Here is a 67,756-nt window from a genome sequence, read left to right as displayed (position 1 = left end):
TCACTGACAGGTTTGATGAGCATGACACCGTTATGAATGGATCAGTGGAGCTGCACACAGTCAGAGATTATAAGACGAGGAGGTTTACGAACACAATATATGTCATACTGTGTTTTTATGTCAATCCTAATGTGTTGAAATACAAAGGAACTACTCAAGTACTCAAGAAAATCCTAAAAACTGAACTTAAATGCAGTATTTGATTTAGAGTCACGTACCAGCATGGCAACATATTATATTTAGCACCAAACAGAGTCCTTATGAACAGAGCCCGGGTCCCCCACTGACCCTCATGAACAAAGCCCGAGTCCCCAACTGATACTCATGAGAAGAGCCCGGGTCCCCCACCGACCCTCATGAACAGAGCCCGGGTCCCCCACTGACCCTCATGAACAGAGCCCGGGTCCCCCACTGACCCTCATGAACAGAGCCCGGGTCCCCCACTGACCCTCATGAACAGAGCCCGAGTCCCCAACTGATACTCATGAGAAGAGCCCGGGTCCCCCCCTGACCCTCATAAACAGAGCCCGAGTCCCCCACTGATACTCATGAACCGAGCCCGGGTCCCCCACTGACCCTCATGAATAGAGCACGGGTCCCCCACTGACCCTCATGAACAGAGCCCGGGTCCCCCACTGACCCTCATGAACAGAGCCCGGGTCTCCCACTGACCCTCATGAACAGAGCCCGGGTCCCCAACTGATACTCATGAGAAGAGCCCGGGTCCCCCACTGATCCTCATGAACCGAGCCCGGGTCCCCCACTGACCCTCATGAACAGAGCCCAGGTCCCCCCTGACCCTCATGAACAGAGCCCGGGTCCCCCATTGACCCTCATGAACAGAGCCCGGGTCCCCCTACTGACCCTCATGAACAGAGCCCAGGTCCCCCACTGACCCTCATGAACAGAGTCCGGGTCCCCCACCGACCCTCATGAATAGATTGATTTTATCTTATATGTTGACTGTTGATTGTTTTTGATTGTTGTTGTTTTGTTTGCCTGTCTAATGTACACACCAACCGCTATGTCAAATTATTTGTGTGTCTAACACGCGTAGCAAATATATGTTTCTGATTCTGATTCTTTTTCTGAAAACTGTAACCTGCTGGTGCCCTAAAGAAAAACATAAGGGAATCCCCAGAATCCCTGAGATTCAACCGATAGGGGCCATAAATGTCTGTAATTAATTTCACATATAGAAATATACCGTTGAACATTGCCTTATTTTCGGTCTTAGTTGCCTCGTAACTGAACTAACTATATAAAACAAGACTTTATTGAAACAAGTCTGTTTATAAATTATTTCAGGACATCTGTAGCTGGATATCCTGTTGTATTTTAAGAAATCTTATGAAGTTTAAAATCACTTGCTGCACAGAATTGTGTTGCATGGTTTCAAGCACACGAATGGTTATTCCTAAAATGTTTTGACTTCAATATAACGAAACTATGGAAGCCCATGTGAGAAAAAATTAGGATCCTGTATCTCATGAATATGACTTACGATCTCATAATTTCGACTGACTCATAATTTTGAGAAAGTAGTAAGAGATACTATCTCATAATAATGAGATAGTAAGTCATAATTATGAGATGGTATCTCACAGGATCCTATTTTTTTTACACAGCGGCGGAAATGACCTTCCATATCTTGCAGTGTACTATTTGCATCGTGTGTGTTCCACAGGTTTGTCATCAACAAGATCAATAATCACCTGAAAAATTACAAAACGATTCCTCCTTGAAACTGTAATATCTTTAATATCTTATCTTATATTTCAGCTTTTGTAAAAAACTAAGGAAATCCACACTATGGCGACAACTTTTGACTGATTTTCTTTTTCTCTCAGTTCCCAAGAGGACAAATATGTAAATAAACCTGACGAGATTATTGGCTTTTGGTGCAATAAATGCCTTTTGATCGGGTACCTCGGCTCTGAAACCATGTCCCAATTCTCAAATGTAGTGTTTTTTCTTCAATGCTGGGAACACTGGACACACTAGAAAACCACTTCATGATGAGAGAAAGTGCATCACATAATGGAGACACATTAATGTGTGTTCTAGTCGAACAAGCATATATATATTAATTTAGTCAGAGATACAGTATGTATATTTATTAATTTAATCATATATATAAAGTACATATATTTATTTATTTAGTCATATATACAGTATATTTTTTGTTGTTGTCATATATATACAGTATATTTATTTATTCATATATATACAGTAAATATATGTATTTAGTCATATATGTATATATATTTATTTATATATTTAGTCATATATACAGTATATATATATTTATTTATTTCGTCATATATATACAGTATATATACATATTTATTTATTTAGTCATATATATACAGTAGATATATTTATTTATTTAGTCATATATATATACAGTATATATATTTATTTATTTAGTCAAAAAAGTATTTTTTTTGGGGGGGGTGGGGTTCAGGTGCAAGAAGCTCTACAAAGCTTAACTCTAACTCTGCCTTGTTGAAATTAATGGATTTGAATGATTCATTTATTTAAATATGTTATAGAAGAGTAGAGCAAATTTCCCTCCAAATAGCATACTAACAGCCCTGCTCCAGAACACTCAGTAACAGTGGGGGGGGGGCTCTTTCACACTTTGGTGACACAGCCCCATCAATGTGTATTCTGAGGCTGAGGTCACTGACGCCTCACTGTTCTCAAAGTCTTTAAATAGCATTATAACATTTATCTTAAAACGTCATATTTTTCTTTTTGGTTCAAGAGGAAATCATGTATTTGAATCTACAATACAATAACATCTACAATATTTCGATGTGTTGTTCCATTCTCTATAAAAGAAATATTGGGTTTGTATATTTGTAAAAAAAAAAATGTTTCGTACCAAAACCATTTGGTCTAATCTTTATCCTATCATGAGCTGGATTCACAGCTCATACTGAAAAAATAAAAGTTTTTTTAAAGATTAGTTTCTTTGTCATAGAAGATGAAACTATTATTTACTAGTATTTGAGTACTATTTAATAATAAAAGGTTGGACTTGATACTTAGTTCTCAATAAAGTTATTTCTGCATTTCCACCTGCGCCCCACCTGTAATATCACTGCGCCCCAATGCTGCTGCAACGTATATGATTCCATTGAAGAGATGCCCTGTGCTTCTGCAATGTATGTGATTCCATTAATGCCCAATGCTGCTGCAACGTATATGATTCCATCAACAGATGCCCAATGCTGCTGCGACAAATGCCATCCCACTTATCAATCAAGTACAGCTGCTGCATTGAATGTGATATCACAGCATAAAGGACTATGATGCTATGACTGGGACAAGATGCAACATATGTAATTGTATGTTTTTATTGCATTTTTTAAGAATATACAGTTAGTAATCCTGGTTTTATTGTATTTATTAAATCACTAATACCCAAGATTTCCATGGAGTGAAAGACAGTCTACTGAGCCAATCCCTGGTGATCAGGGTGACGATGGTGCCTAATGGCTGAAGGGGAGAATCTCCCCTTTTTACAGAAGCACAGGGGAGTCCTTTTTATTTGGGTACAAAGCATTCGCAGTAAAATCTGCTAAAAGGCTCACTAGCCGACGCACAAACACGAAGATAATTGATTCATTTCACTGAGACGTCTGCAGAAAGAGTGACATATTAGCCTACTTCGTGGGTGAGAATTTCCCTTCTGCAATTATTAAAATATCTTTCATAAAAGCCTATGAGCAAAGGCTTTCTATTTGAAATTGTTCTAGGCAGAGTGCACCCAAAGAGCACCCGAGCGGACGACCAACCCTTTATTTCTAGAACCATCTGCTGTAACCCTCCATCAGCTCCAGTTACACTGTGCCTTCGTCACATTGCCCTGATGGAAGCAGAGGAAGCAGACAAAGCAGAGGAACTATACGTATTGGAGGAGGTGTGGAAAGAAGAAGGGGAGGAAGTGGGGGAGGAAGCAAAGGAATGAGAGAAACGAGAGGAATTATGGGACAGAGGGCAACGAGACAGCAGACAGGAAGTTCAGAGTGTTGCCGTACAACACAGAGGCAGCCAGCAGACCGAGGACCACTTAACTTAACTTCCCAGTATGAACACTTGAATAGTTCTTATTGAATCATTTGGTCCTAAAAGGTGTAAAATGCACTTTTAACTGAAGTCAGAGTTATTTTACGTCCTCCGTTCATTTGAATGAGAGCGAGAATGAGAGACTGGGTTAAAGTGAACACTGGTGGCCTTATGGATGTGGAAGATTGGCAGAAGATCCGGATATTTGGACTATATAACTTTCAGAAATGCTCAGTCAGTATTAGTGCCTGTCCCTTTAAGGCCCCGCTCTCAAGAAGTCTGCTCTGATTGGTTCGGCGGTGTCATTGCAGCTAATTAACCACTTTTTGAGTTGCACTTCCACTGAAAATATCAGCAAAATGATCTCTTCTAAACCAAATACTTCACAAACACACACGTCACAGCAAGATTATGATCGGAAATCAGGAAAATAATTCTCATCAGCTCCCAAGATGACAGGTTCCCTCGACGTTACCTCGGGTAAATACTGCCTCTTCTATCTCCCTGTCATTTAAAGTTATAGCTTCGTATTCCTGCATGTCTGTAAAACATACACTCTGTTTTACGTCCGTCTTTCCAGGTACATGTGTGAGAAATGATGACGCACAGAGCCCCGTGGAGAAGAAAGCATCTGTTATGAAGAGATACAGAGTCACCGTAATGTGAACACTCACAGTGACCATCAGGATGAGCGGATGGAAAGTACCGAATGAGACAAGAGACCATGTAGGCCAATGAGACTTCATCTTTTAACATGTCAACATGACTGACAAATAATGGTTCTTAAACGGTTCTTTAAAAGGCGTTGTGGTTCTACAAAGACCCATCACCTACTGAAGAACCATTTTGAAGGTTCGTTGAGGCACCATTCGAGTCTCTGAAAAACTCTTCAAGGAAATAGTTCTTTGAAGAACCCTGGTTTGAATGGTTCTTTGTGGAACCAGAAATGGTGCCTTAAAGAACCATTTTTTAAAGGTTCTTTGAGACACCTTTATAGGTTATTTGAGGAAATCTTTAAGGAAATGGTTCTTTAAAGAACCCTGTTTTGAAAGGTTCTATTTGGAATCATAAATGGTGCCTTAAAGAACCATTTGTTTACGGTTCTTTGAGATACCTTTATATATTCTTTGAAGAACTAAGGAAATGGTTCTCTAAAGAACCTTGGTTTGAAAGGTTCTATTTGGAATCATAAATGATGCCTTAAACAACCATTTGTTTACGGTTCTTTGAGATACCTTTATAGGTTCTTTGAAGAACTATGAAAATAGTTCGTTAAAGAACTCTGGTTTGAAAGGTTATTTGTGGAACCAAAAATGGTGCCTTAAAGAACCATTTTTTAAAAGGTTATTTGAGATACCTTTATAGGTTCTTTGAAGAACTAAGGAAATGGTTCTTTAAAGAACCCTGGTTTGAAAGGTTATATTTGGAATCCTAAATGATGCCTTAAAGAACCATTTGTTTAAGGTTCTTTGAGATACCTTTATATATTTTTTGAAGAACTATTTAAGGAAATGGTTCTTTAAAGAACCCTGGTTTGAAAGGTTATATTTGGAATCATAAATGATGCCTTAAAGAACCATTTGTTTAAGGTTCTTTGAGATACCTTTATATATTTTTCGAAGAACTATTTAAGGAAATGGTTCTTTAAAGAACCCTGGTTTGAAAGTTCCAAAAATTGTTCTTCTCTGGCATCACTCTGAAGAACCATTTTCGGTTCCAGATGGCACCTTCGTGGTTCTGTGTGTATCTGCTCAGTACCTCCAGTCTCTGGAGAGGACTGAACTGTGTCCATGTTTCACAGAGGAACTCATAACCTTTCCGTCAGCTGTTTGTCAGGCTGTGAAACGTTTGTGAAAGCTGCAGGTTATCTCTTTGTTACTCTGTCAACAACAACAAAACAAACAAACAAAATGGAAGAGAGTATTTTATAGTGCATATTGGCATCTGCCAACACTGTAATTAAAGGATGGAGGATTGCATTTCCCTTGTCAGGGTATTCAATGGAGCCGGTTTATTTATCCCTCGTCATGCATGGAATCAAATACATTTTAATCACATGTTTAACTGTGTAATTATTAGAGCCACGCTCCTCTGAAATTTAACTAAAATTCTCGGTCGGCTAACAAGTCGCGATTTAGTCGACGAATCTGTAAAACGGACTTTGTCCACAAAGAATCACACAAAAGCACCACTTTAAATCGTGTTTTTACCACAGATGTGCTCATGAGTTTATAGGAAATAAGACCTTCAGCATGAAAGAGCATCAAAACACAACTAGTGGACCAAAGGGATTCAGAAAGACACAATAACTTTGTAAAAGAACGTTCATGTTCCTCTAAAAAGTACAGAAATACAAAATGAAGGAATAGCTTTTTCGAGCATTTATTCTGAGCTAATTGTCAAACGTGCATTGGATTGATTTGAATAACGTTGATATACTGTCTGTTGTATTATCTGGGACAACAGAAGTATATTGGGTCGAGACTCGGTACCGTTTGATGGCAGAACCTCGTATACAGCTGCAAACCAGACCAGCTCATGTTACACATGTGTTGCGATGGAGCAGGAGAAAGAGAGAGAGGATGTGGCTGCTCCTCTTTGGGGGTCTCAAGACACACGGTGACACAACTATGTGAAAAAAGCGACAACATAAAGTGCATTTTGCTAAATCTGTCACCTTATTTTGTGGCTCACGTCACCAGAATTAGAAGGTATTCATTATTTATTAAGCTTTCAGGGAGTTCAGCTGCTCCAGGGCAATAGTCTAGACTTGATTCAAATAACTAAGTACAGTTAAGTCACAACAACCCCAACCAGGACTCCAATCCCAGGACAATATTAGGGTTCCTGGTCAATCCATATTTCTCTTTACAAAAACTGTAAATGACTTTCGATGTCATTGTTTCAGCACCTTGTCCTGCACATTGCTTTGTGCATATGGCTCAGTTAATTCATAGGGGACTTTAATAAAAGAGCTGGCTTTAGTCTGCAAAGAACCATGTTGGTTCTTATCAATAACGATGTGTTTTTTTTATTAATAACAAAGTCCCCGAGATGAAACCAATGGACTCCATCCTGCACAGCATCCCCCACCACGACCGTCCTGGAGCTGCAGCAGGATTCCTGTCCAGGACAGCCAGTGGATGTGGTGGGAGGGGCGCGGACAGAGCAGCAGTCTGGGGTCCACCCCCCCAACTCCCCCTCCTCCCCACCACCAAACAACCTCCAGACCCCAAATCTCCTCCATGTGCTCTTTCACGCCCTGTCCACACAGCGCAGGAAGCGGCGACGCGCAGCGGAATCAAAGGTGCACGTCGAGAATCATCCGCGCCGGAGGCTGAACGCGAGAAGTTCCTCCTCATTCGGCCCGGAGTCCCAGAGAAGCGGGGACCATTGCCTGGTGCAGCTGTATCGGGGAGAAGGCTCGGGAGGAGGTGACGCTGCGGGACGACATGACCGAGAAGGACACCGCCACGGAGAAGATACTAACAGGTAAACGAGCGCGCGTGTAAAGCGAGGGATTTTGCTTTTTGTTCCTTCCTTTTTTTGGTAGCTTTTTTGGGGGTTTGTTGTTGCGGCGGTCATCTTTGATAGCAGTAATTTCGCGCGCACGTATGCAGTTGTGATTCGGTGCGGTGTTCTTGCGGGACGCGTTCACGTGCACTATTTCCGATGCTACTTACTGCCCGGTTTGAGTGTAACGGTTTCAAGAAGGACGGTGTTGGTGAACACGTCTTTTTTTCCGACCCCCTCACCCCACCCCCAACCCCCTCCACCCCTCTCGTCCGCTCTGCGCTCCAAGGGCAGCCGCAGTGGGCTGGGCCTCGCCGACTGGCCTGCATGGAGCCCCCCCCCTCCCTCCCTCCCCTACACCCCCTCAACAAACAAAAAACATGGCGCTATTACAACTTTACTACTCGGGCGTGTGTTTTCTCGACTACTGATATAGGACTCGCTTCTATTCTTCATAACGGCTCAGAGTTTGGTCACGTGACCCGTCCCACCGGAGTTGTGTGACTCAATGCAGCAAAAAAAAAGAAAAAAAACTCTGCACCGTGTCCTCAGGTAGCGCAGCAGCGTCCATCACCCGCCCACACTGCGCTGCTTGCTGCCCGGGGTTAGTGCTCGATGGAGGGGATGGAAGAAACGTGCACACCGTACTGTACAAGACAGCCAGGCGGACTCCATCCGGGTATCGCTCTTTTTTTGGGTCGCTGCAGGCTTTGTCAGAAAGCCCCCACGTGTGATCATGTCTGCTCATTATGTAATGTCCTTTTCACGCCAACTCATACCGGACGGTTCGGCGGCCATTGCGTTTATACGTCAAGCAGCGTTGATCCACACCGCCCCCCCCCCCTGATGGGGAGCAGTGTGTGCCATTCCAACACAGGATTCACTGCACTCCTTTCGTCATGTATGACTCCAAACATGTGCAAAGGCTTGAGCCTGGTTTGGGGTTGAAGTTCTAGATTTTCCAGACTAACTTTCTGGCAACGCTCCAGGGTTTTGTAATGACACAGGCTGCACCCTGATGGGGTCCTGCAGGGAGGAGAGCTGAAGACCAGGCTTTGTGCAACTTTAGCTCCTTTAAACTAAAACAATAAATAAAGCTGCTGCTGTTGTTGAAAGATACATCTCTTACTTGTGTGTTAATAACGTGAACACTGGGAAGTTTTCTCGATATCCGGCATGCATTTTGTTGTCATCCTCAAGGACGTGTTGCTACTCGGATGTTAGTGTCACTCAGTTGTGAAAGCAGCGCTTCATGCACAGTGTTAGATAACATCTAATGCCACTGCACAGGTGCCATGTGTGTGTGTGTGTGATGCAAAGTCGCCTGTCTCACCCCACCGCGTATAGTCTAAAGACGTGACTCTACCCCTTCCAAAGAGTTCAAACCCTGGATGCAATTCCTTTGGGATTACTCCCATGCGGGATGAAGGCAGCATCGCTCCACTGACCTCTGACTGGAGCCCGTCTCCCAACTTGCAGCAGGATGTTGCAGAATCATGATAAGTGACAACAGGCGCGTGTCACATGCTACGGGAGTGTGACTCTGACATTGACTGATCACATTAGGCTCAGCGCCTCTAAAAGCCAACACGGCAACAGTTTCCGTGTCTAATTTGATTCCCCCCCCCCCCCCCCGAGGTCAGCAACTTCATTTGTGTTTGTCTTGTGTTTTCACAGCAGCACTCGGAAGGATAAAAGAGGCTTTGTGTTTACGGTTTGTTCACATGGATGTGCAGAGCTCACCCTCTGTGGGTCATGCATGTTTTTAGAGGCCGAAAGGTGAAACACAAATAAGTGTTTTAGCTCAGAGTGATAGCAGCTCAGAGTTCCAGGTATGTTCAGGTGGTATTTTTGTTGGACAAGCGCCTGTGGAGCGGGCTTGCATGCACAACCGGGCGATTAAACTTCATTTACAAAATGCATTCAAGCTGAAGTCGCGCTCTTGCTGTGTTGTGGGATGAGGAGGAGGGTAAAAAACAACAAAAAAGGCAGAGGTTTTGGGTTCACGATATAAAAACAAGAAAAAGGAAAGAGTACGGCGAATACCAACATCTATTTCGCGAATCGTGTCTCGATGGCGAGCGCTTTCAGTTGCACTTCCGGCTGAGCCGGAGTCAGTTGGAGTCGTGTTTCGATTCAGAATTATAAAGCTCTTCGTAATCTCGTCGTAGTTTGCCATTTTCTTTTGAATTTCCCGCTGTTCATACCACACGAAAACAGGAAGGAAAGCCCGCCTCTTGCTTGATCCGATTGGCTGCCTTCGCCGAGTGTGACATTGATGAGCGGTGCGACTCCACGCCTCGCGATTAAAGTTGAGAATATTTGTACTTTTATGCATGCCTAAAAAACGCGCCTTGCGGCATTTAGAAGCGCCGTAAGATAGGAAAACAATGGTTTTGCTTGCGACGCGTTTTTTGAGAGTCGTGTCTGGTGTAATCGAGCCCTCGGACCATGTGGTTTCTTGCCAAAGTTGTTTTTGAAAGTCTTGCACAATGTTTTTGGGCCACTAACCAATGCCTTCCCCATCAGTACCGTGGACCCAGAGTCTGTCTTCTGTCCCACAATCCCTCATCTCTCCGCACCGGCCCACTGAACGACACATCCACGGAGTATCTGCAGGAATGAGTCCCAAAGCCAGGAAATGAGTCAGCATTTTGGCACCACCCCACGGAGGAATCCCATTGGCTCTTTGTAGGGGGCGATGCTAACTTCCTGTTTGAATACAACAATGCATCAATCCTGTATCACTCCAAACACATAGGAGGGGAAAAAAGAGTGAGTGGGCCTTGAGTTCATTCTTTTTTTTTCAAATACTGAAGCAATAGACATCGTTTTTTGGGGCTGTTTTTAATGACACAAGACATTTTTGAACGCGGTCCACGCCGTCCTGAGTCAGCCCAACCTGCACGTGTACAATAGAAAAGGTTTCATGGTAGAAATGATGCTCGTTATGTCAAATGACATGTAGAATTCCACAGCTGCTCAGTGCTTGTTGCCATGGCAATACAACTTCAACACCTTCCTATTATGTTCGTAAATGGAGCCGACCAGAAGAGTACCGTCACTGATATGACTACACGTGTTCATTTTTTTTTTACGATCACCCGTGAGTGGGCGGCCAGAGCTCGACGTGACGGCCGATACTCGTCTTTTACTACCTGCAGTACTACCTCTGTCCACAAGGTCCTCCTCACATTCTGCTTGAGATGATAGAATCCAAAAGACACAGAGAAGAGCAGTGAGGGAGCAGCTCTGTGGTGAGCTGGGCCGTAAAGAACATTTCAACCTGAGGTCATTTTTGACTAATCTAGTGTTTTATTGCGACGTGAGCGTCTCCTCTCCAGATATAGATCATTTCATATCTAGATAACAATATGTAGGACGCTAACTTGCACGTTTTCCGGTAAAGCAATACATTAATTGACCATGTAATAACCACATGGTTCGTATCCTCTGGCGTGATTAGAATACCCTGTGCAGTGAACCTCGCCCAAATAACATGTATTTTTTCTCGTAATCTGAATTCAGAAGAAACACAGAATGTATTTGATATTTTGGAGGTCTTTTATTTTGAAGGTCCACGTCAGAGTGCCCTGATGTGGTCAGAGTGACACTCTGAGGCTGTTACTTTGAAGTGAAATCGCTCTGTGCAATTCTGTCATGTTGAAGTCAGATTGGTCGGAAGCGAGTCTCATCTTGGCGCCCCAAAAATGTATGGCAATCCTTCAGATTACAACGTGGTGAGCGTGCATGTATTTTATTGGCAATCGGCGAGATGAGCCAGCGTTTTTTTTACACGTTGACATATTGCGGTAGAAACTTCGATTCTTTTTCAACCTTTTTTTTTTTTAGCTCACCAACAGCTAAACAATTACAAAATGTCAGTTCAGAACTTCAGAGTCTGCATTTTTCATTTCTAATATTTCTCCATCGCCGTTCTTCACCACAGTGTCTCCAGTGCATCCTTTAATTCTACTATCTTAAATGTTTAAGTAATTACTGCGCTACCTACCGCCACCTACTGGCACGGAGGAGTATTTAATTACTAGGCCAGCCACTATATTACAGGCTCAGACACTCAACAATGGCAAATATTTGCGACAATTGAAAAATATATATTTTTTGGACCGATTAAGTGAAATTGGACATTTCCCACGGCACACCTGGCGATCTCTCACGGCACCCTGGTGTGCCGCAGCACAGTGGTTGAAAATCACTGAGTTATATAGATGAGTTAGAGACAGAGCAAAGTGGGACTAAAAAGGAGACTTTCGTTCTGACTTTCTGGGAATGTTGTACATTGTTGTATGGAGACGAGCATCATGCTGAGGCAGGCAGTGAACACGATCCTTTGTTTGGTGTCTGCAACTATGAGACCAAAGGTTGCTAGTGAGATCCCCCAAACTGAATAGTATCTCATGTTTAACCGCTACGGAGACATCGGATCATTTAAAGAAAATCAAATTACAGATTTGATGTGTAAACAAATAACTACTCTCCAAAAAATAACAAAATTAATTCTATTCAGTGACTCAAAAACAGAAGTATTTCAGAAAATTTCAAATTACAGCTGTTTTTTCCCCTGTTGCTGGTGCGAAATGCATTCTGGGATATTTGGCTGTCCTAATTACAGACAATCCACCTCCGATGCATCCCCGGTAATATGGGCGGAGCAAGTCACATGAATTCATTTACACAACTGTTCAGTGAATGAAGTGGCTTCTCCATGTTGTTGACATCTCTCTGTGAACTGTGTGTGTGTGTGAGAGAGGGTGGGGGTGGGGAGGGTGGGGTGAGACAGGTTAGGTTGGTGGTCGGTGTTAAGGGGGTTGGGTGGTTTAACACCACGGCCATTAACTTCTCCAAGATCAGCCGAGAGGAGATAAGGCGAGACAAAAGCTGATCAGCCTTTTCGTAGTCGGGAAGTAAAAGAAACCTAAAGAATCGGATCAGCACAAAGCCAAAAAGGAACTTTTACAGATCCCGCATAAAATGTTTATGCCGCCGATACTAATTGCATATCATTGATGATTCTTATTGGCAGAAACAGATCCCTTCGATTACTATTTATGTTTGCCGCCATCTCCTCAAAAATGTCAACTGTCATTGTATAAACACAACAACAACAACATTGTAAATGTTATCCTTTCACCTTTTTTTTTAGCATTTTCCTCATAAATTCTTCAAAATTCAAATTATTAGGAAAAAAGATTGTATTTTTGTTGATGAAAACAATTAATTAAATAAATAAAAACATTTTGTTCATGTGTGCACCCTCCAGGATTGTAGTTTATATTTGTTGTTAAAATAAAAAAAATAAAAAAATCATTAATTTAAACTTGATGGAAAACAAACATTTATATCTTGACCAAACCAGAGCTGGCTATTGTCGAAATAGTCGAAACACTAAGTATTAATGACTCTCTGTCCAGTGGTTTTAACGCCACTGTTATCTGTCAGTGGAGTCTGGTGACTGTGTAATAGTATGTGTCATGAGTTCGGCTTTTTGAAATTCTCAGCTTAACCGTACAAATACACATTTACACAAACAAAAGTAACACCACCACAACACCACCCATGCTGTCACACAAAAGACAATATAGCGTCGTGACCTCACCGTTGACCCCCTTGGCTGACCACAACCAAAAACCGGCACCAGGATGATGATCGGGTGCAGAATGTTGAGGGGAAATGGGAACGGGAGGCCGGTTTGAGCATCGTGTCACATCTCAGACACGAGCCGTGTGGAGGAGTGGGCGTGGCGGGATGGGGGAGGGGCTACTCTCTGGTAAAGAGGGAGGACACAGCGCTCATGTGGAAAACGTAAGCAACGTTCAGAAGTCTGGATTGCAACACATGTTTTACATTTTCTCTCCAGCTTGTCCACATAGCTGGGATGTTTGCCTGTATGTTTTTTGTGGACAGTTTTTTGTTCCCAAAGCCCCATTGTTTGTGTTTCCACACACTAGATTAATGCTCCCAAAGGGGTTGTTCCACCGACATTTCGACCTCACCGGGTCTTCATCGCGTCGTTACAGTGACAAAGAAATTCTAATGTTTGCTCACCAACGATCATTAATGACATCACACTGTAAAAGGCTTCCTTTAATGTTACGTTTGGGGCCAGCAGAATCTTCTTTCTCTCTCGTAAATATAGATAATGGTTGGGAAACTCGAGGCCAAACACTTACAGATAATTAAGAACGAGCCGTCGCTCTGACCGACGTGTCTTTGGACTGTGGGATGAAATCCACTTCAGCTTGTCTGCATCTTGCACATTCATATTCTGTATCATAAAAAAAAGAATGCTAAATGCATTTCACATGACACAGGACACGTGTTCTCCTGCCTGTGGCGGTCTGAGCTACAGCCCTGCCGGTGCAGTACCTCTTTAGAACCTGTGGGTGGTGTCCAGCAAAGAAAGGGGAACAGCAGCCCTCCCGAAGAGCTTTGAGTCAACAGGAAGCAGAATGAAATGCTTTGTTTTTAGTTACCCATAAACCAGCTTGGTACAGATGTGAGGCTGCAGCGTTGAGCTGAGAACACGTCCTCGCTGTTGCATAATTCAGCCGCTCTTTAAATATGCACACACGCCGAGAAAAGATGGACTGCAGGATCAGATCTGAAAAACACGAAGGTGTATGTGACACACTGTGAGAACACTGGACGCGTGAAATACCAAAGATCGGTTCATTACCTTCGCATTCTGAGAATGCGGAAGGTTATGTTTTGATCGCCGTGTATTTATTTATTTGTGTGTTTGTGTGTTATTCGCATAACTCAAAAAGTATTAAACCGAATCGCGTGAAATTTGGTGGGATGATTGGTTATTATCCGGGGACCATTTGATTCGATTTTGGGATCGATCGGGTCAAAGGTCAAGGTCACCTGCGGCGAAGGTATGCGCTCTACCGAGTGTCCGTTCTAGTTCATGGGTGTTGTTGTCAGAGGATGTGGACGTCAGCACCGTGGTCATCTCTATGTGTGTGTTGTCCTCAGTAATCAGGGTGTGAGCTACTATCACTGTTTTCCATTCCAGACGGGCAGGAAGGAAAGCCATTGTTCAGCCCAGAGTTTGGAAGCGTTTCCTTCGAGAGTGACCCAAAGCGCTCTGCCCTCTCCAGGAACTCGCCGTGTCTTTCTGTCAAGACGTCTCGGCTCATTGTTTTAATATGAAGGTCTTTGTTGTAATTGACGAAGCGCCACGCCTTCGGTTTGTCTAAAAGTAACTCTGTCTGGCTTACGTCGAGAGCGGAAATGTAGAGGTCGTTGGGATGAGGAAAACCAACGGTTTGAAGATCTGGTCGGCAGTCAGGAATCAAACTCCCGGTCTGTCTTCTTGACTCGTAGCACTTTGGAGTTTAAGCAAAGAAGTTATGATGGGAATTATGTATCCTTTCATGGATTAAAGTTGAGGATCTTGTCTAGCTTTAGGGTTCAGGCTGACTTCAAGTTGCACAGTAAAGCTCACTATTCTCTGTATTAGTATTGTATTAGCAGCTCCTCCTTTAGGCGTTAGAGTAGATTATACTCGCCGTAGTGAAGCCGGCGCCACGAGATGGCTCTGAAAGGGGCGGTTTCATCAAAACCATGGACAGCTCTGTTCGTTGTGTAGATTTAATTATGACGTGTGAACCGAGAGATTGGATTTAGGCTCTTAGCTTAGTGAATGGAGCGGAGAAGAGGTGGATGGAAACAGATCACATCAGTTTAGCTTCGATTACTTTTCATGCATTTATTAAACTTAAAGTCTACTTTTTCCATGGCTTCTGCCAGTGTATTGCAAACGGGGTTAAAAAAAACTCTAAAAAATGGGATTCAAGCAGAAAACTCCTTAGAGAGAGAGAGAGAGAGAGAGAGAGAGAGAGAGAGAGAGAGAGAGAGAGAGAATGAAGTTAGCAGTAGCAACAGCTGTGGACGTAGCAGATCACTTAAAGTGGCATTATTTAAGGTGGACCAGCTATTCTATTATCCTCATGTTTTATTCTACACAAGTTCTATTCTATTAAGTAAATGACTGGATGAATAGAATAGAAGAGATAAAACGTCTGAGTCCAATGATGAAGTCAGAAAAATGGATTGAAAGTCTGAGAATATGGAATCAAAGTTTCAAATATGGAATGCAAGTCCTAGAATATAGAATGCAAGTCTGATAAGAATAATACACTTATTGGTGTGGGTTATTGCTTCCCACAATGCACTGTAATATCTACTTTACATCTTTGCACTGACTGACAATATGACAATACATACCTGCAAACTTGTCACCGTTTTGAAATCAAAATAGGTCATCCACGTAAATCGTGTGGATCCGAAAAGTTTTTGTTTTGGGGTAGGGGGTCAACTGGCCCGCTGCCGTTGAGATTGGAGAGAGACGCGGAGAGAATGTGAAGTGGTGATCTTCGCAGTAAAACATCTTTGATGCAGGGTTTAACATTAGAGGCAAACGTATCAGCGCCCCAGAGGAAGAACCTCAATCCAATCAAGTGACATCCATTCCTCGATGGCCATGGGGGAATATCATGATATCAATATTACCCATCTTGTTTGTTGTTGGCATCGCAGTTGAACTGACTAACTAGGTTGCCAGGAGGTACCAGAGAGAAAAAGATGGGACCCAGGATTGAACCCTGCGGAACTCCTCAGAGTAAAGCTGCACAAAGGGTCAATGGACTGCATTTGTATCATGCTTTTGTCGTTCTTAGTCACCACTCAAAGCGCTTTACAATGCCAGTCTTCATTCACACATTCACACATTCACACAGTAGTGCTTGATGCTGCCACACAAGGTGCCGCGGTTCACCCGCACACTTACACACACACACAAGGACTCTTGCAGACATGCATGACTGCGGGAGCCGGGGGGGGGGCCGCCAATCTTCCAATTAGTGGACGACCCGCTCCAACTCCTGAGCGTCAGCCGCCCCAATGAATAGCAGGTTTGCCATTGTCGGCCATTATGAGGATGTCATCTGTCACTCTTAGTGGTGTTTCTGTTTCTGGGCCATGTCGGTGACAAAAGCAGGAAAAGGAAAAGCAGAGCGTGTAGTGTGTGTGTGTGCGGCCGTGCGAGAAAGAGAGAGACTCAGAGCAGACGGGTGTTTGTGATAGTGGAAATTAGCAATAAAGTTATCGAGTAGGAGTAAATGTTCAATGTCAGCCCTGGAGTTCCAACAAAGTCACGTCAAAGTTATGATACGATTCAATAAAAAGAGGGCGAGCCATGATATTTGGAAATATTTATGGTGCAATACCAGTCTAAAAACTAATGAGTTGTTGTTGACAGTGTCTCATAACAGGTGTCTGGCCAGAGAAATCCAAATGAGTACAGCTTCCTCTGAATCTAAACCAAAGTATGAACTTGCAGTAGGAGTTTAAGTGTCCACGCCTACGTCAAAGGCTGTATCCACCATTTATTTTATTTTATTTTAAATTTATTTAACCAGGAAATGCCTCATTGAGATTAAAAATCTCCTTTACAAGAGTGTCCTGGCCAAGACAGCAGCAGCAGCACGTCACACAAAGTTCCATACAATACAACATAAAACAGTGACAGACAATATATTTAAAAAAACGAAAAACAAAATCACAGCATGAATAAAACCAAAACTAAGACTCAAGTCAACACAACCCAGCTCACACAGGAGCACATACCTCCGTCATATAAAACATCTACAGCTAGATGAATTTCCCTCCAATATTTTTAAAAACACCTAAGGAGACCATGACAACAACAACGGATGTTAGATATAAGCTATTAGCAGCTTCGTTCTAAAAATATGTTACATGTGGATGTGTGAGTGTGTGTGTGTGTGTGTGTGTGTGTGTGTGTGTGTGTGTGTGTGTTTAGGGGCTGCAGCGGTTGTCAGGCTGTTTCTCCATGTGTCTGGGCTGATGGCCAAGTGGATGCAGTCGGCCGGGGAGAGAGGAGTAGGAGGGGGGGGGGGGACGAATGAATGGGACCTCACATGGGAAGATGAAACAGGACATTCTCTCCCCGAACTCATTCTGCCGCCGGCGCCTATGAATGTGTCTCTTTGATGGTCTTGTCTTGTTGTGTTCGTGCCCATCAGTGAATTTAATGAGGCTCCTCTTCTGTTAATGTAGGTAACAATACGCTGTGTTTCATCGCGGGCGGAGACCCCCGCCGGACTCTGAAAAAGGGCCTCGATTGTCTCTCACGATTTATAAACATTTGATATATTTATGAGTTTATGAACATTTGAGATATTTAAACTAATTCAGCGTGCCGATTTAATTCGCACGCATTGCCTGCTGTCAGGCTTTGAGTTGAGTTCGTAGAACAACTTTGCAACTCATCCACAAAAATTAATGATACATTCAGGCAAACATTATCGTTTTAAGAAAAATATCCTTTTGGTACAATTTAATTTTGCTCGTGGGAGATGCGCCGTGATTAAAGACCTGTGCGTCACGTCGAAGGGAAAGCTGTGTTTATTTATGTATGAAAAAACATACATTTATTGTAATATCAAGATTGATTGCTGATTAATGGATTGACAGCAAAGAACTGCTGATGGGCAGCGCCTTAAATATCCATGATTTGAATCGAGGGAAGCTTATTCTGTCTTTCGAGTGACTGCACATAAATGTACACACAGAATGACAGAACAACAACATGGCAGGTTTTGGAAATGTGTGTGTGTGGTCCGTAACCCTCCTGTTGCCTTCACATTTACTAACATATTTTACCCTCGGGGTCAATTTGACCCCAGAAAATAAAACCTCCAGAAAATTGTTAGAATTAATATTGTTTCCCAAGTTTAAGTGTGAGGTACTTTATGTTTGTTTGTTGACTACCTAAATAGCCCTTTAAAGACGGCTTTGTACCAGACTGCTGTCTGGGGGGGTCATGGTTGCCGGTGACATCCCTTCTCCCTTGAGTGCAGACTAAAAGCACGTATTGGATTCGCTGCTCTTTTCATCGGAGACCCTTGGTGAAGGTGACCCTAGTCCACAACAATGTCATCAGAAAATGAAAGATTGTCCTTCTTTATTGACGTGAGCCCTTTAAACTTCAAGGAACCGTTTTTTTCAGTCCTACTTAGACTAATTGATTCTTTTAGTCAAGTGCCTGATCATTTTACGGACATTCTCTCGCGGCTCAGGCCCTCGAGCGGCAGTCGTTCGGGGAATAGATGGAATGCGAAGGCCAACAGGAAGTCACCGCTCCCACTGAGCCGAGAGAAGTAAGAGTCTTCACATCCTTTATCAGCCGCACAGTCGGCGCTGCGATGTCAGCTCGAGTTCAGCAGGCGTTCAAAGGAATACAAAAATATCCTGTTGAATTTGAGTCACGCCTGTCCACTGTGTGGGGAACATGGGTGTCCTTCAGCACATCAAGATGTTTGATCTTTTTAGAATTAGCCCGTTTGAAATAGGGCTAAAACAGGGAGATGGAGCAGCTACTCAATGAAGACCACAGCCCAGAATCGAAGCCGGGACCTTGTGGTTTTATGGCATAATAATACTAATAATTAAAGCTGCGAGCAGCGATGAACGGGTCCTCGCTCATTTGCGCCAGTAGGGGGCGCTGGCGGGATGCCGGCACGCTCGGACGAGAACGCAGTCCCGGCGGTCTGACATTTTAAGAAAATTGAAGTCGATCGGATACATTTTGTGGGAGGAGTTTGTGAAGGTAGGAAGGCTAAAAACGGCAAAGAATGACAAATAAATGCCAAATTGGCCGAATGACTGTGGTGCTCCCTAAAGTTTAAAACACACAAGATTTGTTGTGCATTTTATAGAATGCAATGTGCATATGCACTGTAAGCTTTGAGTGAATAGTCCAAATAGTGGTGAAGTTATGATCAATGAAACACAAGACACACCCCTAGGAAGTTCATTGGTCCATATCTCCTTAACATAATGATATATCAAAAAGCTTTTTAAGTTCAGATGATATAGCTCCAATTATGATCGACAACAAGATTTGTGTAGTTTGTAATTATGTGTTTTCACAATAATTTCCACAAAATTCAACGTATCGGAAAATCTTAAGTAGGCGGAGCTTAGAGGTCTGGTAGGCTTATTTATAGAGCAGTTAGGAATGGACATGTGTTAACAATTTCAAGTCAATCGGACATTCTGAGGTGGCGCTAGAGAGCCATTTTTTTAAACCGAAATTTGTCGTCTACATCTGATGGCTTTTTTCACCAAGCCTGACAAGCTTGCCAAATCTTGTGAGTTTTGGAGTGCGGCAAGTACCCAAAATATACACCCAATGTTCCCCTAATAATAACAATAGGGTCCTCTCGGACTGACTCGCTCAGTCCCTAAATACCCAAAGCGAATACAATGCAATACATAATAATAATGTACACCTTCTTGATCCCACACGGGGGAAATTATTCTCTGCCATCCTTAGGAGCAACCGGGGGTTCAGTTTCTGATATTGTTACGTTCATTTGACTATTTCATTTAATATGCCTATGTCCGTATAACTCAAGCATGGGAGCATCTCCTTTTGTCTCCTTTCATCCCCTTGCTATGTTTTGTGCTGACATTGTGAGCACGTTGCCGTGGTTACGTTAGCATTTAGCTCACATCACCGCGGGGCCTCACAGAGGAGCGAGCGTGGCTGCAGACTTCTTATCTTTATCCCCCGGAGATGTCTGACCGGTTTCCGGTTGGCACCGAACTGAGAATAGCTGGTTCCACCTTAAAGAGCAGCCCGCCTTAAGTGAGCCTGCAGGGCCCGTGTTGTTGCTAAGTCGTGCTAACAGGGCCCGTGTTGTTGCTAAGTCGTGCTAACAGGGCCCGTGTTGTTGCTAAGTCGTGCTAACAGGGCCCGTGTTGTTGCTAAGTCGTGCTAACAGGGCCTGTGTTGTTGCTAACCCTCATCACTTTGTCCAGTAAGATACAGGAGTGCAGAAAGGGAGGAGCTGTAGCTTTTATCCACCCTCAAGCCAACTGTACACACACTGAACTGCTACATTGTGTAGCGCTGCTGCAGAATTCACTCACTGTTAAACACATGCTCTCTCTCCCTCTCTCTCTCTCTCTCTCTCTCTGTCCTTCTCTCTCGGTCTGTCTCACTCTATCTGTCTGTCTCTCGCTCTCTCTCTGTCTCTCTCTGCCTGTCTCTTACACACTCGGTCTGTGTCTCTCTCTCGCTCGTTCTCTCACTCTCTTGCTCTCTCTCTCTTTGTCTGTCTCTCTCTTTCTGTCTCTTACACACTATGTCTGTCTCTCTCTCTGTCTCTCTCACCACTTTTTATGAGGTAAAACATGTTTTATTTTTTATTGTTTTATTGTTTTTGTTTCTATTTTAAACAACCTGATTTTTTAAAGCACTTTATTTTAAAGAATCTGTGTAAAGGCTAAAGAAATGTGAATAAAGTGTTTTTAAAATTGTTAAAAATATCTCTCTCTCTGCCTGTCTCTCTCTCTCTGTCTCTTTCTGTCTCTCTCTATCTCTGCCTGTCTCTTACACACTATGTCTCTCTCTCTCTCTGTCTCTCTCTTCCCCGATACACTGGCAGATACCCTGTTAACGTTAATTTCCTCTGGGTGATGGGCGTCGCCTGCCCGACTCGTATCCTCTAGTGATGACTTAACCTGCGTCATATTTACCTCATCATCATGAGTTACTGACATGGTAATTGAAACATTTTGTTCGGATTACAGAACCTACTCGCCGGGTCTTCATACAAACGGCGTGAGAATGAAGCCGGAACCAGACTCACGAAGCCAATGAGGAGCCTGGTGGCAGAAGGCTCCGGTTCCCATTCTGCTTCCTCTCTTTTCCTTTTTGTTTGTTTGTTGCCTCTGTGACTGTAACGTGAGCTCCTTCTGCTGTCCGACCCGCGGTGCTCACAGAGGCTCCCCCTCCTCCGCTCTGTCAAGAATGACGGATGGAGTTGTTGAAAATATTGCGTTAATGGCGGTAAATATTCCCTTAACCTCTGCTAAAAGCTTCGACAGCTTAGTCCGCAAACCAATGTGCGATGTCACGGCGACGACGTCCACTTCTTATCTACGCCCCTACTTTGCTTTCAACGAGTGACTACACACTATTTATCGGTATGTCTTCATCGCTAGTTTTATTGTATTTAAAGTAGAATTGAAAGAGCAGTTACCATTCACAACAGAAAGCCGATTAGAAACCTCCTTATTGCACAAGGTAAACAAACTGAGCTCGCACAAGAAGAAAAAGGAGAAGGCCTCAACCAAACTCCAGTGAGACGCCATTTGAGATATTAATTACTGCAAGAGCAATCGCTTTCCCCCTCTAATCATGATTGGATTTCTATGGCTATTGTTGGGCATAACAACTCAAGGTTGTAAAGGTGGCTGTGAGAGTGGGCTGCTGGGGGGGGGGGGGGGGCGCCGAGAGACGGCGGCACGGTGGCTAGATGGAGTCTAGCCACAGGTGGTCGGTAATTCTGCACCGTAATTGCCTGGCAAAGTGTCTTACGGGTCTTCAGACCACTCATCCACTCCGTAGGGGTGGACGAGAGAAAAGGGTGAGCGAGGCGGGAAAAAGAAGGATGGATGCCACGGCGTCCCGTCGCGAGACTATTCTGCCAGACACTTACCATACGTCGAGGGAGTATTATTATTGTGTGCGTTCACAGAACACTTTCTGCGGAAAAAAAGGCTATTAAGGCGGACTAATGAAAATGATGGGAGCAAATGGGCAGACAATCTCCAATTCAATTGAAATGTCACTGTGTGTTAAAGACAGGTGCAACAGGCATTGTGTGTGCAGTTTGAATGGGGTGGGATGTTGTCAGTCTGCAGCTCGGCTCCAGGAAAGGAGCCATCCTTTCACACTGGCCGAGCCTCTACGGCCTCCTGGGTACCATGACTATTTCATCGTAAAGGCTGCTTAGAAAGTCACTGGGTTTTTTAGGATTGTGCTTAAAGTCTTGAGATGATTTGAGTTAGGGTGCGAATAAATATCTGACAGGAAAATTGTTCTTATTTAATCCGTACCAACACTGCAAGGTACACACACACACACACACACACACATGATAACCAGCGGGCAGTTCCTCACGTCTTAAACAACAAAAGCTACTAAAGCCCTTTTATATTCAACTATTTATTCATTTCACTTTTTAAAGAGTCCATGTTGAATAAAGGTGAGTGACAGGTGTGCATTGATTTAAACCAGCTGCTTGTGAGTCTGGAATGGAAATACAAGTAAATAAATAAATATCCACTTTTATTAATCCCCAAGGGGAAATTAGTTCTCTGCATTTAACCCATCCTTAGTTATGAAGGAGCAGTGGGCTGCAGTGATACGCCCGAAGCAGGGGGGTGGTGTGCCTGCCTCAGGACACCCGACGATGGAGCTAATGGGAGGGAGGGATTGAACCTACAACCTTGGGGTTGCAGGACGACCCTCTTACCCCACTGAGCTACAGCCGCCCCAAAGTATACGAGGGCCCTGGTTTTTTGGAACAATACGCTCCTTTGGCAGTTCTGTGGTTCAGAGAAGATCTCGAGAGACACTCTCAACTCACGATGCTTTTGGGTGTTACATTCTCGTGAGCCCGATGGCTCAAGAAAGCCTGGAGGGAATGTCAAAGGTCACCCCGCCCTGAAAAATATAATATTTTGGCCATCATATGCTAAAACTAAGTGTCTAAAAGTGATGACATTTTGTCCAGGCGTGGATGTGAACTGTAACTCGACTGGTTGGCGTATGACGTAGTTTCCTTAGCAACAGGAAGTCGCTAACCTCGAAACATTAGGGTCACAAACAACCTGTCTTCACCCCAATGGGAGGAGCCGGTGTTACACTGGGGCTCTCCTTTGAAAAACAACTTTGAATTTGTGAGCGAATTATTGACGAGTCGTCAATAAAATATTACCCAGACTTTTTCAATCATTTACAGAAATACACTACCGATCACAAGTTTGGGGTCACTTAGAAAAAGAAAGAAAAACTTAGAAATGTTCTTATTTTTCAAATAAAAGCAATGGTTTTTTTAACGAAGATAACATTAATTCTAAATACACTCTCGACATAGTTAATTTGGTAAATGACTATTCTCTGGTGTTTAATAAAATCTCTACAGAGGTGTGTAGAGGCCCATCTCCAGTGTTCTAATGGTACATTGTGTTATCGCCTTAGAAGACGAGCGGAGGGGTAGAAAACCCTTGAAACCCCTTTTTATGTGAGCGCAGCTGAAAACAGTTATGCTGGTGAGAGAAGCTATAAAACTGGCCTTCCTTTGAGCGACAAGTTTGAAGAACAACATTAATATTTCAAATAATCATTATTTCTAACCTTGTCAATGTAAAACACAGAATTGTCTGGGTGACCCCAAACTTCTAACCTGTAGTGTATATATTGTCTTACATGTAGCTAAGTGTACGTAGCGTAAGCATGTAAATGAATAAATGATGGGAGATGGAACCGTGTGTGACATGAATTTCTTTTTCTGTGTTCCTCTATAGACGCGATGGCCAATCCCTCTCCAGCAAAGAGCACGGGCGAGCCCGGGATCACCCCGCTGTCTCCGTCTCACACTCAGGTGGCTCAACTCTCTTCTACATGTGGCGCTTTCCTAGCATTCCATAAATTAAGTTACACGACAGCGCACCGGTACACACAACGCCAGCTGTCGTACCACCAGACGTCAGAGCGACCTCTGCTCTCCACCCTCCACATATTATGTAGTTTTCCTTTATTTTTTATTTTTATGTTACAAAATGAGACTATGAGCTACATGACATTGCGCAACCCTGTGTTGTACAATGACAATAACTGAACCGTTTCATGTGTTTTGAACAGAAAGTAATTAAATCACAGACGGAGACAGTCCTCCTGCGGAGGAGCGAAGTAAACTTTGGTAAACCAGTATAATAACTAGAATGGGCACTCGGTAGAGCGCATACCTTCGCATATCACAAGTTTGGGCATTGAATTATGAACATTTTGGCATTAGTTGCATGCCAATTGGATAAAAATTGACAGTGCTATAGTAAAAATAAGATTTTGACCTATCCATGACCTTGACCTTTGGCCCGATCGATCCCAAAATCGAATCAAATGGTCCCCAGATAATAACCAAACATCCCACCAAATTTCATGCGATTTGGTTTAAAACTTTTTTTGTTATGCGAATAACACGCTTACAAATAAATAAATAAATACACGGCGATCAAAACATTACCTTCCGCATTTTCAATGCAAAGGTAATAAGATAAGATAAGAGATCACTTACAAAAAGATGGAGTGACATACATACACATAAGTAGGCACTGTGGAAGTCGGAGAGGAAATATGGCTTTGAATAACTGAATCATGACTTTGTGGTCTGACCCACATGAGCTATTCTTAGGGTGTATCCCTTATCCTTGGGCAGATTAAGATTAAAAGAATGAACAATGTTGGTAAAATCCTTAATAAAGGAGCCGGAGGGTCAGCATATATGTATTTTTCAAATCCCCTAAAATCGGGACTCGTGAAACGAGACGTAATAAGGGATCAACGATCAGAGAATTCCTGAATAAAAGTAGAGTAGAGGGCCCCACCGTTAATCAATCATCATAAATCAAACTTCCACATTAATACAGGGAATATATGAATACAAAATTCCAATATGCTGCTAATTGACACTAGAAGGAGAAACATACAGAAATGTTTTCGCACTGCAAGTGAACGCACCTTAACTTTGAATCAGACGATTGTCTCTCATTCATTTCATTGTGTCATTGAAGGTTATTTACTCTATGCTTTGAAATTCTCCTTGTTAGTTTAAATACCACATTTTCTCACTTTTTCATGTACACACAGAAATTAAAAAAAATATGTGGTCATGGAAATTTGGTTGAAAGTCATGAGTCGAAATGTGTTTGAACCCTGAGTCCGGTTCCACTAGTTTTAAATAGACATCCCAACGTCCCCTCGGCTTCCCATGACTCTCAGTTGCTGTTGGAGCCGACCAGGAACCTGCAGGTTTTATTGGCCCCCATCGTATCGCGACTCGCACACCAATCGGCTCGCTGTGCGAACCTCAGCACATCAATCTGCATACTGTGTATTCTGCAGTTGACCCATTGACCCCTGTACTCTGATCCCTGTACTTTGCCCCTCCATACCGTGACCCCCATCGCCTTGACCCCCCCGTACCATGAGAATGAGGCAAGAATACACGCCCTCCAGTACACGTATAATCTGCTATGTTGTTGTTTCCCCTGTCGCCGTGGGTTTCTGTGTGTGTACACGTTCAGCAGTGCTGCGAGTTTGCTATTTTAAAACAATTGAAGTTATCGATCTGGATCCATTGTTTGCTTCCAAAGTGTCGCTGTGGACGGTTGTGAATGCAAATGCTTCTATTACATCCTACGTGCTTGTTTGTGTGTGTGTGTGTGTGTGTGTGTGTACATGTCCTCACCCCATGCGTCTGTCCACGCTCTCTGTGCAGCAGAACGACACGGACCAGGTGCCGTCGGGCCCGTCCTTCGTGGTGGTGGTCGCCATTGATTTTGGCACCACGTCCAGCGGTTACGCTTACGCCTTCACGAAGGAGCCCGAGTGCATCCACACCATGAGGTAAGGCCGGCGCCGCAATGCAGACACTCAGACGACAGTGTGGGTGGAGCGACATCAGCGGGAGGTGTTAGTGGTCTATCGTCTTTGAACGCTGTCAAAAATATGTCATTTGCAACTGAAATTACTTTGTATGTGTTCAGTTAATGTCTCTAATCAATAGATGGACAGCATCATTAAAAAAGGGGCAGCATGAGCAGCTGTGCACACGAGACGGGGCACGCAGTGTGAAGCATTTGTGTCTTTAAAGTTACAATCAAATCAAAATGAAGCAGCGCAGTTTCATTATTGGTGATGGATGCAGATGACTGGGTGCTAACCTGTAGCACCTGCTGACCTCTCTGACCTCACGAGCCACAAATCGTTCAGCTGACTCAGAATATAAGATTTCCTACTCCTCAAAATAAAAGAAAAAAGTTCATACAAATTATACAAAAAAGTTATACACTAATAAATAAATAAATAAAAATAATAATATAAAACACACTACAGAATATATATATAAATAAAAATATATATAAATATATAATTTGTAACACTATATATATATATATATATATATATATGTATATATATACAATATATATATATAATATATATATATATACATAATAATAAAATATATATAATGTAATATATATTCATATATTGATATATAATATATATATAATGAGGGTCTCAGTCCTTATTCAGCAGCCTGATGGCCTGACTGAAGAAGCCTGCCTCAGTTTGTTTGTGCTGCTTCAAGTGTGGCTGTGCCTGGTGTGTAAAGTTAATGAGGTCTGGCCCTGACGGTTGTGGGGGGGGGTATTTGTGTTTTCAGCGTCTTCAGTTCGCTTCATGTGCACTTGCTTCACCTCCAACGCAGTGATGGTGGCCTGGCACCAACAGTTTGTGGCCGTGTATATTGCCTTCAAGACTGCTTGCTCGGGCTAATACGGCGGTCAGGAACACTGAGGAGCGGGTGTGCCTTACATGCAGATGTACTGCAGTGACGTGATTGCTCAGGTAGTGTTGGGCCCAGGGCGCCAGGGTTCCCATCGACCAGGTGATAGGTGTGGCAAGAGTACTCGGGGCAGGCGGAGCCTGTGGTTTCTGAGGTGAGTAGGGGCTCTCCTCTAAGAGATCCTGCGCCATGAGGCGCCTGACCTCTCTACCGCTGTGTGCCTCTCCGGCACGCTCCTTGGGGGTGTGACGGAGCTGTGCACCGTCTTCTCCCTCTGCACTCCTCCGTCTGCCTGACCTCTCTGGTGCTCTCCCGGCTCTCCGCCGCCTGTAGTCAGCCTGTACCCCTTGTGTCGCTTGCAACCTTGCTGACTGGGCTGGAGCTGTGGCACGCCCCAGTCCTCGGCCCTGTGGATGTCTCCGTGTCGTGGGTGATCAGCCCTCATGTGGCCCCCGTGCAGAGGGTGGGCGTGGCGTTCATTGGAGAGCCATCCGTGCAACCGGGGTGCTTGAGAGTGAGGGTGACACGCCCTCCAACATGGTAGACAGGAGGCCTAGGTCTCTGGCCAGGTATCCTCACCCGGCCAGGTAGCCAACAGGCTGCCCATGCTAGGCTCCAGAGCCAGAATTGCATTGCCTAGTGAGCTGAGCTGTGGTGTCGAGCCCAGCATGTGATGTGCCACAACAGACCGCAGAAGTCTGGCCCCAGCCCTGGGACACGTGGTGAAGTCTGGTCCAGGTGGTGAGGGCGCATGGAACAAATGAAGTCCTTGACCAACCATGGGGGCATTCTGTTTTGACAGCCAAACAATTGCCATGAGGCAGTCGTTCAGGCAGGTTACCTTGGGGTGTTTGGGACAGGCACAATGGTGGACATTCAGAGGTCAGGCACGGGGTCTTGGGTCGGGGAGGACATGGTCCTTGGGGCGAAGACCCCGCCAAGGGTGGAGCACACAGCCTCTGAACTGCCTCGGATGAACTCTGATGCCTGAAGATGTCTGCGGCTCTGTGCCGATTGGAGGATCGCCCCGGTCGCCCCGCTCCTCGACCGTCGGGACCTGCCGCCGGCCGCCGCTGCCGGCTCCTCTGGGCCTGGCGCACGCTGTCCTCTCGGGCGGTGAGCGGCTGGTTGAGGAGGTGCGTGTTGTCTCGAACCTGCCGTCACGCGAGACCTTCGCCTGATTGTCTGTAGGAGTTTCCCTCAGGGAGTTCCTCTCTCCTCACACTTCTGGTTCTCCAGCTCACGCTTCTCCTCTTCACCTTCCCCACCTCCTTACCCTCCTCGTCCTGCTCTTCCCCCTCCCTGCTCTCCCGAGGGGCAGAGGCTCTTTTGTATTCCAGGCTCGTTTGTGACGTTGTGCATCCACGGTTTGTCCAGGGTGTTCCAACCCATTATCGCCACAACGTCATCGTTGATGTTCGATAACCATTCGACTGAGGATCGCATCTTTATCGTTCTTGATGAATCACCGATTCTTGATGACGTTGTTGACTGAGGCGTACTCACACTGAACGTATGTCCGCTCGCGACCCTCCGCATATCCCAGTCCCTTCCCTCCACCTGTCCTTGGTCACTGCTCGATTGGCGATTGGTTGCTGCTTCTCTGCCTGTGGGTAGGTGAAGCTGTGGCCGGTGTTGGTGGGTAGAGGTGGTGGGCGCGGGCATATCCATCCGGAGGGTGGGCGGAGTGACTGTATCCATCCGGAAGGGTGTGCCTCGTGGTGAAATGTGCCTCCCCCTGTTGCTTTTTTATGTGTGAAGTTTGCTGGAGGTCCTCTGCCACAATAGCTTGCCGACTCAGCCTCCAACTGCTAGCCGCTGATGCGTTGTGAGTTCCTTCAGCGCTCGCTATGTCCGTGTTTCCTTCAGCGAGTGTACCGTGTTGACTGTACTAAACGCTGCTGCGAATGGAATGTGACATGAGTAGCCAGCGGTAGCCAGTGAACAGACGAAGGTACTCCAGTGTAAGAGTATAACGATGACTGAGGACGTACCAAGATCTGTATTACAAGAGCACATTATCCTACCACCATCTTTCAGAGACGAGTCTTTGTTCTTCTGTCGGTGATCGGAAAAATCCTGCGCTGACGAATCCTGAGTCGGCAACATCCTCAAACATCCACATCTCTGTATCATGTCTCCATGCAGCGTCCTTAGTTTCCCAGTGGAGGTTCGGTGGAGATGAGCTAGCATATGTAGCTCTGCCAACTTGCCAGTATTTGCATAAAAAAATGGTGGTGGGTGGGTCCGTTGGCTCGGGCAGCACAGCCTAACCAGCACGCCAGCTTCCCCTCCCTCCCGGCGACGCGCGCGAATCGCGACCTAAAATGCGGAGATAGTTTGTTCGCAAGTTCCTTGGCGGGGCGTCCGAGGTAAGAAAAAAAAACTGTGGCTAGCGAGCAACTGCGATCAATCTCCAGAAGTGCGCATCTGTGATACGTTAAACCGGCTGCTAACGTTTTGTGCAAAATAGCAATAAGAAGAATAAATATAAAAAAACTGCTACAAAATCCGGGAGCTCGCAACACAGCGGCCATCACGTACGGCGCCATATCACTTTAGCCTCCTCACTAGAAAAAGAAGTTTAGAACACTTGAACGCCACTCAAAGGCGGAGGAGTTCCCGCTTTGAGCAAAGCCAGCAACACAGGACTTCAAGAAAAAGCAGTTTGATGTCACGCAGTAACGCAGGCGTGCATTTTACCGGCAAAGTAACGTATATAAGATACGGTATGTAATTAGAATAATACATACCATCATATCGTAGAACTTAAAACCAACATATATCGTCATATAACTGGTTATGGTCAACAATCTTTAAGAGTGATCTTGTTCTCAGTGACAGCGGATCAGGGAGGACAAAACATTCAAAATAATTTTGGTCAACGTCCAAGCAAAATGAAAGCCTTGGTTTTCACAGCTTATTAGTTTACTATTTGTGAACTTCACACACACAGACACACACACACACACATATTACCACAGTGAGAGACGCAACGGTGAACACCCTAAAACCCCCAGGACTGGTCTCTACTTACAAACTTCTTCACAGATTATAAAAACAATTGTTTGATGTTCTTAAAGAGATAAATGTCCAGCTCGTTGTCCAAGCCAAACCTCGATTCAGACCCTCCCCCTCCCCGGCTGTTTAGTTTGGGTTTCTCCTCTCCTGGAACCTTACCCAAACAAACAAAGCCTGGACAGAGGCCGCCCGGCTGGTGTGGTGACGAGCGGGGTTTCAGTTTCGAGAAAAGCTGTTTAAGAGGAGAAGGGGGGGGAGGGGTGCTCTGGTGAGCTAGCAGGAGACATTTCAATTCAGTTTATTTTGTATAGCCCGATATCACAAATTACAAGTTTGCCTCTACAATCTGTACACATACGACATCCCTGACCTTTGACCTCACATCGGATCAGAGAGAAATGGGAAGAAACCTTCAGGAGAGCAACAGAGGAGGATCCCTCTCCCCGATTGGACGGAGGCAATAGATGTCATGTGACCAGAAAAGAGCATTACAGAGTTACATAAACACATTCAACGAATATGACAGAGTGTATGAATAGTTGGTAGTAGGCATGGACCACGATCCAGACCTCCACGATCCAGACTTCCACGATCCATCAGGCAGATTGTCCTGAGCAAACACTAAAAGAAAGTCAGCATACATGCAGCTTCTCACTCTATTTACTTTTCCTGGTCGATTAATGCAATTATTTAACTTTGTTTACATCTCCGCCCTCTGAATGTACCTGAATGTATATGTTCCACAGCCTGTAACCCTGCATTGGGTCAGGAATGAGGTTTTAAATATAAATCTGTAACTGCCCTCAGACATGTGTGAACCCTCTTCCCTGGTGGGATAAAAACTATGAAAATCCATAAAACTTATTTTTAGAAAAAAAGAAAGTCAGCTTTGAAACCGCCACCGGTCGATCGTCGCGTCTCTAAAAGTACGAGATATCCCACCGACCCCATATTTATTTCCAGCTGAAAGCTGTTCCATCCAGATTTCCCCAGATTTCCCCAGATTTCCCAAAGGAGTTTCTCATCCCAACAGGTGCTCTTAGTGAGAAGGCCTCCCATAATCTCATCACACACACACACACACACACACACACACACACCTCTCAGGACCAGAGAGAACACTAATAATAGCTGAACCCAATTTGTCCAGAAATACTGCGGCAGCTCAATTAGCCTACAAGAGAACGACTGATTACTCACCGGTTAATTGGGAATGTTGCGTGAAGCCTGCAGTGAACTGAAAGGCTCTGACTCGTCTGCACACGGCTTCGAATGGAACGGGAATTAATCGAAAGCCTGGAAAGCGGAGTGGTTGAACGTGGGCCCGACTGGACTATATGTGCTGGATACAAAAGGCCGAAATGCAGAGATGCTTGTGTCGATAACTGGACTTCCTTCCAGGCGTTGGGAGGGCGGGGACCCTGGGGTGTCCAATCAGAAGACTCCCACCACGATCCTGCTGACTCCAGACAGGAAGTTCCACAGTTTTGGCTACGCGGCGCGCGACTTCTACCACGACCTGGACCCCAGCGAGTCCAAACAATGGCTGTATCTGGAAAAATTCAAAATGAAGCTCCACACTACCGCAGTGAGGAAACACACACACACACACACACACACACAAAGTAGCTTGGTGAGCCTGAGATGCAGCACACGATTCTACACCATTTACAAATGAGTATTGCGATTTGTGCATATTTGTGGTAAAACTGTTGTACACTCATCACAACCCAAATGAATATAGATATTTGACGTATAGATTCTTAACATTAACCTCGCAGATGTGTTAATGTTGCCCTCGCAAGACTTCCCCACGTTCACGAACGTCTGAGGTGTCGGTGAGGTTCTGGACGTGTTTTTTAAGGAGGAGGGGCCTCATGCGTTGAATCCACAATCAGCCTTTTAATATGAATTGATGATGCTGTAAATGCTGCTAATGACCTAAAGCAGCGACATGCTGCCTTTTACAACCTCGGGCACTGGCATGTTCAAAGGAGCCGACTGTTAACGATGTCTCATATTAATGATAAGACATGAATAGAATATGAGAAAAGCTGGCCGGCTCACCAGAACCATTAGGAATCATCCTCTCGTGACCATGAATATTTTATGGCCGTCTGGCTGTTGAGATACAGCCGAGGCACGGCCACTCGGAAAAAACAGACATACTGTTATAATAAATATATAATGTTTCATCCACACATGGAGCTGAATCGATTTCATGTCCTTCATTCACCTCTAACCTTGTCGTTCAGAATCTGTCCATCGACACAGACCTGCACGCAGCCAATGGGAGGCGAGTGAAAGCTCTGGATATTTTTGCGTATGCGCTGGCCTTCTTCAAGGAGCAGGCACTAAAGGTAACACACGTGTGTATTTTCTGTTGTAGCACATATACAAAGTGTTGTTTACGTTACATCCCGTTGAATTTGGGCTCAGTCCCAGCATGAACCCTGAAGCCAATGTTCAGTTTGGTCCAATTACTCATTTTCAATTATGCCGGTATCCAAAAATACCTAATGTGACGAGTGCAGGTGGTACTTTGTGGCGTAATGAATATCTCGGGGAACATGCGGTGCATTATACGGCAACGAGCCGCAAAGGAAGAGCGTAACCCGACCAAGTGCCCGTTGTTTATGAATTTTAAAGCGTTGTACACCTTGTCTGAGCCTCAGCGTGGCACTAACCCCGCCATGGAGTTTACTCACCCTGTTGGTTGTGTTTTTCGTTTCTTTTTTCGTCCTGCAGGAGCTGAGCGATCAGACAGGCAGTGAGTTTGACAACAATGACGTGAGATGGGTGATCACTGTTCCCGCCATCTGGAAGATGCCCGCCAAGCAGTTCATGAGGGAAGCTGCGTATAAGGTAGGGCCGGGAGAGCTCCGTCCACGTCTGCGTGTTTCCATCTCAGATTGAACTCGACTGGTTTGCAAATGACTCCTTGAATGAGATTAAAACAATATTAAACCCTCCCCAAATACTGTAGTCGCCCTCAGAACCCACAAGGCAGCACGTCTCGCACGTTTCAAACAATGTGAGAGAGGTCGGTGTGTGATATTACAGATGATGACTCCCACTCTTTAAGACCGGACCCAGGACAGAACCGTGTTGCCGTGTTGAATCTTCAACAGAGGGGTTAAACGGGAACATCAGTGGGATGTGTTCAGGGGAGTCGCATGCAGAGAGATTAAATAATCTATCTGCAATAGATATGCTGTTTAGGCTAATTGAGGATTATTAGTGGCGGTATATTGATCGGTGCGGATACCCTCTGCTGCTGTGTGTGTGTGTGTGTGTGTGTGTGTGTGTGTGTGTGTGTGTGTGTGTGTGTGTGTGTGTGTGTGTCTGTGTGTGTGTGTGTGTGTGTGTGTGTGGCTTTTCAGCCCATCGGTGTATGTGACCACATGGGTGTGGCTGTCTGCAGTGAAGGAAGAGGCGAGCAGTGGGAGGACAGAGGAAACGACAGCTTTGATGTGTGTGTGTGTGTGTGTGTGTGTGTGGACTTGTGTATTTCCCTCACGATATGATTTAAAATGAATGAACCATAATAGTGAACCGTTGTGCTCATTTATGACTGCATGTTTTGTTCACATATTGTATATATTGCACTGTCACTGACTGGCGACTTCTCACTCCTCTTAACCGGCCGGTGCAGGTCATCAACAGCGGTTTTTGACTCTTTTTTTCCCCCACTATGTCTTATGAATGGTTCCTCTCTTGATAATTGCATATTTGTATGTTTGTATAACTGAGAAAACGACAAACTAAACCGAGTACTGACGACAATGTAGTGCGTCTGTAGATAAATGTGCTAACGAAGCTAACAGAGCTAATGGAGCTAACAGAGCTAACAAGGCTAAAAGAGCTAATGAAGCTAGCAGAGCTAATGGAGCTAACAGAGCTAAAAAGAGCTAATGGAACTATAAGAGCTAACAGAGTTAAAGAGCAAACACAGCTAAAAGAGCTAAAAGAGCAAACAGAGCTAACGGAGCTAACAGAGTTAAAGAGAAAACAGAGCTAAAAGAGCAAACAGAGCTAATAGAGCTAACGGAGCTAACAGAGCTAACGGGGCTAAATGAGCTAACGGATCTAACGGAGCTAAACAGGGTCAATCATGGGTGGTTTTCATCCAATCGGGCATCACAGCAGTAGTCGTTCACTATTCTCGTTCATATGATGATATGAGATTAAAATACATTAGAGCACTTTTGTATGTCACTATTGCACATGAATGAATATGAATACCACCTGTTCATGAAGATGTACAAGCTATCACATGTCAAGCTACCTCTGCACGTGTGCACTTAGAGTGTGTCCCTCATTTCCCCCTGTGTGGTTCAGACATGCGAGTGCATCATTTATTAAAGTCCGCCACAAATGAGTGGAAGGAAGGCCGAGCAGACGACGTCAAATGGGTTCCAGACTTTCACATTTAGATGAGAGACTTGAAGGCGGTGGGGATACTTCTCTATGGGCTCATCACTGCGAGGGACACCTGTCACATGACACACTGTTACACGATCCGTTGGTTATGTCAAAAATGATGATTAAAGATTCATATCTTTACCAAAATGTTGTTACTATTTAATATCTCACTGTGGTACGGGTAAACCACTTTTGAGCATTGTCTTTTGTGTGGATTCAGATTCCTGACATCATCCTTTTGTCCCGATCACATCCCTGGTGGGCGAGCTTAACGAGGAGGGGAAGGGGGGATTGTACGAATGACGAGGGCAGAAACAGGGAGGAAGAGGAGAGCTTCCAGCAGTTCTGCAGTGGGGCTGGAGGGAGGAGCCGCACAACACCGAGCTAGAGAGAAAGGGAGCGTCTGCAGTGACTCAGCATTGGATGCTCGTGGAGGACAGAGGGAGGGCCAGTGAACGGCGGCCGCGCCCACTGCAACCCGGTGATGCAAACGCTAACGCCAAGCACCACTTCTTCATCCAGACAGGAGCAGGGGAGCTTCATTGGACTTTGAAAGCGAGCATCCCCGTGAACTAAGTCAGGAGGAAAACATTGAAACAAAGGAGCCTTACAATGAAACTCAATAGAACTGATGGAATATTGGCATCATCAATATGATCGTATAACAGTGTGTAATGCAGTGGTTCTCAAACTCTTTCTGCCACGCCCCACTTTGGAGGAAGAAAAAATGTTTCATGCTCCAACAAAATGGTCTGTGCTGACTTTTTATTGAAATAACCTTTTGTGCCTCCTCCATCTGTGCTTTTTCAAATAGTAGAATAAAGAAAAATTGCAACCACTTTCAAGTTAAACCAAATGTGCAATCACTTTGTGAGAACAATGCAAATAAAGTAATATATGTGCAAAAAATGGCAAAGAAATAGCTTATTTTAAGTACAATTAAGCTGTTTTACACTGGATATATATTCAAGATAATGACAATAAGTGCAACCTGTGAAAAACTAAATAAAACAAGTTCAAATATTTGGCAATAAAGACTTTTACGCTGCATACATTTTCAAAACAATAACGTGCAACCTGTGCAAAACACCGTTGACCTCGTTGACCCCGTGCCTTGTTCGTTCACAGTACTTACGGTGTTGAAAAAAACACATGTACACTACCGTTCAAAAGTTTGGGACCACCCAGACAATTTCGTGTCTTCCATGAAAAATCACACTTTTATTTATCAAATGAATATAAAATATAGTCAAGACATTGACAAGGTTAGAAATAATGATTAATATTTGAAGTATTAATTTAGTTCTTCAAACTTCAAGCTCAAAGGAAGGCCAGTTGTATAGTTTATATCACCAGCATAACTGTTTTCAGCTGTGCTAACATAATTGCACAAGGGTTTTCTAATCATCCATTAGTCTTCTAAGGCGATTAGCAAACACAATGTACCATTAGAACACTGGAGTGATAGTTGATGGAAATGGGCCTCTATACACCTCTGGAGATATTTCATTAGAAACCAGACGTTTCCACCTAGAATAGTCATTTACCACATTAACAATGTAGAGAGTGTATTTCTGATTAATGTTATCTTTATTGAAAAAACAGTGCTTTTCTTTGAAAAATAAAGTCATTTCTAAGTGATCCCAAACTTTTGAACGGTAGTGTACATGTTTATTAATATAAATATTGGATATCATATTACATTACAAGTCATTTAGCAAAGGCTTTTCTCCGAAGCGACTTAAAATAAGTGCATTCAACCAAGAGTACAAACTCAGAAACAACAAGAATCCAGAAAGTAACATTTCATCAAGAAAATAAAACTACAAAAGTACCACAAGTAAGTCACATTTAAGCGACACTGAAGTGCTAATCATATGAAATTCTAATTCAATAACGGGGAATATACATATACGTAGATATCTCCAGTGCCTATTTCACAGAACTAGTGGCACAGACAGTGTTTTTGGGCTTTTGACTCACGATTATGAATCATTTGTGGGAGAGAAGCTGAAAAACAAGCCCATCGTTCATGTGTGTCCGTCTTCTTCTCTCGCGTAGTCCGGCCTGGTGTCCCGTGAAATCCCGGAGCAGCTGATCATCGCCTTAGAACCGGAGGCGGCGTCGATCTACTGCCGCAAGCTCCGCCTCCACCAGATGGTGGACCTGGCCTCCCAGAACGGCACCCAGAACGGCTGCAGCCCCACGGACAACGTGGGCAGCGGGATGACCCAAGGTACGCCGCCTCCACGCCGTCGCCAAGGCTTTCACACGGCGTCAGTCACCCGTCAGCATGCACCCTGAGGACATTTTGCTGACTGTGTGTATCTACAGTTTCTCTTCGGAGACGTTCGTACTGACATTGTTTTCTCCTGTTGAATGTCGTTTCTTCCGTAGTTTCACCAGGTCATGGTAAACACGCTTTCTTTTTAAATCCAGACAGAAATGCATGACTTCCTTTGATTCCTTTCCAACAATGGCGATGCTTTTGCTTCTTCAACACAGAACCTACCAATTAACCAAGAAAACGCTAGCTTTATAGCAGTATGCACTTATTGTAATAAACATATATATATATTACAGTAATTTGTAGTCGATTGTCAATTTTCTGTCATTATTCGTGCATATTAAATGTCACATTTTTCACAGCCTCCTCTCCAGACCCCTTCTAATAAAAAAAATGTATTTCCTTTTTTATTTAAGAGCCAATCTCTTGACACGTTCCATAAAAGCCAGTCTGAATCCATCCTATAATCTGCATTCAGAAAGAACACACTAATATCTCCTGCAACATCTACTGTAGCTGTGTTCACGTGACAATGTAAAATAGAACTTATTCACTTTAAGAAAGCTGTTATTGCATTTTTTTATTTTATTTTACATTTATTTGACCAGGAAATGCCTCATTGAGATTAAAAATCTCCTTTACCAGAGTGTCCTGGCCAAGACAGCAAGATTAGCACATGACACAAAGTTTCAGATAATACAACATAAAACAGTGACACACAATATAAAGAAAAAGAAAAATAATGTTTTAGATCACCGCATGAATAAAACCCAAACTAAGACTCAAGTCATCATAACCCAGTTCATTGCAATAGGCTGCGTGAATGCTGTTCGCTGAAAGATAAAGGAGTCTTTCTGTGAATCTTTTTTTAAATTACTTTCCAATCAAAGTATTAGAATATCATCAGGAAGAAGGCAAAGCCAAAGGATAATAACTCTGGACACTCCAATGAAACACATCCACCGGACGATGCAACATGTCAGAGCGATGGACGTATTATTAATATCGACAAAGATCACTGGGAGGGTCGGCGGATGGGAGCAACCAACACAGGACTTTGAACAGGAGACCTTTGTTGTGGTTGTGTTGCCAACACCACTTCTTTCTTTTTGTCCAGTACTCTCATTCTGAAAGAAAAGTCTTCCTTAGCGACACAAAAAAATTAAACAAATCCCTTTCCTTGTAAGAGAAACCAAGAGATTGCACTTAATTTTACTAACTGCCCTGAGACGGTGGCTATGAGAATCCTTCCCGTCCAGAACTGAGAGGGTTCCGGTCTTCTTTTTGTCTTTTTGAGACTCTGTCCAGGGCTCTCTACAAACTCTAGAACCCAGCCCCCTAATGGCTGTTTTCAGGTCAATATTATTGCGTTTTCCCAGAAGGAAGTCAATTAATAATCTACATGCTTCATGAATATATTGTAATACCATAAGTAACACCATAATTAACACCATAAGTAATATGATAAGTAACACCATGAGTAAAAGTATAAGTAATATGATAAGTAACACCATGAGTAATACCATAAGTAAAACCATAAATAGTATAAACTATTCTTGGCTTTCTTTGTTGACGTTTAACAGCGACTCAGCGGGGGTCGTTTTGAGTTGGCAGTGGAGCCGGCGTGTGTTGGTCCAGGTGGCCTCTTATTGGCCGGCCGGTCCGTGGGTGTGGCTTCCTGAACGGGAAAAAACAAACACGTGGCTTTACGTCACATTCCTGTGTTATGTAGAGAAACGAGCGCAGTGTGCTGAACCAGTGACATTGTGGTGAGACTTCTGGACACTTGAGTGTCAGTCTCAATAATTTGCGTCGTTAAATTTTTGATGGAGACATTTTGGTTTATATAGAAATTGAGTGTGTGTGTAGAGGGGGGGGGGGGGTTGATGTACTGTGTGTACATGTTTTACAATACAAATGATATTTAAATAAAATAAGACCAAGTGAATAAATCCAGCCGAATACGAACAAACTTCTGCACAACCCTACGTAAGGTCATGGGGTCAAGTGGTCGTAATGTGAGCTCTAGACCTCTGATGCGCTAATGAGAGTCGGACAGTTGTCCTTCACGCTCTCTGTTGTTTCCCGTGATTCTGCCAGATATTCTGGCTCCTCCCACTCAGGTCACATGGCCTTCCTGAGTCGCCTGTGCTCGTCCGCTGGGGTTGTTAGATATCTAAAAAAAACACCAGTCTTTGGAGAGCATTGTTGACGTTTTTTTTAAATGATATCTTCTTTAAATCAAAAGCACCTTTGCAGAAACATGTTGACGTATTCAACTAAAAAAACTGATTTACTGCCTTTATGCATTTCCCTTTGCACATTATAAATCACCTGCAAACGTTTGAGTTTTATTTAACTTTTATTATCGGTTTCTTATTTTGGGGGCGGGACTTCCAGCTGGAGCCACGTGTCACTTTCACTGCATGTCAACACTGTGCTACATAATTAATGTGACATATAGTCCATAGCTCTACTGGTGTATACTCCTCAAATTACAGGCGAATGATCGATATCTCATGAACCTATACATCTCATAACCTGTTATTATAACGAAGGTCATTCTCTGTGTAATTCTTGCTCCCGGTGTGGATACATGTGCATCTCAGCTTGCTGCTTGCCTCTCTCACACCCCTCTGTATATGAGCCACACAGCTCCACGCCGCACACTCACCACCACATTCTCTCTCTGTTAACAACCAGCAAAGGAGAATGTCCGGCGCAACCGGCAGAGCCGCACCTTTTTGGTGGAAAATGTCATAGGGGAGCTTTGGTCGGAGCTGGAAGAAGGTAGAGTCTTTCTCTTTTACTCTTCTGATATGATTTCCTTTCCCTCCTTTAGGACGAATGCTCTTGCTGTTTCCTATGCTGCCGTTCGGCCATCTTAGCTTCTAGCTTTGGAGGTTCGATCTTGGAGGGGTTTCAATCTGGAGATGTTTTTATTTCATTGCGGTTGTATTAAAAATCGTAATACGTAACTGTAATTTAAATGTGTGTCCGTCCCACTGCTTACGTTTAGTTCCAAAGTCCTGAAAGAAAAACTACAGTTTTATTACAACGTGGGTTTTATTTTCTCAACGCTTGTTATTGGTAATTGGCAGATGATCACACAGGTTGAAAAGAAACTCCCAGTTTGGTGAAACTCAGTAAAAGAAGATAAATAGTCAAGTTATAATGCAATTTTCATTATTATTATTATAACGCCTGTTAACATAATCCCAGTTGACAGACTTCCTGTGTGTACCACATCTGTGCACACACAGTTTCCTGTGCAGCGGAGGATCCACGTGTCCATGACCTGATCAGACGTACTATGTTATCATAACTCATAGAAATGATGGCCAGATGAACCAAAATGACCAGCTGTATAGCCGTTACTCACCCTGTGTTATGTTCTTGAAGAAAATGTGTTTTTTCTCTCATGTCGGCGTATGAGTGGATACATGAGACGTGGATTACACAGCAGACACATTCACTTGAACTCAGCAATAGTTTTCTCCATGTTTTTGTTTTTTTACATTGAGTCATGAAAGAAGTTTTCTTCAAGAATTTACAGATTCGTGGTTAAAGAATACTTCTAGCATGCACCAATCAAATGGAGTATGACTATGAGTGTGAATCAATGACTTTGTTGCCCAGATCAATCCATTGAGTTGTGGTGTTAAAGAAACACCAGAACATTACATACATTCTGTTTTGCAAATCAGAGGAACAAAATATTTTCCCAGAAGGGAAGAATTCATATTTTAGACGTTGAGGTTTCAAGTGAACGGTTTAAATTCTTACTTGCGACCGTCTGCTAAATGGCCTTATAGCCACAGTCACCGTCCTGTCTCACCACTCCGTGCCCCAGCCTGTTGTCTCTGCTGTCAGTCAAACAACCCAACAATTTGAGTTTGAGTTTAGTTTATTTCGATCAGCAAAATATACAACCATCAGAATTCAACAAAAGAAGAAAGTGGCTGACCGAAAGGTTCAAGGCTGGAGCTATCGAGCTTATAAGTGTCCTAACCTATGATTTCTCAAAAAAACTTATTTCAAAGAATGCTTATGATGTGTGTGAATGATCTAATGTCCACTATGTTGTCGTAGCCAAAGCCACTCCTTATCCCACTCTTTCCCTCGGCCAGTTTCTCTTCTTTCATCCCCTCATCATTGGGTTGCTGACACTACAGACACAGAGGTGTGGCCTGGTTCAAGAAGCTGAAGTGTCACAACGAGTCAGGTCCAACTCCAACTTCCCCTGAGAATGTTCCTAATCGCAGCCAATCAGAGTAGTGGTCGATAAGAGGGTCCGGTCAGGAAGGATGCTGTTTGACAACTGCGGTACTGCACACCGTGATCAATTAATCTCTGTGCAGGTGACCGCTATGTGGTGGTGGATTGTGGCGGAGGAACAGTGGACCTGACAGTGCATCAGATCCGTCTTCCAGAGGGACATCTCAAAGAGCTCTACAAGGCCTCAGGTAAAAGGACGTACCGTCATGTATCTCTGCTGAATGCAGCTGTGGTTTTATTCTTGTTTGGTTTCATTCACGGTTGCTTGTCTTTTCCCAGGCGGACCCTACGGCTCCCTCGGCATTGACTATGAATTTGAGAAGCTGCTGTGTAAGATCTTTGGCCAGGATTTCATTGACCAATTTAAGATCAAGAGGCCGGCGGCCTGGGTGGACCTGATGATTGCGTTTGAGTCTCGGAAGAGGGCAGCGGCCCCTGATAGAACCAACCCCCTCAATATCAACCTGCCCTTCTCCTTTATCGACTACTACAAGAAGTTCCGGGGCCACAGCGTGGAACACGCCCTGCGCAAAAGCAAGTGAGTGTTTACCGGAGACCTGACATATTGGAATGAGTGTCTCTATCACCCTAAACAGGAATGCATAGGTATAAGATAAGATGAAAGCCAGATGAAAGATCTTTCAAAGCCAGAGCCAGTCTGTGATGCCATTGCTCGGCACTCGTAGGTCCCTGCTGCCCGACGTGCAATGCCCCAGACCCCAATTGCCAATCCCTGTTCCATAATAGGTTGTTTGAAGGCCTAGCTACAAGATCCTCGCCAGCAAGCTCCCCTTTCCTCACAGGAGCAATGGTTTCCCTGTCCTGGGCCAGGTTGCGACAACTCTTTTCTGCAAGATATGCAGAGGGTCAGTGAATCGCTCTTAGCCTGGCCCTCACCTCGGACCACTTTGCCTTGGGAGAGCCAACCAGAATCTATTGGCCCTGATAACACAGCTCTCAGGTCACTGGGCAACCAAACTCTCAAAGCTTAAAGTGGCGATTCACTGGAGGAGCACGGCCTCCTTGTCGTAGGTAAAGTTTGAAGTCTTGGGGGAAGAGCCATCTACATTCCAGGCAGATGTTGCTACGGTTCTTTAAAAAGCTTCTCGGCAAGATTCAACATTGTTGGGCGGCCTTGGATGGCAAGAGTCTTCAGTGTGGAGAGGCAGACCGAGGTGGTGGTGAACAGAGAGTTTGCTCCAATTCTTGGAGGGGTCATGGGAGTTTGCCCATCCAGACTACCTCTGTTTTTTGGCCTTAGAGAAGATTTATGCCAGTGACCCCCCAGGCAACCCTAGTGGGAGTGTACCAGAGTTATTGTTGCTCAAAGTGAGAGCTTTGTTTCCTCTGCACAAAGTCAAACACGATTCCAGTGCATGTTGGCCTCCGCCAGAGATGTGAACGTTCACAACTCCTGTTTAGGATTGTTATGGACAGGATTTAAAGGTGCAGAGAGAGTGTCCGGTTTGCGGATCTCAGACTTGCCTCTGATGTAGCTCTGTTCTCTCAGAATAAAAGTCAGTCGCTCCAAGTCGGAGTCCATGGTTATCTGTAAGAAAACAGTGGATTTCCCCTTCCAGGTTGGGAGTGAGTCACTGCCCTAAGCGAGGGAACTCAAGAATCTGTCTTCACGAGTGATGGTGAGGTGGAGCACGAGATGGACAAGGCGATTCAGTGCGGCATCAGCGGTGAAATGGAGATTTGAAATGGATTGAGCAGGAAGGCGACGCTCTTGATTTACCATCAATGCTCCGACCCTCATGAGCTTTTCGGTGGTGACCAAAAGAATGAGATTGTGGAAACAAGCACCCCGAATGAGATTCCTTCGTCGGGTTGGTGAGAAGCTCAGACATCCGGAGAAACTGGAGCCCTCAATGCCCCCCCGGGCTCCTATGACGCCGAACTGGAAGTACTCTGTCTCACTGTGCCGGAAAGTCGTGAACACGGTCTCACACTGACATGTTCGTGTCGTCAGGAATCACACACACGGGACCATAGCAGATGGATCCTGTGGATTATTTCAGGAATAATGGTTCCACAGTCGGACTCCATCCGGCACGGAGAGATGTGCTCGCAGGCCTCCAGAGAGGACTGAGGGAAATGGTCCATGAGAGCATCGACCCAACACACACCAATCAGGGCCTTCCATTTTTTTTAGAATAGCTCATAAAGAATGAGTGAATTATGAACGCAGGATTATGGTTCCTTATTTAATGGGATATTTGGGATGTTTAGAGGGTATTGCAAAAACAACAACAACAAAAGAAAAACAATGCATTGTAAATATGAATGACCTGAGCCCATTCAGGTTGGCATGTAGCTCCTCACAGAGCCGCTAGCTGGAGACTCTTTTTCTTGTTGTTTGACTCGTCTGTGATGCAGTTTTTCTTTCTCTAAAGTATTGCAGTATTGCTTTTGATCATATCACCCAACTGCAGATGAACTCATTCATACTCATTGATTTATACATGTACTCACATCCTAGTGTGGATTTCGTGAAATGGTCGTCGCAGGGGATGCTGAGGATGAGTCCAGAAGCTATGAATTCCCTCTTCAAGCCCACCATAGACCACATCATCCAGCATCTGAGTAAGCTGCATCACAACTACGTCCTTTTTGTGTTATTTCATTGTCACTGTGCCGTGTGATGTAGCTTAGCGAGGACCTACAGTACGTCCACAAAGTGTGTACCGCAAAAGTGACACACTTGCTTCATGTCGAGAAAAAAAACAGATTCATGATTGTTTATGAACCATTTATGAATCTCACTGCGTGCATTTCTCGTGGTATTATCAGAAAGTCACAGAAAATAAGCCAATTAGCTTCGCCCAGGGTTTCCTACACCTGACCCACATGCTGTGAGGTTGCATGTGTCAGAGGCTCAACAGACCTAGAGGTCAGGGGCAGCTACGTTTAGATGCCTTCATTCTGGTGTGAACGTCTATTCACAAGAAGCAGCTAATTCAAACCAAAGAGAGTATCAACATCCCACAGGGAATGTTCCACATGACATGTACACGACCGTTCAAAAGTTTGGGGTCACTTAGAAATATCTAGTATGTATAAATAATAAAGATAACATTAAATTAATCAGAAATTCTATACATTGTTAATGTGGTAAATGACTATTCTCTGGTTTTTAATGACATCTCTCTATAGGTGTATAGAGGCCCATCTCCAGTGTTCTACTGGTACATTGTGTTATCGCCTTAAAACACTAAAGGAGGGGTAGAAAGCCCTTTTTATGTGAGCGCAGCTGAAAACAGTTATGCTGGTGAGAGAAGCTATAAAACTGGCCTTCCTTTGAGCCACAAGTTTAAAGAACAAAATTAATATTTAAAATAAAAATCATTATTTCTAACCATGTCAATGTCTTGACTATATTTTCTGTTCATTTTACAATTCATTTGATAAATAAAAGTGTGAGTTTTCATGGAAAACACAACATTGTCTGGGTGACCCCAAACTTTTCAACGGTGGTGAACATCAGGGCCAATCCACGGACACCAGCACCATCTTAAACACATGTGTAACATCGACGTAATGTGTGTTCTTCATCGAGACCCTCTTCTTCTCCCGCAGCTGATTTGTTCGAGAAGCCGGAGGTGAGCGACATTAAGTTCCTGTTCCTCGTGGGAGGTTTTGCCGAGTCCTCCCTGCTGCAGCTGGCCGTCCAGAACATGCTCCAGGGCCGCAGCCGCATCATCATCCCGCACGACGTCGGCCTCACCATCCTGAAAGGTGCCGTGCTGTTCGGCCTGGACCCCAGCATCATCAAAGTCCGCCGCTCGCCCCTCACATACGGCGTGGGCGTCCTCAACCGCTTCGTGGAGGGCAAGCACCCGGCGGAGAAGCTGCTGGTGAAGGACGGCACGCGCTGGTGCACCGACGTCTTCGACACCTTCATCGCCGCCGACCAGTCGGTGGCGCTGGGCGAGCTGGTGAAGCGCAGCTACACCCCGGCCAAGCCCTCCCAGCAGGTCATCGTCATCCACGTCTACTGCTCCGAGAAGGAGAAGGCGAGCTTCATCAGCGAGCCCGGCGTCCGGAAGTGCGGCACGCTCCGCCTGGACGTGAGCGGGACGGAGAGCGCCGCGCCGCGCCGCGAGATCCAGACGCTCATGCAGTTCGGCGACACGGAGATCCGGGCCATGGCGGTGGACGTGTCCACCGGACGCACCGTCAAAGCCAGCATCGACTTCCTGAGCCAGTGAGAAGAGAAGGAGAGAGGGCGAAGAATGACGTCACGGTCGGGAACCAACGGAAAGGAAACATAAGGCTTGCAACACGCACACGCACACACACACACACACAAGGTGGGGATATTTACTATGAAGGGGTTAATGATGATGAATCTCGAGTCCCTCTCAGTTTATAGTGTTGGAGGGAATGGGCTTGAATGTCGAATCCATGTGAGGATGAGGGAGAGAAGAAGAGTCCGGATGGGTTCTGGGGCCCCCTGAGGAGTTCATAGACGGCGCGCCGAGGCTCCACACGGCAACGACAGAGGCCATAGCGTACGACAGGACGGCCGTTCAGATCCTCTCTGAGCGATTCTCAAATAGTCAGGAAAAAAACCGGGGGAAAAAAGACATAAAAGTACCATCCGCATCCAGAATGTGTCTTTGCACACCTCCCTTCTCAGACGCAGGTCATTGCTTATCCGCGCACGCAACAACAAAAAAGAGTCTGTACGCCGTGTCCTCGGGGTCGGGCGCGAGGTCTTTCACAATCTCCGTGTGCTTCCCCATCACTGCAGTGCCCAAGGCCATACCTCTTGGTTTTGCATGGGCCTTTTAGACTTTTTGAGTGTAAACTGTTAATGCGTCACACTGATGCCACGCCCCCTTCTTCCAGAAGAGTTGTATCCAAAGACGTGCCTCACTCCAGAGAGCCTTTAGAAAATAGTGGACATGAGGTCGGCTCCGTTATTCGTGGCGGTGCGTGATGGAAACTGGACGTGGATCAGTGGATCAGTGGTGGGGGGGGGGGTAGTTAGAGTTTACCAAATGCTCCAGATTCACGAACACACAGCTAGAGTCTCCAGTCACCACCGGGTTTTGTTTTTTGTTCACGACCGTCAGAATTCATACGTTTCTCACCCCGTACCCGTGATTTTTCATGAAGAGGGCCCATCGTGCAAAACCACCCGTGTGTTCCTCCGAGGCGATCCGCCGCCGTCAACGCTGAATCCAGGAATGTGAACCGCGCCGCGAGCTAAAGTATGCGCTTATTGTTGCCTTTGTTTGTTTACGCTTCTGACTTATTGAGATGTGGAACAAAAGTCACGGGCCACGGTCGGGAGACGAGCGATGAAGTATGTTTATTTCTGTAAATACAGTATTTAAATATTGTACAGATGAGGTTTTTTTAGCATTGTTCCTGCAGCTTTAGAACCAAGAGAGTGTGCGTGTGTGCATGCGTGTGTGTGTGTGTGTGTGTGCTTTCACATCTCCAGACATTGTTTTCTCACCAGCCACAGCGGAGAGAGGCCGAGGCCGGCTCCATAGATCGCGTGTCGCCCGCTCGTCATCTTTTCTTTTCTTTTTCCACAGTCACAAACAAATAAACTTGAACGCCTCCGCCCTTAAAAAAAAAAAAAAAGAACTATACATTTTGAAATGATAACAGTGAAATGTAAATGTGTCCAGCTCCATTTTCCATCCCCACCCCGCAAGCCTGGAGGAGAGTTAAGTTCTGAAGGAAACTCACAGTGGATTATTGACACAGTCAAGTGGAAGTCATATGAAGACCAAGAGGCATTTTATTCTGAAATTGTCGCTTTTTGTCAGACATAGTCAGCAATAATGGACTTGAAAGCCACATAACCATAAGATTATGTTTATGAGGATTTAAAGTCTGAAGTAAAGAGTGCCTAGTATGAATACCGTGTGATGTCAAGGATCATGAACCCTATCCACACTTTATAACGGAGGGCTGGTACCGATGGCCAGAACCAGTACCCTCGACAGACCCCCCCGCCCCCCTTTTTCTAGATCTGGAAACAAAGAGGATCGAATGCCGCTATCGTTTAGAGAAGAAGTTCCGAGAGCACGTGGCACCGGGTCATTTCGGGTACCGGTACAATAGCTCCGGCACGGTCCGAACCAGTACGAATCCATGAGCGAGGGTCCAGAGCATCGTCCCGGAACCGGGCCTTCGTCGCCTCGAAGGCCGGCGCTCTCCCTCAAGTAGTAGCAACGCAACTAATTGCTGCATTAACGTGGCGTTGGGAAGATTTGTCTGTTCAAGAAAGTAAAAGAAATAAAATAAAATGACAAAAAAATATGCATTCCGACTAAAGACGAGCGCCTCGTCTTGAAGACGCTCGGACGGCAGAGACGCGAGACGCAGGCGACGAGCGCTGGAATCGACCCGTTCGATTGGACGGCATCCAACGGGCCCGCCGCCGCCGCTCAAGCCATTTCCTTCGTGTTCTCGTAGTTTGAACTGTCGTCTAAGTCACGGCGAGACGCCGCGGGGATCCTGTCATGCATGCGCTGCATGCGTCACGTAGGAACGACTCCACGGCAGACAATTAGTTGATTGCTATTACTAATGCACAGCGTCACGGTTTTACCACTGATGGTGATGATGGTGGTGTTTTTCTGCCTGTGTCGGGGTCCCGCGGGCTCCGTGTGATATAACTCCCCGCCCACTTTACCGATAACTCACCGACTCGGCTCGCGTTCCCTTCCACGCGTCTCCGTGCTCGCGGGACGACGTCGAGTGGAAAGGAGGGTTTATTAACACGTGTTTTCTCGCGTTTTATTCGGCCGGATGATTTACGATGTAACGCAAGCCGTGAGTGTCGCGCGGTGTTCGGGACGCTCGTCGCGCAGCAGCTTTAAACGTACGAAGGCTCGTCGAGCCGGGCCTCCCCGAGGTCCACCGGGCCGAGGTGAGGGCGTGGTCGAGGTCGCTTAGCATCATTTAAAAAGTAACTGCTTAACACTAAATCTAAAATACACAATCGTTCAGAATATGTTACCGCTTAGAATGATTGAGCTTCTAGTTAGGATCATCTCAGCCACTCTGAGACGCAACACAGTGCACACGCTGTTCTTCTACTTCTTTATTGATGATGCAAAGGATTTGTTCTTTTCTTCTTCTTTTTTTAAATCTTGAGTTACTGAAATGTCTTTTTTTTCCCTTCTTTTTTCTTTTTCCACACAGTTATGGGTGTATTTCAATCAATGCCAGGTATTCACTGTCAAGACTGTCACCAATAAAATCTAAGTGTATTTCAAGAGAACATTCTTCTGTGTGGCGTTGGCTCCTTTCATCCGGGGGTTTAGCAGCAATGCTGGAAAACACCCAAACACGGGTCCTCATAAAGTTAGACACATGTTACTTTTACTTTCATAAACTGACAACGCACTTTGAAAGGGGACGACTCCAACAGCGACCTGTCAATCACCGTGTGGCCCCGCCCTAAAGCATACCCTGCTTTAATGGTCTGGTTGACTCTAAATCGGGTCAGCATCCTTTCCTATCCAAAGAGCTGTTTGGCCCTATTTTACACCAAATAAAATGTGCCCTGAGCCACACAAAAAATATTTGATATCACAGCTTATACACTTTTCTATGTTTCTATGTCTATTTTTCTATATTTCTGAAATTATAGAACCAGGATAAAGACAATTGTATTGTTATTTTTCAGAATATAACAAAATCAGACTTTTTCAGAAAGCTACTCAGGTCCTGAACACCTCAACGCCGCCATATTTGTGGCTCACCGGGTAGAGCGGTCGTCCCGTAACCACAAGGTAGCGGGTTCGAATCCCGTCCTCCAGTTCAAAGTGGTGTCAAAGTGTCCCAGTTGCTTCACAGCAGCCCACTGCTCCTAGAATACTCCGGGTGGTTTAAATGCAATAATTGTATTTTTAATTAATTAAATCGGCCATTCAATTCAATTCAATTCAGTTTATTTGTATAGCCCAATTTCACAAATTACAAATTTGTCTCGGAGTGCTTTACAATCTGTACACATAGACATCCCTGCCCCAAAACCTCACATCGGACCAGGAAAAACTCCCAAATAACCCTTCAGGGGGAAAAAAAGGGAAGAAACCTGGAGGAGAGCAACAGAGGAGGATCCCTCTCCAGGATGGACAGAACAATCGGTCATGTGACCAGAAGGACAGATTTAGAGTTAAAATACATTCAATGAATATGACAGAGTGTATGAATAGTTCATAGTAGGCATATTCCACGATGGAGACCTCCACGATCCATCAGGCAGATGGCGGTGGGGAGGAGGAGTGGGCGGAGTCTCAACAGTGGGCGGAGTCTCAACAGGACAGTGGCGTAGTCAGGAGCAGGAATTCCACGACCCAGACCTCAATGATCCATCAGGCAGATAGGATCTATGTCGTCTCATAGGGTCCGATGACCCCATGAGACGTGAAGTCAAAAGGACTCCGGGGAGAAAGCAGAGTTAGTAACGTGTGATTGAGAGATGAAAATTCATCCTTAAGGAGAGAGAAAAGAGGAGATAGGTACTCAGTGCATCCTAAAACGTCCCCCGGCAGCTATAAGCCTATAGCAGCATATCAAGGGGCTGGACCAGGTGAACCTGATTCAGCCCTAACTATAAGCTCTGTCAAAGAGGAAAGTCTTAAGTCTACTCTTAAACGAGGTGACTGTGTCTGCCTCCCGGACTGAAATTGGAAGCTGGTTCCATAAAAGAGGAGCTTGATAACTAAAGGCTCTGGCTCCCATTCTACTTTTTAAGACTCTAGGAACTACAAGTAGTCCGCATTTAGTGAGCGTAGCTCTCTAGTGGGCAATATGGTACTACAAGCTCCTTAAGATATGATGGTGCATCACCAATCAAGGCTTTGTAGGTTAAGAGAAGAATTTTAAAAGTGATTCTTGATTTTACTGGGAGCCAGTGCAGAGCAGCTAGTGCAGGAGTGATGTGATCTCTTTTCTTAGTTTTAGTGAGAACACGAGCTGCAGCATTCTGGATCAACTGGAGGGACCTAAGAGATTTATTAGAGCAGCCTGATAATAAGGAGTTGCAGTAATCTAGTCTCGAAGTAACGAACGCGTGAACCAATTTTTCTGCATCTTTTTGAGACAAGATGTGCCTGATTTTTGAAATATTACGTAGATGAAAGAATGCAGTCCTTGAGATTTGCTTTACGTGGGAGTTAAAGGACAAGTCCCGATCAAAGATAACGCCAAGATTCTTTACAGCCATATCCGCACGACTACATTTTAAAAACGCATATCTTCCGCTACGTTGGACACTGAGCGTCGTCACTTTGACGGAGAGCATAGTAGAGTATGTCCGGAGGATGGATTACTCACGATAACAATCAGTATTTTTTCTTTCTTTTCTTCTTCTATTTCTTCTTCCCTCATAAATAACACAAATTAATTAATTTTTTAAAATATTTTAATGTGGAATATTGTCATATTTTATTCATGTCACCTGGTTTTATTCTATTTTACTAGATTACTATGTGAAAGTATCATGAGAACGTTATCATTTACCTTCAGCCAGCTCTCATTTTCAGAGCCTTCAAATAGGCCAGGGGTCAGCAGGGGTCAACCTTTCCTATCCAAAGAGCTTATAAGTGTCCTCTGAACTGCTTCGTGGAGGATTGCCACACAACTAGAAATCATGCTGGTCCAATTTATGTTGAAACGGTTCGCAAAAAAACTAAAAACTAAAATAGTGGATCAATTTGTTTTATCCATCTTGGATCGGGCTGGAGATCTAAGAGAAAGTCATGCAGTGTGTATGCTGACATCACGTGTCCTAAAATCCTGGATTGCGCAATAATTCATCTCAATAATTCGCATGAGGCAACACTGACACCAAGTGGACTCAATGAAGAATGACATTCAGAGATCAGGTCAACGTGTTGTGTGTGTATTAGGGTGGAAGTGATAGTTCCATCCATCTTTTAGGACTTTTATAAGAAATTAGACACACCCAAATCTACCAAAGTGTCAAAAATAATGAATCATAAGTCATAATACTGCACCTTTTTTAAAAATAGAATACAACACTGTAAATAGCCATAAAGCATGTTTATAGTCTGCTGTGAATGAATTGTAATGAAGAGATCTTCTTTGATGTCCCGTTGGCGGCCATATTGGAAACTCTTGGACCTTTTTGGACAACAGCTGAATCAGCAAAAAAGACTTCCCACATAAAAACTATTTTCCAGAGCGACATCGGTCGTCTGTCTGTTACCTGCTGGATGAAACTGTTTGTTCAGATTAACGCTCAAGATAAATCTGACATGTATTAGAACTAGAATATATATATATATATATATATATATATATAATGAACAGGTCCTCTGCTGTCCTCATTGATGACCAGTTCTCTAATGGATCACTGACTATGAAGAGATGACTTCATTGAAAAACCTCCAAATAAGTAAAAAAATATATAATAAAATTAGCTCCCTTAGTTGTTTCTACAAAAACTCCCATACCGGAACACTTTTTTATTTAACACCGTTTTTTTCTTCTTCTTCTTTTCATTCCCCTCGAACACCCCACCGGTGATTCAGCCGGTGGAATATGAAACTAAACACGGGCACTTATTCAGTAACCAGAATACATTTACGCAGTGAGTGTATTATTCTTACAGAAGTGGTGGTAGAGAGCCACTCGACCCTTCAACGGGGCAAGGTTGCTTTTTAGCTGGTACGTGTGTGTGTGTGTGTGTAGGTGTGTGTGTGTGTGTGTGTGTAGGTGTGTGTGTGTAGGTGTGTGTGTCGGTGAGAGGGGTTGAATAGGTGTGGCCGATTTCCCTCAAATAGCTATGAAGTAGAGTCATTGCTACGGCAATCCGGAGGGACCCAAACTCTCCAAGTGGCCCTTTAGTCTCCGGCTCGGCTGCCCTCCCACATGCACGCTTCACTTCCCGTTAATGGCGGGGTCCAGAGCTCCGTGACGAGCCAATGAAATCATGGGACGATAACGGGGGGGGGGGGGGGGGCTTCACTTGGCTGAAAACAGACAGAACGTGAGTTCATTAGAATGTGTTTGTTTTGAATTGAGTGTGTGTGTGTAACCTTCTTAAGTGTTCAGGTTTAAAGGTAGGCCTGAACACTTAACATGCACACACACACACACACACAACATCACCCACACACACACACACACACACACACACAAAGAGGCTGGTGTTGAGTGAATGAGTCGGACTGAGGGCAGCAGCACTCAAAACAAACGTCGGTGTGTTCTCGGACCCACTGAAGCTCCGCCTCCATTTACCATGTCCACCGTGTCAGAGGAGCTTGTGCGTCACGTACCCGACCTCCAGGTTCACCGGCGCAACGAGAGGATGCAACTAGACTCAGGAAGACGTCCCTCCACCACCAGGGCCGCGTGTTGAATGTGTTGTAACTGTGTTATGATTCCTTCTGGTCACATGACATCTATTGTTCTGTCCATCCTGGAGAGGGATCCTCCTCTGTTGCTCTCCTGGAAGTTTCTTATTTATTCTCCATGAAAGTTTTTTTTTCTATTTCTTGGGAGTTTTTCCTGATCCGATGTGAGGTCAAAGGTCAGGGATGTCGTATGTGTACGGGTTGTAAAAACCTGAGGCAAATAAAAAATGTGTGATATTGGGCTGTATAAAATAAACTGAATTAAATCGAATTATTGCCAGATTGATCATTTAGGATAATGAATGTTTTGATGTCTTTTATTTGATGGTTATGATGGAACATAGTTTATTTTACTTCTGTTTACTACAATTGTGCAGAATAAATTACCTTCACGTTGAAAACTTTAACATTGCGTCGTTAATCGCACTAAGATAACAGAAGCCGTGGTAGCCTTATCAAACAATATGATTCATAAAATAATTCACTGATTTGTTCTCATGGTAATTATTTGGTGTTGAACATTCAGAAACGGGACGTACGACTTCAGAAGTGTCCCTGCCATCTATGCGACGTCTCCACGGTGCTACACTTCTTCTCTGCATTGAGAGAATTTTGGAGTTCAAAGTTTAGTGTTTTTCTGTCTGTCGTGTTTTATTTTTCATTTTGTGTTCTATCTATTCAGATTTTGCGTTTCCTGCTTTTATTTTGAAAGGTTCGAGTCTTACTTTGTCGGTTGCCTGCCGTTCCCTGTTGAGTTTCACTGTCAGTTCCTCTCCCCACCTCCCCATTTCTCAGAGAGGACATGAAAAATCACTTCCCTTTGTTCTTCGTGGGCGTGTCTTCCTCTACGTTGTGGAGCTCGGTAACAGTTTCCTGTTCGGTTCTCCAGCCAGGAAGTGGTTTCAAATTAAAGCGTTGCATTGTTTGTTATCTGTGACACATGGGGCCAACACTACTGACGAAGACCACATGGATACAATCATTTGGTAATTCAAACTCAGCACAAAAAAAACATTTGTGAACGTTTTTTTTCTATTTTTTGGGAGTTTTTCCCAATCTGATGTGAGGTCAAAGGTCAGGGATGTCGTATGTGTACCGATTGTAAAGCCCTCTGAGGGGAGTTTTCAATTTGTGAGAATGGGCTATACAGAATAAACTGAATTGAATTCTATATAAATCACAAACTGTGAAGGCATTGCAAAAACATCTCTTGAGTTATACCACTCAAATAGTTAAATATCAGCTTTAAAAAAAGAGGAAGAATCTGCTTTAGCGAGACTATGCTGAACCCAGTGCGACCCATCAGACTCTATTCAGCCTCCCTCCTGTGCACCATCATAAACTCCTCTGCACACGCTCACATTTCTGCTGAATCCATTTATTCTGAAGGTCAAACAATACTGTGGTGGTCACAATAGTTGGACTGTGGCGGTCAAATGGACTTGACCTTTCTTTCCGCGACAACGGGAACACTCAAACGGCCTTTAGCCGCTCCCTGTTTCTGTCGCCGCCTCTCAGATTGATAATAAACATCCCTGCGACGGCCTCGTTGTTACGAACATCCACTTCTTCCCGTCCTCCACGTCGCACCGACGCGCGTATGAATTATGTTCCGTTTATGCGGAATTGTTCTCGGCAAAAAAAAAACCTGTGGAAGGCCGCTGACGGGGTTAAGTTTGTTGTGCAAGCCCCCCCCCCCCCACCCCTCCCAGGGGAGCTATTTTTCTCCTGCCACCTACATCCATATCTCACTAATTCATGACCTGTCCATACATGCTTTGTTGGTAACAATGCCACCCCCGACGCTACCGTGGCTTTAAGGATCAGAAAAAGGAGCGCTGTCATTCGGCAAAAAAAAGAAAAAAATCATTTTTGACAAAAACACACATAATTACAGGAATTATCTTCCGCTATTTTATCCTTCGCCTCCACTTCCAATGAGCCAATAATGAAAAGAGAAACAAGAGTCAGAGACAAAGATGGACGTCTTACCCCCCCACCACCTCTTAGCCCACACATTCAATTTGCTGTTTTATTAATATTATTAATGTAGTCAAGCTTTGAAGCTTCGAAGCCGAGAGTTTTCCCCCCAACGCGTGATTGGTATTGTGCGAGCGCTGATGGCTCGGCTCGGGGGAAAGTCAGAGCCGTTTCAGATGCACTTTGTTAAGCGGCGTGATGAAAATGGCAGCTCGCCTTTTTTCAAGCCGTATATATTTGCCGGCGTGATTACGGGGTGTGTGTTCAAATAAATGAAGCCAAAACAATGAAACACAATCAGGACTTCATAAGCCACGGAAAGGCCATGGACAGATTAATAAGTGCTTTGCACACACACACACACACAGACACACACATGACCACGCAGAGGCCTTTTGGAATTACAGATATATGTGACACACTAGACACCATTCTGTCCCCAAATGAGCACCAGAAAGCAGCCGTGTAATTTACTGTTGATTTGTGTTTGCCCAAATGGAGCCTGATGTCTTTCAGCATCAATTGAGGGTAATTTTTACCCTCGCCTGGGCCTGACAGGCCGTGGCAGTGAGGAACGGGTAGCTTTGTGTGAGAGAGAGAGAGGAACAGTCGGACGTGTGAAGTGTCCCTCGCCCCGCTCCCGTTGAGCCGGCTGAAGTGACAGTAATAACACGGCAGTAATGGGCCACTATAAATAGCAATGAAGTTGTCAGGGATGGTTTTATGCCAATTTATGTGGATTCTCAAGTCCGCCCCGAAGACGGATTGAATAATGAGTCGGGCTCCCCGGTGCGGTGCCGGCTCGCACGTCTTTTGGGAATCAACCCGTGTTTGCAAGCAAAAAGTTAAACAGATGAGTAGAGCGCCTCATCGCGCATTACCACGTCTTTGTGTTTATGTCTAATTCCCTGACTTGCTTTGTGTGTGTGTGTGTGTGTGTGTGTGTGTGTGTGTGTGTGTGTGTAGGTGTGCGTGTGTGTGTGTGTGTGGGCACATGAACGGATGGCGAGACAATGGACAGAGACGTGTAAAAGGTCCCCCCCCCCCCACACACTCACACACACCCTCCTACGTAGGAGCGAGACACAAAGAGACACACAATGTCATGGCTTTCCCTCCTCTGCGTGTCCTCGTGGTGTGTCTGCGTGTCTTTGGGTCTCTTTGTGGTCGGTGTGCATCACTTCATGGTTGTTTTCCAGCTCTTTGTGGCGGTATTGCATCACATTGTGGTGGTTTTTTAAATCCTTTTTTGAAGCAGTATAGCGTCTGTTATTGGTGGTTTTTTAATCTCTTTGTGGTGGTATTGCATCACGTGGTGGTGATGTGTCTTTGTTGTTGTTTTGAATCCCTTCAACGTTTTTTTTTTTCCTCTGGTGTTTTTTCATCTTTTTTTATGATTTCCTTGATCTTTTTGAATGATGTGCACGATCTTTTTTAATGATTTGTACGATCTTTTCTTAATGATTGGCACGATCTTTTTTAATGATTTGTACGATCATTTTTAACAATTTGTACAATTTTTTTTCAAGATTTGTACGATCTTTTTTAAATGATTTGTACGATCTTTTTGAAATGATTTGTACGATCTTTTTGAAATGATTTGTACGATCTTTTTTAAATGATTTGTAGGATCTTTTTTGAAGCAGTGGTTTTTTAATCTCTTTGTGGTTGTATTGCATCACGTGATGGTGATGTGTCTTAGTTGTTGTTTTGAATCCTTTCAAAGTTCTTTTTCCCTCTCTGTGGTGTTTTTTTCCATCTTTTTTTAATGATTTGCACGATCTTTTTTTATGATTTCTACGATCTTTTTTTAAAGATTTGTACGATCTTTTTAAAATAATTTGTACGATCTTTTTTGAAGCAGTATAGCGTCTCTTATTGGTTGTTTTCCATCTCTTTGTGGCAGTTGTGCATCACATGGTGCTGATGTGTCTTTGTTGTTGTTTTGAATCCCTTCAAAGTGTTATTTTTTCATCTCTTTTTTTTAGGATTTGTACGATTTGCATCTTTACAGTAAATTGTGTTTACTACGAACTATTCATACATTTATGTCATGTTCATTGAATGTGTTATAGCTCTGTAACTCTGTTCATCTGGTCACATGACATCTATTGCACCTGTCCATCCTGGAGAGGGGTCCTCCTCTGTTCCTCTCCTGAAGGGTTCTTCACTTTTTTCTCCTGTGAAATATTTTTACAATATTTTTGGGGGAGTTGTTCCCGATCCAATGTGAAAGGTCAAAGGTCAGGGATGTCGTATGTGTACAGATTGTAAAGCCCTATGAGGCAAATTCGTAATTTGTGACAGTGGGCTATATATTGGGCTTCGTTCCTCTAAACTGCCCCCCCCACACACACATGTTAATGCTGATGGAGGTAAAGCAGGATTAACACCTCATATACTTCATATAGATGTTCTGCATTTAGGCCATAACTTGTGTCTTCAATCATTTCCTCCTTTCATAGTTTTATCTCTCAGGTCAACACACTGATGCTGAAGGAAAGCTGTTTAATTATTCTTTTACCATTCCTCCCCACCTCCTTTTCTTTTCCTTTCTTATTTGTTTCTTCACGTGAACTCACAGTCACGCTGCTTCGGTCCTCTGGCCCCTTTTAGGTCAGACTCCCATTGCTTGTCCGACATTCATAATTACATCCAGGATCAAATCAAAGAGCCGAAGAGGTCTGAAGGCAACATGTTTATTACGGAGAGCTCGAGTAACTCGGTGGTCACGGCTCAATCTTGGCATGGAAGCACCGCCTGGATCTCGTTCTCCTCCACTCGCACGGTTCCACAGAAGTAGAAGCTGGGAAAGAACAATAGAGAAGACAATATGAATTCGTCGTTTTAGTCTCAATTCTAATGGACATCGTCCTGATCCGATGCGAGGTGACAGGGATGTGTACAGAGCGTAAAGCATTATAATGTGTGATATTGAGCTAGATAAAAAATAAACTGCATTGCATTGAATGAAACAGCAGAGTCTCCTCTAACTCACTCACATTAATAATGAAGGAATATATTTGCACTGATTTAAAAAAAATCTGTGTGGGTTGACAAGCTCAATTATAGCAGCGCACATTATTCAATCTGGAATTAGATTTGATTCGGTTGTGATCTGCATGATCAGAATATTATTTTTATTCTTTTTAATCTCTGTGATGCATCGTAATGATGTGAAAGTAAAAACTCACGAAGTGATACTCCACCCCCCCACCCCCACACCCCCACCCTCTGACCTCACCTCCACAGAAGCACTATGGCAGTCTCGTGCTGCCCTCTAGTGGTGACAGTTTGTCCAACAGGAACACAGCCAGTAAAAAGCAGGGTGACATAAAATGGATGTTCATGTGTCTTTGGAGCCGACATAATACTTAGAGGAAATCCTAATTTGTCTGTATTTACGTCTACGAAGAGGAATCATGGAGTCCAGTACGACACGATGACCTCAATTACCTCAATGACCTCAATGACCTCAATGACCTCAATGCTCAAACACTGAACTACGTTAAGCTGTACAGGCAGGTGTACCTAATAAAGTGAACGATGCCAGGGACAGAAGAGAAAAGAAAAACTGTGAACAACTGAAAAGTGAAGTGATAAATTATCAGCAATAAAAATCGATTTTATCATCACAAATAATAATGTAATCTATTTTCTTCTACACTCATTTGTTTACCAGCTGTGTTGTGTGAGACTCTTTTGGGGGGAGCGTTCCTTTAAAGCTTGAATAATCAAAGTTGGCAGGCATAATCTACATATTCACACTGTTTGGTATTAATATTACGACATAACATAAACACAGACTTTTTTTTTTTAGATGAAACTCATGGTCATATAAATAAGAAAACAACCGTAGTTTGGTGTGGAATGCTGATTTGACCTAATAATCACTGTGTAAATATATATAATATATATAGAATATGTAACAAATGTCTATAAAATTAAACAAATATAGTCATTTTGACAAATATTCAATGGAATAATTAGATTTATCATTCTGACATGAGTTCCTAATCAGGAAAACATTTAAAATATGACAATATTCAATGTTGGTGTCAGAGATACTACTTTTACAGATCTGTAGAGCCGCTTTGAAAATAAGCCGTCCACATGCGTAGAGAGCATCTATTTAAAAAACCTCAGTGCATCCTGGGAATGACTTCATCAGAGTAGCTGAGATGTGTACATTTTAAAGTACAGATGTCACAGCTCAAAATGTACTTGACAGAACCAACAAAGGGTTAATTCAAATCATTATATAATATCATCAGCGTCATATCATACACCGTCTCTACCACCAGACCTATTGTTTAGGAGAACGTGTCTGATATCACCGCGTAGACCGTCTTGAGTTCCCCTCTTCTTTCATGTGTGAGCGGTGGCACAGAAGACTCAAACTTACATCTCCTTGTCTTTCCCTCTCTGCAGCTCCACCTTGGACGCCCCGTACTTGGGATTCAAGAAGTTGATGATGTAGTTGTTCCACCGAAACTTCACCTCCTTCACCACCCCCACGTCCACCTCGGCGTCTAGGATCTTCTCGTAGGTCTTCCCAGGGATCATCGTGCCGCTGTCACAACAGGGGCAGGCGCACAACGTTATGTAACACACTTACTTATTTTACATGGAGTGTACAACGCACAAAGCACTTTACCAACACATGTTGTGGCAGCTGCCCATCGGGAGTATTTAATATTCACACACCTCAGGAACTGCTAGTGAGGAATTCGTTAACTAGCACTGTTGTATTTCTCCATCCATACATGTCCTATACAAGATCAGTATGTATAGTTTTCTATTGCATTTCATTTATTTTCACTTTGTGCAACTTTGTAATTGTAAAAAGCCAACTAAAGCATTTCTGATTAATTTCTCTGACATACACATTATATAATATATATACTACCGTTCAACAGTTTGGGGTCACTTAGAAATGTCCTTATTTTTCAAAGAAAAGCACTATTTAAATAAACTTTTCAAGTTTTGAATTAACTTTAAATGAATCATAAATACACTCTATACATAGTTAATGTGGTAAATGACTATTCTCTGGTGTTTAATGAAGTCTCTACATAGGTGTATAGAGGCCCATCTCCAGTGTTCCAATGGTACATTGTGTTATCGCCTTAGAAGACTAGCGGAGGGTTAGAAAACCCTTTTTATGTGAGCGCAGCTGAAAACAGTTATGCTGGTGAGAAGCTATAAAACTGGCCTTCCTTTAAGCGACAAGTTTGAAGAACTAAATAAATATTTCAATTAGAAATCATTATTTCTAACCTGGTCAATGTCTTGACTATATTTTATATTCATTTTACAATTAATTTGATTTAAAAAAGTGTCCGTTTTCATGGAAAACACCAAATTGTCTGGGTGGGTGACTCCAAACTTTGAACCGGTAGTGTATATTATGTATTATTTATTGTTTACACATTAGATGTCCTGGTCCCAGAGTTCATTCTGAGTCGTGCATCAAGAGCTTTCGTCGCATTTTGGATGTGAGGTGAATGTCGTGCTGAGCTGCATGTTGGTGAAGAAGAAAAAACTCTTCTGAAGAAGTGATCTCACGATGGAGGAGTCACCAATTATACAAAAATAAAAGAGTCACAGCGTCCGAGAAGAGGCCCCTGCGCAGCTGCTCAGGCTCCCGGGCCCGGTCAGCAACGAGGCGCGACATGCAGACGACCAGCGGCAGCGTCCCGTGGACTAAACCCCCCGGGCGTGTTCCACAGAGCAGAGTGAGCATGTTCTTACGTATGGAGCTTGAGCTCCTGGGTGGAGTGACGTTTCCCAGTCAGGGCCACGTACATGAAGGCGGGGTTCGGCCATTTGCGACCCTCCAGGGTCAACTTCACTTTGTAGCTGTAACCTAGAGACCGGAAGAAACAGGTGAGCAATGCAGTCACATTATTTCACAACAGCGTCAGAACATCTTGATGCAGGCGTCGTGTTCCATGGGCGGGGACAAATGACTTTGGCATGAACTCAAACATAAACGTACTGCTTCTTAAATGGTTCTTTAAAAGGCTTTGTGGTTCTACGAAGAACCATCACCTACTGAAGAAACATTTTTTCATTTGAGGCACCATTATGGGTTATTTGAAGAACTCTTTAAGGAAATTGGTTTTCAAAGAACCTGGTATGAAAGGCTCTTCGTGGAACCAGAAATGGTGCCTTAAACTTAAAGAACCATTTTTTACGGTTCTTTGAGATATCTTTATAGGTTCTTTGAAGAAATATTTAAGGAAATGGTTCTTTAAAGAACCCTGGTTTGAAAGGTTCTCTGTGGAACCAGAATTGGTGCCTTAAACTTAAAGAACCATTTTTTAAGGTTCTTTGAGACACCTTTATAGGTTCTTTGAAGAAATATTTAAGGAAATGGTTCTTTAAAGATCCCTTGTTTGAAAGGTTCTCTGTGGAAGCAGAAATGGTGCCTTAAACTTAAAGAACCATGTTTTGAAGGTTCTTGGAGACACCTTTATAGGTTAGTTGAGTTTTAAATGTTCTTTGAGACACCTTTATAGGTTCTTTGAAGAACTCTTTAAGGAAATGGTTCTTTAAAGATCTCTGGTTTGAAAGGTTCTCTGTGGAACCCGAATTGGTGCCTTAAACTTAAAGAACCATTTTTTAAGGTTCTTTGAGACACCTTTATAGGTTCTTTGAAGAAATATTTAAGGAAATGGTTCTTTAAAGATCCCTTGTTTGAAAGGTTCTCTGTGGAACCAGAAATTGTGCCTTAAACTTAAAGAACCATGTTTTGAAGGTTCTTTGAGACACCTTTATAGGTTAGTTAAGTTTTGAAGGTTCTTTGAGACACCTTTATAGGTTACTTTAAGAACTCTATAAGGAAATGGTTATTTAAAGAACCCTGGTTTGAAAGCTTCTTTGTGGAACCAGAAATGGTTCTTCTATGGCATCACTTTTCGGTTCCAGGTGGCACCTTTGGTTTCCTTTGTGTATGGATGCGCCCATCGGACGATGTAGCGATACCCGGGCTTTGGGTATCTTCCAGAGTATTGATCAGGTACCAGAGTTTCATTAATAAACTGTTTCACTGTGTGGACGTGACTCGGATCGTTCTACGTGTGTGAAAACAACAGGCTTGACTTGACGTGCCTAACTTAAGAAAATATGTAACAAATAAAATACATAGACACTTTCCGCAGCCTCGTAATATCAGTGTAAACCGGCGTAATGAAGGAGATATGAAGGTGAGATCATCAAGGAAGTATTCACTCAACACAATTGCATAATAGTGACGCAATGTTAAGAAACGTATTGTTATCTAGCCGACATTATGCTACGATAGTAACACATAACTTTATACGTTGGCCCTCTTTTCAACCGGCTTAAATGCCCCTGGACCCCTGAAGTTGTTGATAACACAGCCGGCCAGTACTTGTTGCCTTCGATAAAAACACACAACAAAGCACGTCCTAGCTCACAGTGACTTAATGACTTAATACACACCACACATTATTATTTTTGACTCACGCAGACCGAATATTCTGTTGTATAGTCGAGGCAAAACGCATGTCTTCTGGTCGATTGATTCTCTTGCTGCTGTATTAGAGCAGCTTCAAAATGGCTTCTTCTTTCTATTGTATGGCAGATTGCAAACATTGATATTTCAGGTTGCGTGTTCCCCCTCGTTCCCCCTGAATACAAAACCCTCTGCTACTTTCATTTCATTCACTTTTATTGGAGGGGACGCATGTTTTTGCTCTAAATATTGACATGGATGTGTTCCGTTGTGCCGTTTATCCTTCAACCGGGCTTAAAAATACCAAAACTGGAGATCAATTTCTTCTTCCCTGGACAGTAATTACAGGCGATGAAAATACTTCAGCGGTCCTTCGCAGTTACAACCTGTGTGTAAGTCACGCTTCCGAGGGTACTTACGGCTGAAGGGCTTTGAGCTGCCCGTGTTGAGGAAGTACTTTGTCTTTGAGGGGCCGTCGGTCACAAGGAACTTGTCGGCGCTGTGGCCCATCAGAGGACATGCGTTGCCTGCGCACGGGAAACACTTTCCCTTTGGAGAAGAACATGGCGAGGTGTGAAGAATGAGCTCAGCATGTGATGCCGCGAGTCAACGAACACTGTGAATAAAGTGACAACCCTAAAACATGTTTCCCCCTGCACTCCTTTTACCATGTAGCAGATTGCCACCTTATACAAATGGAGTCGGAGAATGGTGTCGGTTGCGGGGACGGGCTGTTTTTGTCACGGTCGGCTAACACCGGAGAGCGTTTACAAGGTGAGCGACAAGTTGGTGCTGTCATATGAGGTCATGCCCGGCGCTCCCTCGGCCTCCTTTGATCAGGACATGTGTCCAGAGCAGGGAAAGACTGTCATTAACACCAACAGCTGCAGATACAAGCACTCCCCATGGAAGACATGAGGGAAGCCCGTTTGCATCGCCCCCCTCGGCTGGAACAAAAATCCAATCTTGCCGAATCAACTTCTGAAACCAAAGAAATGGTTCACAGCCGTATCGGTGTCATACAGCAACAGGTGGCAGTTCCCTGCACATGCTGGGTTGGTGGAGATGTGGCCCCCTTCTCCTTCTGAGTCCTTAAGATGCCTCCCAGATTCCTCGTCTGCGGCGCCGTAGCACCACAAGCTTTCCTGGGATCATCAAATCTCCTCGAGACACTATTTTTTTACCTACAAATCCAGGTTCATACAACTTTTCATGCAACTGTTGCTGTAATCATTGCCCCGTTCTACACGAAGAGTTTGATTCCATTGACCCTAATTTATTTCAGGCCACATCTGTGGATTCACTTGGGGAGATCTTTCACATGGTTTCTCAACTTTAGTGAACTTTGACAAACCAGGGAGCGAAGTGTAAGCTTTCATATTAGCTGTGTTGAACCATCCCGTGTGATGTCCCCCTGCTCCGGTGGAGTATGGCGTGGCATGGTTTAACGGCAGTAATGTGGCAGGATGTGCTCGTACACAAATACAGCTCCAACAAACTAACTGGCCGAGACAGTTACCAAGCAAGCTAACTGTGCTTACTGTCGTGACTGGCTAGTGCTAGCATAATACCAGCTACGTAGCATGTAGCTTCCTAGCCACGGTAGCTCTGAAGTACCCTAAATATCGCCCCACTAAATGCGAGGCTACTTGTGGTTCCTAGAGTCTTAAAAAGTGGCAAATTTGTAATTTGTGATATCGAGCTATAGGCCGACAAAATAAACTGAATTGAATTGAATGCAGTCACTACGTAACCATGCAGCACCACTGATTTCACGAGGACACACACACGAGTTTCCCTCTGACCAGCCGCGAAGGCTCGCTGGCTTCTCACCATATGTTTTGCCTTTGAAGAAACAAGTCATGTGTTGCAGTATGTACACTACATGAACTCAAGTATACAAGTTAGAAGTACTTAATAATGTGTTGACAGTTCATAACATTATAGAAGAACATATTGAATACATTGTACTTCTTGCACTACCATAATACTGACAATTTGTCAACCTATATTGGAATTACTCCTCATGTGTCAATTCATCAATACCAATTAGCATTATTGTGTTTAGTATAGTTATTAAAGTATATTTTGTTGATTGTACCTGTGTACTAAATAGAAGGAAGATGGACTTTTCTTTTTTTACATTTTACTTTGGTAAATTGGTGGTATTAAGCATGATTTTGTGTTTCTTATCGATCAACGTTATTGTTTACGTTATTTAGGCTGTAACTTTTGTCCATCCTGAAGGTTTCTTCCCTTTTTCCGCCGTAACATTTTTTTTCCTGATCCGATAAGTGGTCAAAGGTCAGGGATGTCGTATGTGTACAGATTGTAAAGAGGCACATTTTTTAATTTGTGATATTGGGCTATTCAAAATAAACTGAATTTAATTTAATTTCATATAGGAGGCAGGAGGTAAATTGTGAAGCTATACATCTCAGCATTAATGGAACTCTACCTGATCCTATCGTGGCGACAACTTAAAAAATTCTATTTACTGATGTCTCATGAAGTAAAGATTTTTTTTTTAAACAGTTTGACGGGCACCATCTTAACACTTGCTGAACCAAATACTTACTGCATCAAAACTGTCCTTGTCAGAGCAGGGGAATCCTACAAAGCCTTGTTTGGTAAGTATGCTCTCGCTGTAGTACTCGTAGGCTCGGACATGGTTGCAGGTGTCAAACTTCTTGGTACCTGGCAAGAAGATTGGAACAGGTGAGGAGAGGGTAGAGCACAGGTGTCAAACACAAGGCCCGCGGGCCAAAAGCGGCCCACCACGTCATTTTATTTGGCCCCTGACGGCTTGAAAGACATATGATCACCTTTATATCCTGTGCTTTTATTTTGAAGGTTTCAAATTAAATGGATTTGTGTTTTAATATTAGAGAAATGTTCTTGTGTACAATATTTCTACTCTCAAATAAACAATAATCAAATGCAAAGAGAGTTATTTAACAATATGTTCGGGAGTAGTTTATACAGTGCTTCAGTTACAACCGGCCCTTTAAGAGGCAGCCGTGATACCTACGTGGCCCACGGTGAAAATGAGTGTGAGGAATAGAAGTAAGACGGTCATGGTTATAAAATGTAATGAGGAATGATTTCGGCGTTTAAAGCTTTCAAACATAAAGTAATTTCCTATTAGAAGTTTAAATGCAATCCGAGGTGGATAAGTCCAACAAACACAGGACTTTCACCCAGGAGACCCCCGTTCATTCCACATGGGACGTTCCACGGCCATTTTTAATTCACCGAGTCTACGTTGCGCCTGTATATTAAGCTACATAAGAGACATACTTATTTGAACCCACACCACTATGTTTTGTTAACCTTAACCAAGTAAGTGTATCTGAATCCAACCGTGACCGGTCCACAGCGTTTACCTCGTTTACACGCGCAAACCTTCTGCGTTAAGATTATACGTAAAAGTCTCCAGCTGTACAGAATGGGGATGAGATCACTTTGGATTCTTAGAGTCGGAATAAGAATGTGTTACAGAGAGACGGCGTCAGGGAGAGACAGACTGACAGGGCACACACCAGACTACCCAAGACCTCCAGCTATGCAGCCCTGGCTCCCACTCTCCCTCTCTTATCTATAGGATCAAAAGTAGCAGATTCAGCTGTGCCAACACCCCCCCCCCCCCCCCCCCCAGACCCAGACCCAGGCATGGCACCAGTGCTGCTACTTGAGCTCGCTACTCAGCGGCTGTCGTCATCCATTTTGAGAAAATATTTGCTCAGACAGATCAAGCAGAAATAACTTTGCCCAGAGTTTCTTTCGCGATTTTTCCATTGGGACAACTCCAATATTCCACAAGGGGCTCTGCATTGTAGGTCACATGTCTGAGAAGATAGGATGCAAGAGCCATTGTGTTATGGATAGGAAACGTGCCTGTGATGAAGCCTGCGGACTTAAGAACACTGGAGGTGTGGTATGTCGTCGAGCATATCGAAGTCGTAAATCAAAGGTCACACAACATGCAATAAATCATTCCATTGTTCAGTTATTTGAAGTGTTCACTCAACTGTATGATCACGTTGTGATGTTGTGTGTTCGCTACCGTAAAGATTTGTTCAGGTCGAATAATCTCATGCGTTGTGTTGACTGAACTTGAGGTATTAATGTGTTTTTACGGAAGATATTGTGTGGAACCAAACGCACAACAACGGAAGGAACGCTAAACGTGACTGACTGTGAAGGACTGCAGTCCTGGTAGGAAGAAAAAAAGTGATCATTGCGTTTCCATTTTGTCGATTGAAATGCGTCAATGTGTCGATCTGGCTCACCCTGCCAGAGGGCGTCCAGGTCGGTGGGCGTGCCCTTGTTGGCGGAGCAGCCGGGCATCAGTTCTCCTCCGTTGGGGTAGAAGTCAATGTGGCCCACAGATTGTGACATCCCCAGACCTGAGAGGATGAACACAGAAAATCCCTTTATGTACAAAGATATGACTTTGACAGATAAGACCGACATTTGGTGAAGTTGATAAAGCCTCAGTTCCCTACACAACTTTTTGGATAATATTTCTTATGAAGAGCTTTGAATATAGTTGTTTTCATTTGTACAACGACTACAATGTCTACTCCTAATTTGGATGAGTGTTTAGAAAAGCAGTAGAAGAAATGACGACATTGAGCAGATTCTTCAGTTGGATCCGCTTCATCGTGACCGGCAGCGCGATGTACCGAGATTGGATTTGAAGGGTGTTGCGTCGGTGTGGATGACGTCCACGAAGGCGGCGTCGCTGATGTCCAGGCGCACGGCGGCATCAGTGTCCTGGAAGTAAGGTTCAGCCGGGTCTAGTCCTGAGAAAAGAAACAAGCCACAGAGTTAAAGGAAGGAAGAAACGTATGTCTCACTAGATTCACCGACGGAACACCCTTTGTCCAGAATCAGGATGCTACAGATTGGCTAAATTGAAATGTGGTGTCAGTTAGGAATTCCTTTAAGCCCGGAGGTCGGACGTTTTACCGTTTGTCACGTAGCGCCTATTTGCTTTCGCCAGTAGGTGGCGCATTGACTAAGAATGGAAATAAGCTTTTCGATGTTCTTCAAGTCGTGACTTGTATCGAGCATGACAAGTTTGGGGCGATTCGAGGAAGTCCAGTTGGTGTCTCTGTGACAATGTGAACATATGCAAAAGTCGGTTCCTGAGTTGAATGGAGACGCACTTGAAATACTTTGTCTCTGGATTTGCATGTTTTTTTTCTTTCTATTCATTTACTTTTCATTTCATCATGTAAATTAAATGTTTAAAAAAAGGGATGCAAGAAATGTGCCCTGGCTGGGAATCAAACCTGCAACCTTTGTGGTTTAAGAGCAATCACATGAAGTCAGAGCACCACAGACTCAGTTGCAAATAGGATTTTTCTACAAGAGTAGAATTATACCGCGTCGTATAAAATGTGTCATTTTCTTTTGCCAGTAGATGTTTCTCTGACAAATGTGAATGTTTCTTCATCTAAATGTGCTCAGCACTGGACCAGCATCACGCATGATTACTTTTGTCAGGATCGGGTGATGTTACAGCCCCAAAAAAGATTATGCTTTCACAAAAGAGTCCAAGAAAATGTACACAGTGGAGTGGAGACATCAGACCACTATGGAGACATCAGACCACTATGGAGACACTATGGAGACATCAGACCACTATGGAGATATCAGACCACTATGGAGACATCAGACCACTATGGAGACATCAGACCACTATGGAGATATCAGACCACTATGGAGATATCAGACCACTATGGAGACATCAGACCACTATGGAGACATTAGACCACTATGGAGACACTATGGAGACATCAGACCACTATGGAGACATCAGACCACTATGGAGACACTATGG

At 43.9% G+C, this 67,756-nt stretch overlaps 2 protein-coding genes across 4 annotated transcripts in view; one reads left to right on the top strand and one right to left on the bottom strand.

Moving 5' to 3' along the window:
- The first annotated feature begins 7,308 nt into the window (after positions 1-7,308).
- Positions 7,309-48,338, top strand: hspa12a (heat shock protein 12A). 3 transcript variants are annotated; one of them, XM_056435760.1, is made up of 12 exons: positions 7,309-7,569; positions 24,025-24,101; positions 26,001-26,125; positions 31,491-31,677; positions 32,345-32,449; positions 32,838-32,954; positions 36,576-36,750; positions 39,505-39,591; positions 41,163-41,267; positions 41,359-41,617; positions 43,565-43,668; positions 44,662-48,338. In XM_056435760.1, exons 1-12 carry the CDS (start codon positions 7,530-7,532, stop codon positions 45,291-45,293), a joined length of 2,013 nt encoding a protein of 670 aa, XP_056291735.1. In that variant the 5' UTR covers positions 7,309-7,529; the 3' UTR covers positions 45,294-48,338. The 3 variants fall into 3 exon arrangements, with proteins under 3 accessions (XP_056291735.1, XP_056291734.1, XP_056291736.1); XM_056435759.1 differs by having other exon boundaries at positions 25,998-26,125; XM_056435761.1 differs by lacking the exon at positions 39,505-39,591 and having other exon boundaries at positions 25,998-26,125.
- Positions 48,339-57,107: 8,769 nt separating this feature from the next.
- LOC130207143 (inactive pancreatic lipase-related protein 1-like) overlaps positions 57,108-67,756 on the bottom strand; it is an 18,218-nt gene continuing 7,569 nt past the window's right edge. Inside the window, exons 8-14 of the mRNA XM_056435617.1 lie at positions 66,594-66,713; positions 66,198-66,314; positions 64,484-64,602; positions 62,325-62,454; positions 60,177-60,291; positions 58,828-58,995; positions 57,108-57,228 (exon numbers count right to left, since the gene is read on the bottom strand). Of these exons, the coding sequence (XP_056291592.1) occupies positions 57,159-57,228; positions 58,828-58,995; positions 60,177-60,291; positions 62,325-62,454; positions 64,484-64,602; positions 66,198-66,314; positions 66,594-66,713 (839 nt within the window). The 3' untranslated portion in view covers positions 57,108-57,158. The remainder of the gene's footprint in view (positions 57,229-58,827; positions 58,996-60,176; positions 60,292-62,324; positions 62,455-64,483; positions 64,603-66,197; positions 66,315-66,593; positions 66,714-67,756) is intronic.

Source organism: Pseudoliparis swirei, chromosome 17, assembly GCF_029220125.1.
Source record: "Pseudoliparis swirei isolate HS2019 ecotype Mariana Trench chromosome 17, NWPU_hadal_v1, whole genome shotgun sequence".
In the NCBI taxonomy this organism is placed as follows: Eukaryota; Metazoa; Chordata; class Actinopteri; order Perciformes; family Liparidae; genus Pseudoliparis; species Pseudoliparis swirei.
Note: the sequence above shows the minus strand (reverse complement) of the source record. Positions and strands in the feature narration are given on the sequence as shown.

Coding starts and splice junctions, on each gene's coding strand:
- hspa12a (XM_056435759.1), top strand. CDS start 7,530: ATGACCGAGAAGGACACCGCCACGGAGAAGATACTAACAG. Junction 31,678..32,344: donor TGAAGCTCCACACTACCGCA/GTGAGGAAACAC, acceptor CTTGTCGTTCAG/AATCTGTCCATCGACACAGA. Junction 32,955..36,575: donor TGAGGGAAGCTGCGTATAAG/GTAGGGCCGGGA, acceptor TCTCTCGCGTAG/TCCGGCCTGGTGTCCCGTGA.